Source organism: Mesocricetus auratus, unplaced genomic scaffold (genome assembly GCF_017639785.1).
Source record: "Mesocricetus auratus isolate SY011 unplaced genomic scaffold, BCM_Maur_2.0 Super-Scaffold_100009, whole genome shotgun sequence".
NCBI lineage: Eukaryota > Metazoa > Chordata > Mammalia > Rodentia > Cricetidae > Mesocricetus > Mesocricetus auratus.
In genome coordinates this window covers 36,843,203-36,915,291 of record NW_024429193.1, presented here as the reverse complement: position 1 = coordinate 36,915,291, position 72,089 = coordinate 36,843,203, and the positions used below count along the sequence as shown (strand labels likewise).

General features: G+C 42.3%; 2 long non-coding RNA genes across 2 annotated transcripts; both read right to left on the bottom strand.

The window, feature by feature from the left end:
* Nucleotides 1-48,702: 48,702 nt before the first annotated feature.
* On the bottom strand, nucleotides 48,703-49,507 carry LOC121142201. The gene is made up of 2 exons (XR_005879181.1): nucleotides 49,309-49,507; nucleotides 48,703-49,189 (listed from the first exon to the last, which is right to left on the bottom strand). It is a non-coding gene; the product is annotated as an uncharacterized LOC121142201 (long non-coding RNA).
* Nucleotides 49,508-55,908: 6,401 nt separating this feature from the next.
* On the bottom strand, nucleotides 55,909-60,401 carry LOC121142200. The gene is made up of 3 exons (XR_005879180.1): nucleotides 60,111-60,401; nucleotides 58,549-58,608; nucleotides 55,909-56,251 (listed from the first exon to the last, which is right to left on the bottom strand). It is a non-coding gene; the product is annotated as an uncharacterized LOC121142200 (long non-coding RNA).
* Between the last annotated feature and the right edge of the window lie 11,688 nt (nucleotides 60,402-72,089).

Below are 72,089 nucleotides of genomic sequence, written 5' to 3'. Positions count from 1 at the left end.
AAAAAAACAAAAAAAAAAAAACATACTTGAGCACACAGTATTGCATAAACAGGAATAGCTTTAAAAGACGCCCCCATACAGCTCCCCCCTAAGGAATGTGTGCTGGTAGTAGACATTGTGCAGGGAACTTTGGGGGCATCATGTCTTCTTGGTATTCTTCACAATAAATAGGATTACCCTCATTTTGTAATGGGAAACTGAGGCTCAGATACGCAAAGTAAGGTCTGCAGTCAGTAAGTAGCAGAGTTCAAAAGGTTGAATCAATAGCAGTCTGGTGACCTCTCTCCACTACTCGATCCCAACCTCCCACAGTTGGTTAAATATATCCTCATTTCCCTTTCTGCCACGTGGCCTGAACATGTGACCCACACAGAGAACAAGTTCCAAGTGTTTTGTTGTTGTTGTTGGTGGTGGTGTGGTCACTGAGAACACCTTGTACAAGAGTAAACCCTTCAGACCTCGCAGGTGAGGTGTGTGACTCAGCCACAATGCCATTGACTACTCTCAGAAATGCATCACACCATCCCCCAAAGACCACGCTTTCTATCACCTACTCCTAGGCAACTGATGACCACAGCAGGCACCGTGGCCAGAGCTTTTCCTCCATCCTCCTGAAAACAAGAGGGAAGCAATAACATCTTCAAAAGACTTTCAGGTGCCTGGCAAAGTCAACCGTTTTCTTATTGTTGTTTGGGAAAACAGCATGGATGTTGAAATATTAAAATAAAACTCAGAGCACTCAATAGAAAGAGTAACTAAGTTGTCATTCAAATGAATGTGGTCAGAATGTACTGTCCAAGTCAACTATATTACATGTGCCCAGATCTTGGTTCTGCTCAAAAAGAAAAAAAAACACACTCATATGTGGATATTTAAATACACAAAAAACATAAAATTAATCATGTAAAAAAACTAATGTATTGTTGCCTTCAAATTTTTAAACACAAAAGTCTGGAAATTTGTAGTTGCAGAAACCAAGATATTTGGCTCCATTCGAGCTAATAATGTCTAGCTAACAGTGCCCAAGTCTTTAGTCTGTAGATCTGCTCCCACTTCTATCTTCAGTTTATATGTGACACTAACAAAGGAACTCACCTCACCTGTACTTCTAGTTCCCACCTATGAAAGAGAAACAATATGTTCCAGTAACCTCAGATTTTATACTAGCTTTCTAGTAAGGTCACAAACAATCACGTATGCCTGAAAACTCATCCCAGCCCTCAGAATGAAAATCTGAGCGGCCACCAAAGATGTTCGAAAATTATAGTAATGCCATGGCCTCTGGGGTAACTCACCCACCTGAGTTGGGGTCCTGGAGAGCACTGGGTAAATAGAACAGCACATGTCAGTCAGGAAAGAAGGAACTGAGCCAAGAAAGGGCTAAGGCTCATGACCATATCCCCAGGCATGCTAGGAGCTACCATCCTTACTCAAAAACAAAAGGCTACATCTTTCTTCCCCCAATGGCCAGTCTTAGTCTACAGGATAGAGCTGCTTCAAAATAAGTATTACCTCTAGGAAAGAAAGTTCCTCCAGGAAGCACATGGTGCAGTTCTGAATAGTAATAGTAATGTGTAATTCCCCCCCCGGGGTCTTCCCTGACCATATCTATCTATTTCTAATCCTTGCCATTAGATGCCTTCTTCTTTACTCCTGCAATGCTTTCTTCTATACCCCTGTAGTGTTTTTCGCACTGTGTTATACCTGTCCTTCTCCCTAGTAGAAAATGAGTTCCTCCAGACTAGAGGGCCATGAAAGTTTTAATAAGGGCCCAGTGAAGTTCCTTGCGCACACAAAGTGCTCAATAAATTTCTAATGAATAAGCAAATGAATGTGATTTCAAAAGGAATGGATAGAAACCAAACCCTTAAAATTCACTAATAACCCAATGGGGGATAAAGCTAGAAAGCAAAGACTTAAGACAAAGCAAGATACAGAGAGATGTAGAAAAACTCTTTGGGAATTTAAATGAGGAGACCATTTTAGGAGTTAGGGGGAAAGAAAATATTTTAAATGAAGTCTTATATAAGAAAGTATACTAAGATCTGTTTGTATCTCTCTCTCTCAAATAGAATTATCTCTCTACACAGCCCTGACTGTGGATGATATAAACCAGACTGGCCTTGAACTGACAGACATCTGTAGCATGAAAAATAAAAGACCCAGAGACTGATATTGGGGTTCTAACTTCAAACTGAAGATCAGAAAAGCAAAGTAGTCAAGCCAGTAGATCTTACCTCTACCCATCTGAAATGGCAACCATGTCTCCCTAAATCCTCAGAGCCAAAAGGCTCTGAATTCCTGTCTTCTCCTCCTTATATTTCTTTCTCTGCCCAGCCATATCCTCCTGTCTCTACCTCCCTAGTGCTGGGATTAAAGGCATGTGACCCTAAGTGCTAAAATCACTTTTGTGTGAACTGTTTCTTTTAAGACTACATCAGTTTCGTGCGGCCTTGAACTAACACAGATCTGTCTATCTCTTAATCCTGAGTCCTGGGATTAAAGATGCGTACTCTATAGCTTAAGGCTGGCTTTGCTTTCTGAATCCTCAGGCAAGCCTTAATAAATCATAAACAATATATCACCAGTGATCAGCCTGCCTCTGCCTTCCTGGTGCTTGGATTAAAGGTGTGTGCCACCACTCCAGGCTACTAGCTGTAATCTCAACTCACCACTGAAGTCTGCGTCGGGCATTTACACACGATGAACTCCCTCCTATCTATCTCACATCTTTGTCTAAATGTTCCCATGTGAAACTTCCTGCCACCAGTGGTGCCTGCTGCTCCTATCCCATTCATGGTCTGTGAGAGATGGGGTGGTGAAAGAGAGAGGGAGAGAAAGAGACTGTTGTGCAGGGAAAGCAAACCCAGGGTCTCACTCATACTAGACAAGGGCTCTACCACTGAGCTACACTCTCAGCCCTGTTTGTTAAAAACAACATGTATCTATCATAATCAATTTTCAGACTAATAAATTGTAAAGTCCAGCCCAAGTTTTATTTCAAATTTACCACAAGGGAAAACTCTCCTGAGAAAGCTGATTCCAAGATCTTTTTCTTGTTCGACATGTTTCTGGAAGCAAGGGTTTGATAACATTGTTAGAGCAGGGACAATAAAAGAGTGTCTGGTTGAAAGTTATTAGGCATGTCACAAGACAAGACGATTAGCTGGGCAGATAAATCTAACCTCTGACATGGGAATCTTAATCCCATTCAAGTCCAAAGATATAACTGGTGTATTTGACACATGGAGCAGGCCATATTTCTCTCTCCTTCTTATAACAGAATTAGTTTTTGGAAGTCATAGAATTAATATGGTCAGAAAAGTCTCAGAAACAGTGAAATTTTTAATTGACTTGATGTTCATTGAATGCCAGTAATAAAATTTCTCAATGAACAAAGAAATAAAAAAGCATTGTGGTACAGAAATATAATGACAGTAATGAACTAGTTTTCCTTTAATGAATTTTAATTTTAATTTTCAATTAATGAATTAATTTTCAAGTATTGTTTTAATAAAAGAGGAGAAATATACTTATATACTCTTTGCCTCAGAAAGAATAGCATTTCAATTTAATGTTCATTCAATAACTAGTTATTAAAGTATTAAATAGCAACAAAATAAATAAAATTTCCATTCTAAAAACATCATTCTAAATTGAATGAATATTTCACATGTGTGCCAAGGTGTTCACTTGACAAATAAAAATGTGATTCCTTATAGTCCTAACTCTGTTGTATTACCGTAAACTGAAAACACAAGTAAACAAATACAAGGATGTCCATCATAAAGATGCCATGTAGAATGACAGAATTTGTATAGCTTGTTTCAATTTCTATCTCTGCCATCACTCTGTTATTTGTCACTCAAATCCATTAGCGTGTACTTGACCCTGAGATACGAGACAGGCTTTGGTCCAAAAGCAACACAAATGACTGAGTTTTTTCCACTGGGGAAGGGAGCATAACTAAGGATTACTGGACTTAATTTTCCTGTGGAACTCAATGTTTGTTTGAGAATATATATTAAAATATGCTAATACGAAGCTTCCGTATACGTAAAGAGTTAGTAGTAATGGTAAAACTTAATTCAAAACAGCTCAACAAAAGATCCTCTTAGAAAAAGTTTTATTTTATTTTTAGTATAATCCTTTCAAAATGTTAGCAGTGGGTGGAAATCACAGAACATTGCTTGTCACCAATGCTGTACTCTTCCAAATTCTCTCCAGACCATGCAGCACTCCTTGCTTGTACCGGGACAGATTCCTGCTGTCCTGCCCTCTAATGTATGTGCCTTGCCTGTGATTTCACAGCATGCTCCTGAAGCATCTTTTCAAGAATCTAAAATTCTTAATTTGAGATCATTATCTTTCTCATATGCTCTATCATTAACTTAATTATTTCATCCACTGTGCTTACCCTTCATCCCCCACAACTGGATCTTAAACATCTAGATTAGTGTCTTGTCCAAGTGCTTGCTGTTGTGTTCAATGACAAGCTCTCTACCAATTCCAAGCTATTGTTATGCTATGGTGAGAAGCGCATCTACGTCTAACTAACTATAGCTCTTTTCCAGAGTGGTCCTGGGTATATTACACACAGCTCCCTCAGACAGAATATCAGAATTATGAACTCCTCCCTCAAACACACTCCATCATTTAGTGTCTCTTCCCAAAGTTCTGGGATTATATTAGCAGATATTCCAAGTGTATGATGTAGGCACCCATTCTGGAGACTAGTAAGAGTGATCTTTTAATAAGAAGAAAGGAGGAAGACACTTTGGTTTTGTTTGTTTGCTTTTGGATACAGGATTTCTCTGTGTAACAGCTATCCTGGAACTCATTCTGTAGACCAGGCTAGCCTTGATTCACTTGTCTCTGCCTCCTGAATACGGAGATTAAAGGTGTGCACCACCACCACCCAGCTAGAAGACGCTTTGTGATTACATTATTTTTAAAATATTTTTCATTAACATTTCCCTTTCATTAAGGGAAGACTGCTTTTGAATTTGTTTTCACTGTGACAATTTTCATAGTCTATCTTATATTATCACAGTGATTTCCAATATTGTATATTATATGTGGAATTTCCAAATTTACTTATCTAAAATTATAAGAATTTCTGGTAAATTATGTACAGTAAATAGAATGGTCTTCTGACCTCATAACACTGCAATCCTTTAATTTGAACAAGGCTGTCATAGGCATGCCTACTTTGTGACTCCCAGGTTGTATTTAGTGGTACCTGCTACATGGTCAACCCTCTGTAAATGAGGACTGCTGGTCACATAATTTTGTATATGAGTGCCTTAATTTATAAGTCTAGTATCTTTCTCATTCTAGTTTAAAAATAAAAAAGGACAAAGAAAAACTTCTGAAATAACCTAAATCTAATGTCTCAACTGCAACTGACCTGAAAGCCTCTTCCCTGAGGGCTAGCTTTCATGGTACAAAAAAGCAACATGCAAGCTTACAAAGGAGGAAATCAACCTATGATTTCCACAGCAGTGACTACCACAGCACCATAACCCGAGGGTGGAATAGTGGCACAAATACCTTGGCAGTAACCAACACCTACCTCTCAAGTTGGGCTCAAGTCTCACTCAGCAAGAGGGAAATCATGACTGGAAACCTAACCAATTACCCAAGGCTAGTGAAGTCATGGATCTTGAAGGAGACCTGCAAGGACTACTTCAGTAAACTAGAAAAATTGTTAACTACATTCTAAATATTTGTCCTTATACCCACAGGTAAGTGTAGTCCTCACACCTCAAAAAGGAAACTCCTCTTTGCAGATAGAGACCATTGCGGAAAATCATAACGAGTCAAAATGCAGACTTGTGGATTCAGCCCCAATGGATGCATCTTCAAAACAACTCCAGCAGCAGAGGAAAGAGAGAGTGGAAAGACTGGATGAACCAGAGGATCAAGGAGTTCTCTGTAAGATTGCAATGAGTAATGGCAAAAATACACCCATAAAGTCTCACCACAATGACTGCCTAAACATGAACTGAACAAGGACAACAATAGACATTCTAAAGTGGAGGAGTTATGGGATACAACACATCACAAGATCTCAGTCCTGCATATTGAACTGCAGGCAACAAAGGAATGCTGCAAGTCGGGAGAAATAGTCCTCCCCAGGAAGAGAAGCCCTAGAAACATATATACAAGTAGCATGATACAGACAGAGTGAGTTATATTTAGGAATATATATGTATACACATATACATATATTCATGTAATAACAATCAATGAGAAAAGAGGCAATGAATTTGAAAGAGCACAAGGAGGGGCATACAGGGTATAGAGTGAGGAGAGGCAAATTTTTTAACTAAATAATCAGTGTATAGCATAAGCAATATATTTATATTCCTAATGGAAATGTCTGAGAGTGGAATGTAAAAATCTAAGGAAATCTAAAGAATAATATGAACTTTCCTTACTATTACAACAAAGCCATGGGACCATGTGCTCTCTGCCCCCCTCCTCTGACAGGAGGGGCCATGGGTAGAGGCCTCAGAGGCACCATCAGAATTGAGTGCTATGTGTGAAGGAAAGAGCTGTGCCAGCCAATATCATTCACGATTCAACCATATTTTAATATCTTATTCTTTTCACACTCTGAGGATGTGATTGTTTTGTAAAAGAGTATAGCTCTTCAGGTTATATAAAGATTTTATAGCCATTGCAGTTTTAATAAGCAAAAGGCTTGCTAGGATGAACTGAGTTCAACCTGAACCACTGTACAATTTAATTCTACATAATATTCCTCTGTTTAAAGTGCATGTAATTGCCAATTTATATAGTCCCCAACACCAAAGGTTAGTCAAATGGAGCTCTGCAAACAAACAGTATGGAAAGCCTTCTGCCTAAGTACCATGAACCAAGAATGAATGAAACTAATCATTAATCAATCATGAATCTAATTCATTTCAAGGACTTCTTTCAGCTACACAATTATTCGATGAGTAAAATTGAATCCACCTGAGTGTGTATTTCTCTAGCTCTTAGCACCATAAAGGCTTTTTTAAAAGTCTTTGAATCCTTAAGAGAATATGTTAAATTAAATTGACATTATCTTGAAGTGAGATTACATTGATATTTCTTCCTATTGTGTAAAGATTTTCTTGATAGAGAGCTGTTCTTTTTTTAATTTGGGTTTTATTAGTTTTTTTTAATTTTCTAATTTAAATTAGAAAGAAACCTGCTTCTTATGTCAATCCCAGCTTCCTCTCCCTCCCCACCTCCCCTGCTCCTCACCAGTCCCCCATCCCATCTTCCCTCTGCTCCCCAGGGAGAGTTAGGCACTCCATGGGGGACCCCCAAAGTCTATTATATCATTGAGGTCAGGGCCCAGGTCTTCTCCCATGTGTTCATGCTGAGAGCACATGGACACGTGGAATGGGCTCCCAAAGTCCATTTGTATGTCAGGGATAAATACTGATCCACTACCAGAGGCCCCATAGATTGTCGAGGCCTCTTCACTGACATCCACATTCAGGGGTTCTGGATCAGTCCCATGCCTTAAGTCTGGGGTTCATGAGCTCCCCCTTGTTCAGGTCAGCTGCTTCTGTGGGCTTCACCAGCCCGGTTTTGTGCCCATCATGCCTCCCTCTCTGCAACTGGGTTCCAGGAGTTCGGTTCAGTGCTTAGCTGTGGGTGTCTCCTTCTGCTTCCACCAGCTACTAGATGGAGGCTCTAGGATGGCATATAAATTGGTTATCAATCTCATTATCAGGAAAGGGCATTTAAGGTAGCCTCTTCACTATTGCTTAGATTGTTAGTTGGGGTCATCCTTATAGATCTCTGGAAATCTCCCTAGTGCCAGATCTCTCCTCAAATGTATAATGGATCCTTCTATTATGGTATCTCTCATCCTGCTCTCCTCTAATCTCCCCTCCACTCAAACTTCCTGTTTCCCCTCCTCTTCTCCCCATCTCCTTCTCCAAGCTCCCTCTCCCCTCCCGCCATGCTCCCAATTAGCTCAGGAGATCCTGTCCCCTTCCCCTTCTCCAAGGTACCTTGTATGTCTCTCTTAGTATTTTCACTGTTTCCCAGACTCTCTGGCAGTGTGGATTGTAGGCTGGCACTCCCCTGACCCATGTCTAAAATCCATATATGAGTGAATACATGTCATGTTTATCTTTTTGTGATTGGGTTACCTTACTCAGGATGGTTTCTTCCAGTTCCATCCAGTTGCCTGCAAATTTCACGATTCCATTGTTTTTTCTGAGTAGTACTCCATTGTGTAAATGTACCACATTTTCTCTATCCACTCTTCAGTTGAGGGGCATCTAGGTTGTTTCCAGCTTCTGACTATTACAAATGATGCTGCAATGAACATAGTTGCACAGATGTCCTTGTATGAATGTGCATTTTTTGGTATATGCCTAAGAATAGAATTGCTGGATATTGTGGTAGACAGGTAGACCAATGGAATCAAACTGAAAACTCTGATGTTAACCCACACACCTACAAACACCTGAATTTAGACAAAGAAGCTAAAACTAAACAAAGAAAAAAAAGAAAATATCTTCAACAAATGGCAACGGCAGAACTAGATGCTGGCATGTAGAAGACTGCAGATAGACCCATGTCTATCACCATACAGAAAACTTAAGTCCAAATGGATCAAAGACCTCAACATAAATCCAACCACACCGAACCTCTTAGAAGAGAAAGTGGGAAGTACCCTGGAATGAATTGGTACAGGAGACCGCTTCCTGAACATAACACTAGTAGCACAGACACTGAGATTGACAATTAGTACATGGGACCTCCTGAAACTGAGAAGCTTCTGTAAGGCAAAGGACACAGTCAACAACAACAGCAACCCACAGAATGGGAAAAGATATTCACCAACCTCACATCCGACAGAGAGATGATCTCCAAAATTTACAAAGAACTCAAGAAGCAAGTCTCCAAAACACCAAATAATCTGATTAAAAAGTGGGGTATAGAACTAAATAGAGAATTCTCAATAGAGAAGTCTAAAATGGCTGAGAGACACTTGAGAAAGTGCTCAACATCCTTAACCATCAGGGAAGTCCAAATCAAAACAACTCTGAGATATCATCTCACTCCTGTCAGAATGCCTAAAATCAAAAACACCAACGACAGTTTATGCTGGAGAGGATGTGGAGAAAGGGGAACACTCCTCCACTGCTGGTGGGAGTGCTAACTTGTACAGCCACTATGGAAATCAGTATGGAGATTCCTCAGGAAAATGGGAATCAGTCTACTACAAGATCTAGAGAGCTGTTCTTAAAGTGCAATGATATTTCTGATGCTTCCATCCTGCTTAGAAACATCTTACTTAAGGGGCAACCATGAGGCAGCACCATGTGGGCATGTGTCAGCTAAAGCGTCCCGTTGTAAAACTCATTAGGTAACTTTCCTCTTCCTCTCAAGTGTAATTCTTGAAATGCATTTTACCAAAGTCCCATCAAACTGTTTCCATTGCCCAAGAGGAAATATTTAACACTTGTGACAGAGGGCAGGAAATCAGACCTGGAAAGACAAAGATCCATGAGCTTTATAATACCCTATTTGTTTCACTGAATATTAGAATTATTATGGCATGATGACAGCAATAGTGAATCACAGATGACTCAGTGATATGATTTTTGATGATTTTGAGATTTCTAGAAATTAGTCTTTTGAAATTAGATTACATTTTAATTTAAATAAAGAAAACTTCCTCTTTTGTGTCAAGAACGAATGATATGAAGGGTCCAGAAAGCTCCTGACTTCTTGCTGCTGCCATCTTCTCTGCATCTTGCTGTCCTCTAGGGACCCCAGCCAGGCATGCTCTCCTCCATGGCAGCCTCCTGACTGTGGTATGTGAACACGGGCCTGCATTACCATCTTACGATGCCTCAGATACGAAGTGTCTGTAAGAAGTCTCACATGCTGAGGTCTCTGTCCCCTATGAGGAAGGTTCTGAAAATTTGGAGGTGGGTCCTAACTGGCAGAAGGGGGTCACTGAGATCAGATCCTATGGTAGCCTTGGCCTCCCCTCTCTGTCCACAACTTAATGAGGTAGAGAAGCTTCCACACATTTCCACTGCCACAATATGCTGTCCAAGTACACAGACTATGTGAACATAGACCAAAATGCTTAGAAACCCAAGAATGAATTGTGCCTCCTCTAAGTTGTTTCACCATGTAGGGAGTGACTGAAGTCTGGAGCAGATAAAGTCCTTCATGGATGTGTTCTGTGGAATGAACATGGCCATGTCAAGGACCAAAGAATCAGATCCATGGGAAACTGGCAAGGCCTTCCTTTGATCCAAGTATGGATATTTACCAATGATTGATCAGCATGTACAAAAACTAGCCATCTTTCTCCCCCTCTGCCCAGCAACGCCTGAGGCAGGTGGGAGAATTGGCCCTGAGGTCAGAAGGGTGGGAGAGCTGCCCCTGCCCACCACCAGCTGCAACACTCAGGAGAGCAGGCCCTGCACCTCGCATGGGCAGCACAGTAGAGCCAACCCCATTGGTGGATGTGTGCATGAGTCAGCCCCGATATTGTGAGCATGGAAGAGCTGTCCCCATTACTCACCAGTCCTGTGGTAACGTGGGTGGGGGAAAGATGTCCCTCCCTCCCCACCCATCAGGGCCTGCAGCAGGTGGGAGAGATGGCCCTGAGGACACAGGAGTGGGAGAGCTAGCCCTACCCCACCCCTATCTGCTGCAGCACTTGGGAGGGTGGCCCCTACTACACACCTGGGCAACACAGCAGAACTGGCCCTGAAGGTTAGGTATGGGAGAGCCCACCCTGAGGACATGGAAGCAGGCAAAGTGGCCACACCCCTTGTTCATTGCTACAAAGAGTGAATCCGTCAAGGCAATGCAGGCGAGCTCGTCCTGGTGGTGAGGGCAAGGGAGAGCTGGCAGGCTGACCAACCCCGCAGCTACCCAGACCCACCCCATCTGTGATCTGCTGGGGCATGTGAAGGGACCCGTCCTACAGACCCAAAGCTGCAGAATCTCCACAACACAGGACAACAGCAGGATAACCAAGAGGAGTTCTAGTGAGGGCCCAACATGGATAGCATAGCAGAAACCGGAGACCTCCAACCAGACCAATGATTCTCTGCAAAGAACACATGCATGTAAAGATACATGGACAAAAGGGTTACTGTGTGACTCCCTGTGTCACACCACAGCTTCCAGGACAAGATTTTTTCGCCTTTTCTTTTTTCTGTTAAAATTTTTTGGGGGTAAAGACTGCAAGGGCAGAGGGTGGATACACAGGGACAGGAAATGAACAGAACTGAGATGCATGATGTGAAAGGCACAAAGGATAAATTAAAAGAGAGTTAAAAGAAGAACTAGCCATTTCGTATGCAGCTTCCTCCCCAAAACTTTTTACATCCAAGACTGCTCCCCTACAGACACCTACTGAGATTAGCTAACCCCTCCCCCCGAAAACTTCAGAAATGGGTCCTAGCTGGGGGAGGTGGGACCGAGCGGGAGGAAGTGGGTTGCTGAGATCAGATATATAAAATGTGCTGAGGTTCCAGGTCATTTGGTATGGTGTGGCTCCATCAGGAGGCCCACTGTCAACCTGACTGACCCCAGCTTTTCAGTATCCATATGCCTGCCCTTCCTTTGCTGTCCTTCCCTCATTCCCTCACCATTCAGGGTTCCAGGACTGAGCCATGAGAGACATGAACTGCTGTATTTGGTCACAGTGTTGAGGAAAGTGACTAATATGAACCTTTCAGAGGGATCTTTGGATTCTTTCATCCAAATCACCTCCTCCATCCCCTCTTAAAAAGAGGAGAAATTTCTGATACTCCAACCTGTGGATATGCATTTTCTGGGATCACCGGGGTTTTTGTTGAATGGGCTCTTGATAAATAACTGACCTTCAATAAGACCTCTCCCTTATGATCACCAGGTGCTAAAAGGAAGTGATGTATAAAGAAATCTTAGCTGCAGAGTGGGAGTGGCCACCCAGGAATATCCCGCCACAGTGTAAGACAGCCTACCAGCTCAGCAGTCATCTGAGCCTGATCCAGCACAGGGGTTGGTCAACCCCAAGACCTATGCCATCATCTACCAACTGCTGGACCACAAAGAGAAGCTGGTACAGCAGAACCAGAACCATAAGCATGTCATCACCACTGAAGACTCAAACCTAAAGCATGGCTGTGATCAAAAGGTTTCATCAATGGTCCAGTTTTTATGGTGCTTCAGTGACCAGAGGCCTTCAACCAGACCAAGGACCCATGGTAATGAGTTTTTGCAAGGAGACCTGTGTGGGCAAAGAATACACAGAGTGACATACTGTAGTTTCCAAAGCCACTGCCACTAATGAATTTGCAATGGAGGGGTGGGAAGGATGGCAGAATGGAGCGGTGCATATGTGGTGGACAGAGGCTGGACCGTGGCGGGGTCCAAGCCCTGAGCTACCACCGGAAGCCATGTTGGTGTGCATGGTCTGTACTTCTGCCTGAGGCCATGTTGACATCTGTGGTCTGTGCTGCCATCAGGGACCATGTCTGAGGCTGTGGTCCTGCTGCAATGTTTGTGGCTCGTGTTACCACCAAAAGCCATTCAGATACCCATAGACTGTGCTGTGGCCAGGGTCCTGCTGATGTCTGTGGGCCAGACTGCCACTAGGGACTATGTTGATATCCATAGCCTGTACTAGCAACCATGCTGAGGTCTATGGCACATGCTAACACCAGAGGCCCATGCTGCCACCAAATACCATATGCAAGTCTATGGCCCGTGCTCCTGCTTGCTGTAAAGAGCAAAGAAGCTTCTGCCTCTGCCTCTGCCTCTGCCTCTGCCTCTGCCTCTGCCTCTGCCTCTGCCTCTGCCTCTGCCTCTGCCTCTGCCTCTGCCTCTGCCTCTGCCTCTGCCTCTGCCTCTGCCTCTGCCTCTGCCTCTGCATCAGTGACTGCAGACTCACAGCTGAGGAAGAGACATAGAAGGTAACAAATAACCTAGAGAAGAAGCCATTGAAGAGAACTCTTAAAAATTGTGATAAGGATGCTGAAATGTAGCTCTCCACTGGTGGGGGTGAGGGCAGGAAAGGATTCACTTTTCCTTAAGGGGCTGGCCACCAGGAGTTTGACCAGGCTCCAATAACTATATGGACAATATAAATTGGACTTGTTTTTCTTTTCTTTTTTTGTCTTTGTTGTTGTGTTGGTGGTGGTGGTTGTTAGGGAGGCCACAAGGATGGAGGGTCAGGCCTAGGAGGACTGGGAAGTAAGGATGATTGGGATTCATTATGTGAAATTCCCAAATAACCAATAAAAATAATACGTTAAAGAAAAAAAGAAGTCTAAGTGTTCCATTCCACAGTAGGGTGACTACAGGTAATAAAGAAGTAACCCTAGATTTCAAAGATCTGTTAAAAAAATGAAGGGGGGTAATTTTGGCTATTTCGCCACAGAGAAGTATCACATGGTTGCCCATAAATTTGTACAGTTATTATATTTTCAGTTAAGAAATAAATTTCAAAAGTTTTTTGAGACAGGGTCTCATCATATAGTCCTGGCTAGTGTAGAACTTGCTATGTACATCAGACTGTCTTTGAGCTCGTGGTAATCCTGCTGCCTCTGCTTCTGGAGTACTGAGATTAAAGTGTGTACCATCATTCCAAGTATAAATTTGTTCCACTTAAAAATGAATAAATACCAGAACCTAGAAGAAACCTAGATGTCCCTCAACTGAAGAACGGATGGAGAATGTGGTACAAGTACACAATGGAGAAAAAAAACAATGAAATCTTGAAATTCACAGGCAAATGGATGGAACTGGAAGAAACCATCCTGAGTGAGGTAACCCAGTCATAGAAAGGCAAGCATGGTATGTGCTCACTCATATATGGATTTTAGACATAGAGCAAAGGACTACCAGCACACAATCTATACCACCAGAGAAACTAGGAAACAAGGAGAACCCTAAGAAAAATATATGGTCCCCCAAAGAAGGAGAAAGGGACAAGAGCTCCTGAGCAAATTGGGAGCACAGGGGGAGAAGGGAGGGAGGGAGGGAGGAAAAAGAGAAGGAGAGAGGAGGGGGGAGGGGGATGAGAATAAGAGGGATCAGGAAGACTGGGTCAGGTGAGGAATAGAGGAGAACAAGGAAAGAGATACCTTAACAGAGGGAGCCAGTATAGGCTTAATGAGAAATCTGGCACTAGGGAAATGTCCAGAGATCCACAAAGAAGACCCCAACTAAGAATCTAGGCAGTAGTGGAGAGGCTGTCTTTGATGCCCTTCCCCTATAATGAGATTGATGACTACCTTATATGCCATCCTAGAGGCTTCATTCAGTAGCTGATGGAAGCAGAAGCAGACACCCACAGCTAAACACTGAGCCATACTCCCAGAATCCAGTTGTAGATAAGGAGGAGGGATGAGCAAAGGAGCCAAGACCGTGCTGGAGAAAACTACAGAACTAGCTGACCTGACCTAGTGAGAGCACAGGGAACCAGCATTGGACTGAACCAAGCCCTCTGAAAGTGGGCACCAGTTTGGAGGCCTGGGCAGTCTACGTGACCTCTAACAGTGGAGCCAGTATTTATCCCTAGTGCACAAATGGACTTCGGGAGACCATTCCCTATGGAGGGATACTATTTCATCCCAGATACATGGAGGAGGGCCTGGGCCCTCCACCAAATTATGTGACAGACTTTGGTGATTCCCCCATGGAAGGCCTCACCTTCCTAGGGGAGCAGGTGGGGTGGGTTGGGGGTATTAGTAGGGGGCATGGGAGGATGAGAAGGAGAGGGAATGGGGGGATTGATATGTAAAATGATTGTTTCTAAATAAAAAGAAGAGAAAAATGAATGAATAGGTTGGAATGTAAAATGAAATCAAAACATTTAAAACTGGAAAAAAAGAATAAAAATAAATAAAAGTTTAAACAAGAATTCTCCCTTAAGAGACGAAACCCCATAATACAACAGGAAAGTCTTTGTTTACAAAATAGCAAGCCTGAGCCTGGGTTCATTTCACAGGATGGATTTTTGAAGAGCCTGCCGGAGCTGGTGAACAGCATCCTGGAAGTGATAGCTAACACAAGAGGAAGATCTGTCCTAGGTCTTTATATGCTCACAGGGAGTAAACAAAGAACAAATTAAACGTGTTATTAGCTGGTGTTTTCTAAGGTGATGAGGACTGTCAGCGCGGCAGCAGGCGGAGGGGAGCTCAAGAGTTGCTTTGCTGCAGAGGCAGAGTCTGGGCGTGTGGGGGGAGGACACAGTGTGAGTGGGTGATGGAGGTATCTCGGGATAAACGCATTGTAAGCAAAAGGAAGGACGGGCAGGCGCAAAAGCCCCGTGGTGCGAGTCCATAGAGAATCCCAAGAGAACAGGGTGGAGGCCAGTGTGGCTGGAGAGCCGGACACAAGGCAAATGGCAGGACGAAAGGTGGCACTGTGCCATGGAGGGTGGCCCCTACGGGAAGCACGGTTGCACGGGGGAGTCTAGTGATCGTTCCCGGCCTTTGCGTCACTCCAAGTGTAGTCACCACATCCCAGCACCCTCAGGGTCACGTGACTGGAAATACACATCCAGAGACCTAATCACAGATCCCTGATTCAGAACGAGGGGGAGGAGGGATGGGAGGTGTATATCTCCATGTGGTTTGTGCTCTATACAGCGACAGGGAGTAAACAGAAACACTCTGAATAATAAAGGTAAGTGTGTTACTGGTTTTAGCTGTAAAACTCTTGAACTGAAAACTCAATCCTGCCTCTTACTACATAGTCCAACTGAGTTCATCGCTCCATCTGTCCAAGATTCAGTCTTCCCGTATGCAAGGTGGGTAAACCCAGCTCTGCTCCTTTCCACTAAGACAGCTGCTTGTACACACTGAAAAATAAAATCTGGAGCTGTGTGTGGTGACTCATGTTCTACTCCAGCACTTGGAAGGCTGTGGCAGGAGGATTGCTGTAAGTGTGAGGCCGGGCCCGCCTATAAAGCGAGCTCCAAGATAGCTTAGGTTACAGAATTAAATAAAGTAAGACCTGATGGTAAATACCAGAAAAATGTGACTGCCAACATCTTGACAGATAAGAGCTTTTACTTCCAGGAGCATGAGTCCCTGAGCCCATCACCCTTGGAAATATGTACGTCTCTCCCCTGATGTGATTGGGCTCATTAAGACAAGCACATGAAAAGCTCACCATGAGTTTGGGCTGGTTTTGTTACATTTGGCACAGAGCCTCGGCATCTGAGACTGCAGCTGGTATGGTGTGCCGGTACCTGTCCTCGCTTTGGCAGACAAGCCCCTCTCCGCCAAGCATTTCAGATGAGGATAATGGGCCAACAGGGAGGCTTGTGATACTTAGCCCAGAATACTTCTATCACTCTTTCTGTCCTACAGTATTTGTTATGTTTAATACAAAGCAACACTTCTTTGCTGTGACTTGGGGTAAGCAGTTGGGTTTGGAATCAAAACATCAGCATTAAGGTCCCCAAGCTTATTTCTTATAGATAATGACCCAGAGAGTTCACATCACTACCCCAAGTCTGCCTCTGTGTAGTGCCCAGGTTGGTGGGAAGTTAACTGAGATGATATATGTGAATCTTCTTCACTAATAAAGCACAAGAAGAGAACAAGACATTGTTGCAATAACCCAGTTCCTCTGTCAGTCAATAAACAGTCGACAGATATTTACTAGGCCCAGGATGCACCTGGCTCTAGGCCAGGCTGGTACACAAGTATAAACCAGACACAGAATCGCATTCTAAGCAACATATATTCCAGTAGGAAAAATAGAAAACAGCAGAATGAATAATGCATACAGTCTTCCCAGTGGTGGTAAGGGCTTTAGAAAAGAAGAAAGGAGAAAACAGAAGAATTGTTGAGAAGAAGTGATCCGATGGACAGCCAGATAGGAGCTCTCTGAGAAAGTGTGTCTGCCCAACTACCTGAGAGAGGCATCCCTTGATGCTCCATGTCTGTGGTATGCTCAAACTCGTTCTAGATACTTGGCCCAGAATGTTCGCAGGCCTCCTTTTTTCTGTGGTCTTGTGTCACTTTGGGGCCCATTGGTTAACCATCATGCTTCGGTTAACTCATGCCAGAGCACAAACTCAAATCAGTTTACTTAGTATCAGGGACCATGGCTGGTTGTTGAATGAACTCTTCTGCCAACCCTAGAACCTAGCAACTTTTCCAGAAGGTCTATAGACTGGGGACAACCTCCATGTCCTCCCTGTTCTTGTTGTCAGTATGATTCAGCATTAATTAAATAACATCATTGCATTGGTTTTATCATTAGCTTCCATTGGTGTGCACCTGCTATTGTATTAATGAGGGTAGTTTTGTTCTTGTGTTTTCCATTGCTGGGATTTGAAACTGGGACCTTGGACATGTAACCCATCTAAGACTATATTTGAACTCATTATGAATCTATGCTGGCTTCAAACTTATGTGACGCTCTTACTTAACTCCTTGGTGCTAAGATTACAGGCATATACACACCAGGCAGGTCAGCTTTGAAGATATAATAAGAATGAATATTGTTTTACAAAATAAATCACTACAGCATTCCACACTCTAGCAGAAGGCCAGGATCCACGTCAATATATACGGATACTGGAGTGGACTTGGAGAGCCTGATGAGAAGTTACATTAGCTGCATGACCAAGTAAGAGAAGTTTTCACTTTCCAGTGACATATATATATATATATATATATATATATATAGAGAGAGAGAGAGAGAGAGAGAGAGAGAGAGAGAGAGAGAGAGATTAGGGGTTAAGTAACCTGGAGACAGGAGGTTCTGAGAGACAGCAGAAGGAACGATAGGAGAGAGATCCAAAAGAGGAAAATCTGCCTAAGTTCAAGGAAGATGATGTAAATAAGAATCCCTGAAGGCAGAATGGAGGATGGGACTGAATACAGCTGAAACTCAGATTTCATTTCAAATGCACTTTATAGTCTATGTCTGCATTGTTCAAGCTTTCAGCGAAGTCTGTTGCACACAGCAACCTTGTGGCTGTGTTGTGGAATGATGGAAAATGAAACCTGATCTTTAATAGAAGACAAGGTGGCAAACAAGTTTCTAGAAGAAGCCAGAGTTGAAAACAAGAGACAACTAAGCATATGTGAGTCCACATGAGCCTCGACCTCAGGCCAGAGAGGCCTTGGAGATCCAAGTTATTTTGTTTGCTTTAAGGTGAAGATTGGTCTTAGACAATCAGAGGATGTGGAAGTAATAATACCTCACCACACAACTCCAGTGGGAACATTTGGATGCAAGATGGTAGGCAGCCCAAGGCCAGGAAGATGGCCGAGTAGGCTGAGGAGGTAAGTCAGTCAGTGAAGTGCCTGGAGTGCAGGCATGAAGACCTGAGATCTAGTCCTCACCTTAAAAGCCAGTGTGGTGATGTATGCCTATAACTGGAGAAGTGGAGACAGGAGGATCCTTGAAACTAATTAGCCAGCTAGTGTGGCCTAGTCAGTAAGCTCAAGGTACATTGAGACAGACTGCCTCAGATAGATGATAGATAGATAGATAGATAGATAGATAGATAGATAGATAGATAGATAGACAGACAGACAAAGAACCATTGAGGAAGACATCTTACATCTTACACTGGTCTCTAGACTCCACAGTTATTTGCATATGCATATATAATACATCACACACACACACACACACGTAACCCTGTATGAGACATTCAGATTACAGGCACATCATCTAGCTCCTCACAACCCCTAAGAAGAAAGACACTGTTTTTCTTATCTTACAGATAAGGCATATATCCAAATAATTAAATTTCTAATAATCAGTATTGAGATTCAATTCATTCTAATCCCCGAATCACTCAAATTCCATTCATCCTCTGCCTCCGTGAGGTTGTCAGCAGGTGTTACAAAGACAGTCGTGTGCCTTCATTTCAGAACTACATTCCTCTAGCTAAATTACAAGAATAAAAACTCAGAGACTTTGAAAGACCTCAAATCTGGTCATTTCCAAGCATGGCACTCTAATTTACATACAGGCTTAACTATTAATACAAAACACTGACAAAGTTAACAGGGTTAGTGTGAATCAGGTTAATAAGCTAAGGGCAAATGCGGCCCATGAAACACTCCACTCATGCCTTATTCCCAAATCTAAGCCTTGTCCCATTTCCAGTATACACTGCAGTTTCTTAAGAAAACTCCCAAAGACCAGGGCATGTGCCTGCTTCCCTTTCCCTTATGAGAGCTAAAATTCAACCCATTTAAAATATCACCAAGGTTTTCCATTGATCATAGCCAATCAACTTCTCAGCACAAGAGGAGTTCTGAAAGCAAATGAAGTCTTATTTTCCTGGAGCTTTCCTACCTTCTCCATTATCTTCTTCTCTCACCAATAACATCTTTGATAGCTTTCATTCCGCTCACAGCCAGCTCTGTGCACCGCCATCCTCGCCCTTCCACGCATTTCCATTTTCACATTTATGTCTTCATTTCCATTCAGTCCTGAGACCCCTCTCTCAGTGTGACTCAACCCTCAATCAAGATAGACATTGCTCTGCTGCCTGATGCTGTAAATTCAGTGGAAGTGGAGGGGCTGTGGACAAGTGTGCTGAGGCTTGTGATGCTAGTTAGCAGAGAGAGGCTTTAGGTGGGCAACAAGCTGATTTGATAAATCAAATCCCACCATGATCCAGAGCGCTCACTCTGCTAGGTTCCATAGCAGCAGGTCCAGAGAAGCGTGTCTGGGCTTCAGCTGTGATCTAGAAGAAACTTCATTGAGGAAAAATATAGGATTCTGCTTATCAGTCACACCTGGGAAGGAAACATCTACGCCCTTCCCACCTGGCTCACAGAAGTCTTAGTCACCTGGATGGGCATGAACCCAGATGTCCCTTCTCTGGGGGAAAAACAGTCCTACACAGGTCAAATCTCCCTGGCTAAAATCTATCACACAAAAGGGGAAGTAAAGAATAAAAGTATGGTTTTTTTTTCAGATGTTTCAGACATATCACTTATGTCTCTACTGTAATAATACATAAACTTGTTTGAGGCCAGGCTGGACAGCCTCCAAAACAATACAGAGAAACCCTGTTTCGTAAAACCAAAATAATAATAATAATAATAATAATAATAATAATAATAATAATCTTTTAAAAGCCATAAATTCCTCCTGTTGCATGGTGATATTTCCGCGGGAACCCTCATTTTGGTCAGCTACACAGACCTTTTTTATTTTAGTTCAAGTTGAAAGCAGAGTCGGGACACCCTTCTCCCACTGCATTCTCCACTGGCCTCTTTAAGAAGTTGCATAGTGAGCTGGAAGCTTCGGTGGGCAACATGCTTGCCTTGTAACCATGAGGACCTCTGAGTTCAATCCCCAAAACTCACATACAAAACCGAGCCTGCTGCATGTTTATCATCCAAGCTCTGAGGAAGTAGAGACAGTGTATTCCTGGGACCTCCCAGCCAGCCTAGACTACTAGGAAAGTTCCAGGCCAGTGGGAAACCTTGTCTCCAGAAGGAGAAGCCTACGTTGTCTTCTGGCCTTGAACCATGCGTACACCCAAGAAGCTGAATAGTGAAAGACACTGTAGCACTTCGGAGGCTGAGAGAAGCCTGTCCCTGAAACTGACTGGATGTCCCTTCTGTGAACTGCAGGGAGCCTAGTGCTTATCAGAATTTGCAGAAAATGAAAAAATTAAGAAAGAAACTTCTGGCTTGGCATAGTGACACATGCCTTTAACCCCAGCACTCAGGAATCAGAGGCAGGGAGATCTCTAAATCTCTAGAGTTCAAGACCAGCCTTGTTTACAGAGTGAGTTCTAGGACAGCCAGGGCTACATAGAAAAACCCTGTCTCAGGGTAACAAAAACTAAACTGCTTACTGAGTTTATGACAGTGAAAACCCTGGCATGGTTCTAGACTGGCGAGGCTGCATTCAGGTGTTCCAACAATGCCACTAGAAATCTGCCTCATGCTAATCCCATCTCTCTACTGAGTAGCAAGAAGACTACCAGTAGTTCCTCATCCACTCTCTTGCCACCTCAGAAAGGCAATAGGAAGAGACTATCTTCCCTGAAGTTGCAAAGACAGTCTTAGAGTTGAACTTCATTGTCATGATTAAAGGGGATGAGCTGGCTAGAACACATGTCCATCTAGGAGCTAGAGTTTGGTCATACACTGAACTGCATCAACCAAACCACAAACTCCCTAGAGTTGGTTGCTGTTGCCAGAAAATAAGTTAGCAGGCACAAGCACAGGTAGAGAATAGGCCAAGCAGAAAACCTTTGTGTACTGCCATCTTACCTCAGAGTTTGACAAATGTCCATGCGCAGTGTCTTTGAAGACCTGCAGGATCAGATGGGTAAAGGGAAAATAAGAAAACCATATTGCAACCATGCTAGAGAAGAGTAGACAGACCGTGTGAAGGAAGGGTGTGTTTACATGCCCAGTCCCTCCAGACATTGTCATGCCTCTGTCCTTCCCCACCTCCTGCCCCCACCGTGCCCCCAGATCATCCTCCCTCATGCTAAAGGTGCAGAGTAAGGCTTTTGCTGCTGTGCCCTATACTCTCCCAAGTTATCCTTGATAAACTTCTAAATACCTTTCCTTTATAGTGGTGACTACTGACAAGTTCATCTGTCCTAATAAGGACAATAAACATCTAAGACAGCCATAGAACAAAGGAAAATAGACTGTACATCAGCACAAAATGAAGGATCAGGAGCCATTGTGATAAGCCAGGCATCTAACTGTAAAACCATGGAGAAGTCAATAGAGAAACCCTGAGGTTTGCCTCAGATGTCACAGTTCTTTAAAAAGAACTGGTACAGTCCTTTCGGAATGGCCCCAACTGTTACCACTGAGATAACCCTAAAGATGTGGTGACTCTTTTTAAGAAAGCCAATCCTGTGCTTGTTGAATGGTTACTAAGAGGTCAAAAGAGCCTGCATGAGGGAAAATTGACTTGGCCATTATGAGGAAGACTCTAGATGCCAGAGGCAGATAAAGGAAGGAAGGAAGGATATTAGAGGATTCTCGGAGTGGTTCAAGAAAATGGTTCAAAGAAAGCATTGATGAATGTCATTGTTGTTGACTACATATGATAAAATTCTTTGGTTACAAACTATAGAGCTTCAGATTGCCTACTATGACCCCTAAAAGGGATATTTATAAAAAAAAATACTATGGCTCCAAGAACTGAACTAATAGTTAACAAATGAATGCAGAAGGGGTAGGAATAAAGGTGTCTCCAGGGATAGAGGTAGCAGAGCATATTAATATCCTAACAGGGTAAAGTGTAAATAAATCTTCTCTAACTGCAATTGTACCCATCAGTCACTCTGCTCAAAATGTTGAGACCCAGGAAAGAAATGAACTGACCCAGGTCGAGCTATGTGCTGCTGTTTGATGTCAGGGGTAGTGCTATGGGGAAGGAACATCTTGATTGAGTATCCAGCCAAGGGTGCCTCCAAAATAAGGAAGGTAATGACCCAAATGAATTGTGTTATCGTGTCACTGTTGTTTGAAGAGGGCATGGCCATCGATGGGACTACATACAGAAAGGGGAGAGAAGGAAGGGAGAGAAGGAGAAGAGAGAAAGTGAGGGAAGGAGGAAACAAGGAAAGAAGTGTTTGGGGGAACTCACTGGAGATGACCACTCAAACACAGAGTGTAACCAACTGAAAGGTCCTATTCCAGCCACCTGGGACCACCCAAGTGTTTCGGGGGAGGGGACAGACTGGGTATGGCAGTGAGTGTCCAGACACAGGTTTGGTTTTTGTTTTTCGGGGTTTTTTTACTTCTTTATTGAACTTGTGGGTGTTTCACATCATGTGCCCAAATTCTGTTCACCCCCCTGTCTCCTCATATCCCCATCACCCCTTTTGTATCCCCCATGAAAGAACACAAAACAAAAGCAAGCAAGAGAAAAAAAGAAGAAAAGAAAAAAAACATTAAACCAAAACAACAATAACAAAAACCACATCTGAACATTGGAGGCTTTGGTGTGTCATATAGTGTGCCCCTTTGTCACATCAGCTTGACTGGCAACTGTTCATTGCAAGGAGTCATTGGTCTGGTTCAAGGCCTCTCGGTTTTGGTACACCATCCTCACTGGGGTGGGTGTCTGTGTCCTGGAGATCTTGCCAGTATCTTTCCACAGGACCAGTCCCTTCTTGAGCTTCAGCAGGACCTAGATGGGGTAGATGCTAGGGTCGGTCAACCCAAGGCCCAGTTGTGGGCCTGGGTGTTATCCAGTCAGGTCAGAACAAGTCACTGGGGCCACCCACCTCAGTCGTGGTGGCGGAGTCAGTTCCCCTACATGCATGTCCTCAGGGTAGGTTCATCCTGCGGGTGGGGGCCCTCTCTCCCAAGTTCAGGGGCCAGCTCTCTTGCTGTAATGGGAAGAGAGAGGTAAGGCCAGCTTTTCCAGGCAGTGAAGGGCAGGACTGGCAGAGTATAGCCCTCTGATGTCACCTTGCATGATTCCTAATGTCTCCTGAGGTGCCACTGGCCACGGACATCAGCACAGACCCCAGCTGCAGCTGAACCATGGTCCCACACATGGCCCTTAGCCACAGTTTAGGCCTGGACAACATCCTGGCTCTGGAGGGAGTGGCCATTCAGGTAAGAATGGTTCCAGCAGCCATGTGGTCGCTGGACACCACAAAGGCCTCAGGTGGAGGCTCCATCCCTGGACTTCTATGTGATCATTAGTGGCAGTGCAGGACCCAGACTTCAGCAGGGTTAAGGAAACCTCCACAGAGTAGAGGTGTGATTAAAGCTGAACCTGCCCTCAATTGGCTCTATTGCTGGACCCCAACAGCACACAGCCCAGGACCCATTACAGGTGTGGAGAGAGGAGTAGCATGTCAGGTGTGAATGGAGAAGAGCCTCCAGTGAGGCAACCTGACCTTCTAGGAACAATGCCCAATGCTGGAGCCAGGCCGCTCTGCACAGGAACCCATGCCCATCCACAAAAGCACTGAGCCTGTGACAGGCGCCGTGTAGCAAGCGTGTGTATTATTCTTTTAAAAAGTCGAGATCTGGGTCATAGTGAAGAGGGAAGCGGGGAGGCATCCCCATTAGCCTGCTGTGCTCCCATCGCTAGCATCAGCTGCTCCATTCCATCCCAAAGAGACCCGTGCTCTGCCCCATCATCATGTCATCTTTATTATGCCAACAGATGATAAGGCAGAAACCCATCAGCACAAAGCAGACTGTGAAAAACCAACTACCAATACGGAGCTGGAAATGAAGAAGAAAGTCTTGCATTTCTTTTCACCTACAGGATAAAAACTGATGAAGCCCAAGGCAAACACCATCACCATTCAGTAGTCCATCTTCCTTTAAAATATACAGCACACAGACCGAACAGGGAGAATTCTGCTCCGCACAGCAATTGTTCCATTTTCTGTATTTCATAACCTGCAATTTTGAAGCCATGCTTGGTACACATGCTTGTAAAATAGTCATATCAGATAAAAGCAGAGGGATGCTAAACTATTGGAAAATAAATCAAATTCTCAGCAAGCAGTTATATCCATCATGTTGCAGCGAGCGCACGTATAGTTTAAGCTCTGAGCGCACAGTCTATCCATTGTAATGATTTGGGGTCAGGATCCTGCCACATGCATTTAGCATTCACTAAGAAGTAAACCCAGGAGTGTAGCAGGGAAGAGTGCCGAGCTGTAGCTTCTGGTCCAGGAAGCTGCCCTCCATGCATCTGTTTGAGGCCAGCCACTGTGTCCAGAACAGCACAGAGGGTAATGAACACGTACATGAATCTTGACCATTCGGAGATGCTTGCACCAGCATTATCTTGCTTGATCTACAAAGGAACCTCAGAAGACAAATAAGGGAAAGCATTCACGTGTCACTGCCGCAGAGACACCTTCAGAAATGCCTGTGGAAGGTAGTGGGAGAAAATACCTGTAATCGCAGTCTACACCCAAATCCTTTCAAAACCGTTAGAACAACACATTCAGTGATGCCTGGGCTTAGTCTCAACATATTCACATTGGACAGGAGCAGACATTCCAAACCTTTGAATTTTTCCCTTTCATGTAGATGCAGAAGTAGTTCGTCCAACAATTGCATAAGACTATATGAAGCTTTATATAAACACTAAATATGAAGATTAGAGACAGGAACTAGAACTATAGCACTATAAATACAGTGACTGCCATACAATACAGTGTCTTATGGAAGCATTAAAATATTTCACAAAGAAAAAAGTTAAAGGCATGGGTTTTGCTTTAAAGTGGTGGGAGGGGGGCATTCAAAGCCAAAGCCTTGGATATCTAGTAAAGCCAGCTGTGTTCGTAAGGCTATACAGTCAGTTTTAACCTGATCAATATGGCACTGTCCCAGTAATGAATGCCCAACAATAATCTGGCAGCTTCCCCACCACCCTTCCCTTCCTAGATAAATTTTTCTGGACTCTCTAGACAGCTTTGCTATTGGACAAAAATTCAGCCCTGGAGTCATGCACAATTCCCATACCCACATTTTTTAAACCTTTGAAAACACAGGAGCTGATAACTCAGCCCAGGCATTTGTCTGATTGTTCCACTCCAACACAAAACTGGGTTGCTTCAACAACAGGAGTGTACCTCACTGTTCTGGGAGCTGCAAGCCCAGGGCCAGCATGGTCATGGTCCTGATGAGGCCCCGGTCCCCAGCTTGCAGATAACTGTCTTCTCGGTGTGTCCTTGCATGCAGAGAAAAGGATCTCTGCTCTCTCCTTTTCTGCTAAGAACACAGATCCCATCCTGGGTGCTGACCTCATGACCTCAGTGACACCTAATTGTCTCCCAAAAGCTCTCCAAATCCTGTCACACTAGAGGCAAGACTTCCACACTTGAATTTTGGAAGGATTCTCAGTCCCTAGTATCTCCTTTCCTAATTCCTGATGTACAGCCTCCAAAGCACTTTCGGTGCTGAGCAATTAATTTCTTCAGTCCAGTTATCCCTGTCTCTTAAAGACAGAATTGTCCTAGTAGTATCTAAGCTTATGCAAAGATAGCACTAAGACTACATCTACAGTAAAGAATCGAAAAGCAACAACCAATATTATAAAGGATCCACACAACAAAACATCTTAATGGCACCAAAAACCTTTTTGAGGTATTCTTATAAGGAGGTATTCTTATAAAGTTCTGAAAGTTCTTTCTTAATGAAAATTGTTTTCATGAGTATCTACCTTTTTGAGATTAGAGTTACTTTTTGTTATTTATTGTACATGTGGCAAGAAGAACGTATGTAGAGGTCAAAAGACAACTTGTGGGAGTCAATTCTCTTCTTCACTGTGTGGGTCACAGGGATCGAACTCGGGTCATCAGGCTTGGTAGCACATACCTCTACATTAATCTATCTCATTGGCCCCCTGATTTTTATTGTAAAAATATGTGCTTCATCTCCAGCCCTCACATTTTCGTCATGCTTGCTATTTTACCAACTGCTTTCCTTTCTACTTCCCAGTATAAATGTGCCACATATCCAGAGCACTGAGATGAGAAATCAGGCTGGAATCTAACCTTATTTATACCATTTCTTTGTGAAAGGAGCTTTCTGGGCCCCGAATAAGCGATTTTAAAGCTATATACTTAGAGGAAATAAATGATCTGTAAGTTTTGTGAGTACGTTTACAAAGCATCACATTTATCAACAGTCATTTGAGAGTCAAAGCAATATAATTAAATTTAGAAAGCATTTTCAAACCTAATAAAGCAGAAAAAGACATATGCAAGGGTCAGAAGACAGTCAGCCACTCTATATAATTACTGATTCTCTGTGAAAATGGAAATTTTTGTTTGTTAACACCAAGATTTCCAAACGTTAATTCAAGAATGAAACTGTCCATGCCAATAGAAAAGTTAGCATGAGCTCAAGATGGTTTTTACTAAGTACATTCTAGAGTCAACATCATTACTTCTTTTTCCTGCTCTCATGTGTGTATGTGTATTTGTATGTATGTGGGTCACAAGAGTGTGTAAAGATGTACATGCATCTTTGTGCACATGTGTGAGGAGACTGAGGCTGACTTAGAGATTCTTCCTGCATCATTCTCTACTTTGCTCACAGAGGCAGAGTCTTTCTGAGCCCTGAGTGTATCAACATGACTAGTCTAGGTAGTTTAGTTGCTCCAGGGTTTCCCCTCTCTCCATCCCCTAAGTGCTGGGATTGCAGGTGGGTCTCCATGTCCACCTGGTGTTTCTGTAGGCTCTTATACTTGCTAGGAAGTATAAGAGTTTTATACTTAAAACTCTAGAGTTTTAGCCACTGCCCCATCTTTCCAGTCCAATCAACAATATCTATAGCACCCAGAACCAAGAATGGCTAACAACCTAAAGGAGATGTGTAAAAAACAAACCTCACAGATCTAGAGATAATCCTCCCTTAAAACAGAAACACAACCATCCCTAGTTCTCAATCTGGAACTGAAACCTAAATCTCTGGTAGACCTGCTCCTGCCCAGAAACAGCCAAGATAAGAAAGTCATTGAACCAGCATCTCATTAAAATATAATGAGGTACACAATCAGGTCCTGCAGAAGAGGCTATTCAAATAAATTCATCACTGTTCCCACACTCTGCCCTTTCCTGAGTGGTGGGAGGCGGGTCAGGCAGGAAAATAAACCAAAAACAGGTAAAAATGGAAACTCAGTTCAGATTGACTTTGTCAACCTGGATCAAGACTTCAGGGAGTCTGATCTCAAGTGGTTTATTCCCAACAAACTTAAACACAGTATGATGGGGGGGTCCTGGTATAATACAATCTCCGGTGCACAAGGAAGCATAATTACATCGAAACTTAACTTCAGGTACATGTCATTTATTCCAAGAAGATGGGTTCTAGAGAGTGGCTACCTGTACTAACTTACAGGCCTAAGAAAATGCCTGACCTGGTCTTGGTCATACAGATAGCATAGAGGTTAGTTGGGTTATTAGTCACCTCTGGTCCTGCTTGTGGGAGTTTGGGGGAGCCTCTGGCTATACAGCTAATGGACGGGTCATTTAGACTTTTAGGTGTCTCTGGTCCTACTTGTGGAAGCTTGGGAGAGCCCCTGGCTGTAAGGGCCATTTAGATTAGTAGCCACCTCTGTCCTGGATGTAAGACTTTGATAGCCCACCAGATAACACAATTCACTAAGCTGTTAATCACTTCCAATTCTCAGCTCTCTGGACGGAAGAACAGGGTTTTCATCTTTCCCATTGGAAAGACAGTCCTGTGTGCTTAACATTCCTGGTTTCTCTAGAGATCTGTGAGCTCAAGGACCTTTGTGCTGTGCTCCCAACGCTTTCCAGCTGCACCATCCAATTCTATAAAGCCACCTGCAGATCTGAAGTCATCTTGGGAGGGTGTCCCAGTATTGATCAACAGTAACATAAGGCATGTTCATCACATCTTCTGTTACTACAGACCTCAACTGGGTCTTTTGGCATTTGGATAAATTTTTAACCCCCATTTTGAAATAATCTTATCCCGAAGCATCATATAAGGTTCAAACAAGCCGACTGAACTGGAAGACAAATTGAAAGAGACTAAGACCCTAGAGAAGGACAATGCACACCACTTGTCATTGTCTTTTCTAAAAAATAAAAACTATTGATGACATTCAATTATTTTACATAGAAAACTTAATAAAATCTAGAAACATGTCACCAGTTTTTATGTTTCAGAATTTGGAAATTACTAAATTTATCTTTAGTGATTTCTGAATTCAGATATGAGTTTTGGGCCAAAATACTTAAAACTGTACCATATAACAAAAAACGTGGTATATATAATACATTGGAATTTTTCTCCATCTATTTTTTAAAGAGAAATTATGTAATTTCCATGAAAATGGATGCAACTGGATATAATAAGATTGAGTGAATTAAGCCAGTATCCTAAAAAATAAATATTATGTTTTTTCTCATTTATGATCCCTAGATGTTTTATGTACAACATAAAACAAAGTATGTTTATGTGACATGTGTAGAAGCAAATCTTTCTAGGTCAACCAAGGAACTAAGACATGAAGGACAGAAAGAAGAAAGAGAGTAAGACAGAGGAGTACAGGAGAGAGCATGCTAGATATACATAGTATGCTTGTGTGAAAGCACCTCATGTAACAGAATATCCATACAATAAATACATATAATGAAAATCAAATATATGTGTCATTATGTTAAAGATTCATAGCAAATATCTGTACTAGAAGTTGTTCTAATTTTCTCTGATAAATTATCCTGACAAAAAGCAACTGTTTGTGTATTTCAGTTGCAATTCTAGGTTACATTCTATCACTGTGGGAAGGGCAAGGCAGGATCGTCAAACAGCTAGTCCCATCACTTCCACAGTCCAGAACAAACAGAAATGACTGCTTGCATGTTGCTTGCTGGCTTGCTTGTGCCAACTAGAAGCTCCATCTTTATACAGTTCAAGATCCCTGTTTAGGGAATGGTATCACCCACACTAAGTAGAGTCATCCCAAATCAACTTAATTAAGACAATTCCCTCGAGACATGCCCACGGGCCAATTTGTGTAGACAATCCCTCTTCATGACTTCCTCTTTGGTTATTATACATTATACATTATATCAAAATGACAATTAAAGCTGAAACTTACAAAAAGGAAAAAGAAAGTGTATTCGCAAGTATTTTCTCATATAAGGCTCTGAATCTTCATATGAATCCAACATACAAATATATGTGTACATGTGTTCTGTGTGTGTGTGTGTGCATGTGTGTGTCAAATGAGTGAAATAATATTTACTGGGCTTTGATTTAGACTCAATTTATTGTCACACTCATGAAATCACAGTCTGGTGTCATCTGTATTTAAGGGATGAGAAAAGAATGATATGCCCATGGGTGACAAATGTTGACAATGGAACTCAAGGAAACACTGTGCCCTGGGAAGTCATTGTGTCATTGAAGGACTGATTACAGAAACTTCTGTTATGGCTCCAATCATTCCACCAGCATTTTGTGCAATTCTTTGTATTTCTGGCCTCCATGTTCCTTATGTAGTTTTCCTTTCTGGTCCTAAAATTCTCTAACCCTGTAAATCCATGCCATCCTGCTCATGCATTTCTGTTCAGACAAGTGACTAGATGAAACCCTCCCAGATGTGACAGTAACCACGCAGTTCTTCTATTGAGCAACACACTAGTATTAGTCATGCCCTGAATTTGCTACCTCGATTTTCTAATCCATGCAAGTGCTTAATTTGTTGTATGTAATTTGTTCTCTTTCAAGTTAATAACCCTGTATTATAAAAATCAATAAGCACATTGAAAATAATCACAAAGATATAAACCTCTTACTTTGCAAAACTACGTAGTAATGCATGCATCTTTCTACTCAGCAACATTTACTACGGGTTAAAAATTATGCTCTGTGCAGTCTTAAGCAGAAGAAAATGTTTCCTAGGGAAATTTCAAACATCTACACAAGGAAAGAGAATACACATAATCAACATAACGATCTCAAGAATGGAATCACCAGACATAAAATCGCCTCCTTTGGTTCTTCTGGGAAAATAGCTAGCTAAAGATAAAATCAATGCCAGCGAGAGGGGTGGCTTCATTAGCCAGCGTCAACTTAGTGCAGTTCAGTGGGTGTGTTTGTTTATGGTTTTGCTACTACAGCGCTGCAGGATCGATGAAGTCGTTTGGGGCCTGGATTTTTGACTGTGGAACTACTAGAGCTGATCCCGGGTGGCCTTGGTGAGGTAAGAGGTTTGGTAATGTGAGCTTCATGTTTGCATTGTATCTCATAGACACTGACCACTACTTCAAGCCCCTTCACCCAGGGGATCCAGGCATGAGGACTCAGCATTTTACAAAGTAGACTTAATGAGACATTCATTCCATCAATTAAACCAGAGAATATTGTATAGCTGTCCTCTTTCGGGAAATTTAAACAGCATACAACCATATCTGTTTTTCAGCAGTTCTTTGTGAAGGTGTATGCCTGTGTTGAGGTATGTCACATTCTTTGAATCTCTGTCTTTAGAATGCTCCTCACCCCAATGTCTTCTGATACCTCCTAAAGGCATTCTATGGGACATGCCTTCTTTAGCCATGCCTAGGGTACTGATTTCTCAGTTCTGTGTCATGAAGGTTCACAAGAGACAGAAAGGGGACCAACCACTGGGGCCTCATTTGCTTCTCTTGGCTACAGATGCCCAATTTCTCTGAATCCTCAGATACCTTTGATAGACTACTAAATACACATCTAAATTAGAGTGTGGGAAAGGTATTCCTAATCAGGTGGGAAAATGTTTCTTTCTTTCTTTTCCTTTTTGGTTTATTGAGACAGGATTTCTCTGTGTAGTTTCTCTGTATAGTCCTGAATGTCTTGAAACTTGCTCTGTAGACCACGTTGTCCTCAAACTCAGAGGTCTGCCTGCATCCCTCTGCCTCTCTGTCTCTCTCTCTGCCTCCCTCTCTGCCTCTCTGCTTCTCTGCCTCTCTGTCTCTCTCTCTCTCTGCCTCCCTCTCTGCCTCTCTGCCTCTGCCTCTGCCTCTGCCTCTGCCTCTGCCTCTGCCTCTGCCTCTACCTCTGCCTCTGCCTCTGCCTCTGCCTCTGCCTCTGCCTCTGCCTCTGCCTCTGCCTCTGCCTCTGCCTCTGCCTCTGCCTCTGCCTCTGCCTCTGCCTCTGCCTCTGCCTCCTGAGTGCTGGGATTAATGGTGTGCACCACCACTGCCCAGCACACACATGTCTATTATATGTAATTAAAGATTGTTAAATATTAGGATATAGTTTTTGTTTGTTTGTGATTTGATTTTGTTTGTTTGTTTTTCATTAGAAGACATTGTTTCCCATGTTTGGAATCTGGAAGATCTGAAACTGAAGAAAAATGTTGGGACAAGTAGCTGGTTCCATTGTTAACATGCATGTGTAACAGGCATGAAGACTTTACTCCCAGACCCATGTAATAAATAAATAAATAAATAAATAAATAAATAAATAAACAAACAAACAAACAAATAAGCTGGACATAATCCCCAAGTCCCAGCACTCAATGAGGCAGAAACGGGCAGATCTCTAGGGCTCTCTGGTCAGCCAGCATAGCCAAATTGATGATCCCGGGGACAATGAGAAATATCATCTCTAAAGAAAACACAAACAGCTCCTCGGAACAACATCCAACATAACATGCACATGTACACACTCATGCATGTGTGCAGGATACACACACACACACACACACACACGAATACGTACACGCAAAGGAAAATGTGAGAAGCTTTAGCGATCAGGGGACATGTCCTTCACATTCCCTTCTGCTCATATTGAGTTGACTTAATCCAGATGTTTGAGTTGTCTGGCACACTCACACTTTGTACACATAATACGTGGTCAAGGAAATACACCAGAATGCTCTTTTTAAAGAGATAAACACCATCGTGCTCTGGTTCTAATCCGCAGCACATTAGTATAACTTTTGCCTGAAAGACAATTCAACATGTATTTCATAATTGCTTTAAAGTTTAACTTAAGTAAATGAAGGAATTACTTGGGAGCTCAGGTAAGAAGCACCCAAAGGAAGTGGTTTTTAAACAAAGAGTTGAAAGGTTAGAAATTGCTCAGGGAGACAGGGAAGGAGTAAACAGTGTTAGAGGAACCGAGAGTATTATAGACCGGCCCATGGATACACATTTATTGAGCACTTTAGAGATATGGCATCCTAGACTGGATCTCTGCAGGATAAAGCAAGGGGCTGCTGGAAAGATGGCACAGTGGGGTTGATAATTTGAAATGGGTATAGAGATAAGGACTATAACAAGTCACACAGTCAAAAGAAAAAAAAAGGTTAAGAAAACAGCCTAACTTCATAAGAGACTATCTGCCAAATACATCATGTGGTATTCTAGTGGCAGAAGTGGAGAACTTACAGAGTGAGTCTGAACAAAGGAATATGCCTCGTGAACGTATAAGGAATCCAAAAGTCAAGGAAACAAAGGCAGGCCAGGGAGATGGAATGTGTATCTTTCACACACAACTCTTGCAGTCATGGAAACGCTTATCATCACAAGTGAAATGAAGGCCTGGATCCTTTAGTTTTATGGTCCCTTACTGTTGCTAGAAATATACCTGGCAATTTATGTTCTTGTCTCCTTCAGTGTAATTTGACTGCAAAATATGTAAATAAGTAAGAATCAGTTTCCCATGCATGATGCTAGCTGTGATAACAACTTGACACAACCTACAGTCATCTGGCAGGAGAGTCCCAGTGAAGAATTGTTTACATTGAGTTGACCTTCGGGCATGTCTGCAAGGATTGACTTAATTAATTGATGTGAGAAGACATCCACAGATAAAGACTGAACTGAACTCCTGGGATCCAGTTGCAGAGTGGGAGGAGTGATGAGCAAAGGGGTCAAGACCAGGCTGGAGAAACCCACAGAAACAGCTGACCTGAACAAGGGGGAGCTCATGGACCCCAGAATGATAGCTGGGAAACCAGCATAGGACTGATCCAGACCCCCTGATCGTGGGTGTCAGTGAGAAGGCCTCAACAATCTATGGGGCCTCTGGTAGTGGATCAGTATTTATCCCTAGCAAAAGAATGGACTTTGGGAGCCCATTCCACATAGAGGGATACTCTCTCAGCCTAGACACGGGAGAGGGTCTAGGCCCTGACCCAGATGATATGACAGACTTTGAAGATTCCCCATGGAAGGCCTCACCCTCCCTGGGGAGCAGAAAGAGGATGGGATAGAGGGTTAGTGGGGGGCAGGGGAGGAGAGGAGGGAGAGGGAGCTAGGATTGACAAGTTTGTTTCTAATTTAAATAAAAAAATAAAATTCTCCAAAAAAAAATTAAGTGATGTAAGAAGACCCAGCACACTGTGGTTGGCACCATTCCCTAGGCTGAAGATCTTGAACTATAGGAGCATGGAGAGAATCAGTTAAGCAAGCAAGCGCGTGCATAGGCACTTATCTTCTCACTATTCTGGACAGTGGATGAAACGTTACCAGCTACTTCAACTTCAGACCTTGACCTCTCTGCTATGTTAAACTATAAAATAGAATTAAACCCTTTTCTCCCCTAAGTTGCCTTTCATCAGAGTATTGTTACCACAACAACAGAAAGGAACCCATTATGGAACAAGTGGGAGACTCAATGAATGATTATACATAACATTAAGTATCTCATAGCAGTAGTGAGTAAGGGAACCAAACTACATAGGAATGCTACCTTCAAATCAAAGGCATGGAAACTGTAGTGTCATGTTTCACATACAGTAACAGCAATACTGTTTCCTTTCTGATGTATGTGTCTATTGGGTCCTCCTGTTTTCTTCTAGTATTTTAATGACATCTTTATTCTCCAACTCAAATTTTCAATCCATTTGGAACATATTCCATCAAGATGGTGAAAGAATGCCTTACTATTTTGATTGATTGATTTGGTCAGACAAATACTTGAGTAAGCCAGCACTCTTTTAATTATATTTGCATATTTTATTTTATGTGAGAGTGTTTCACCAACATATACGTGTATACCACATACATGCTTGATGCCCATGAGATCAGAAGTTGCATCAGATCCCCTGGAGTTAGTGATGGTTGTGAACCATCATGTAAATGCTGTGTCTTGAACCCGAATCCTCTGCAAGAGTAGCAAGTGCTCCTAACTGCTGAGCTGTCTCTTCAAACCCAACACTGTTAAACAGCTTACTTGTCCCATGTATTAAATCACCATATTTATGCAGGAACATTCCTGTGCAAATTTTTTGTTTGCTTTTCGAGACAGGGTTTCTCTGTGTAGCTTTGTAGAACAGGCTGGCCTCAAACTCACAGAGATCCACCTGCCTCTGCCTCTGCCTCCTGAGTGCTGGGATTAAAGGCATTGCCACCACCGCCTGGCCCTGTGCAGTTTTCTATATCTAAACCTTTTCTTGTCTTTTATTGATCTCCCTCTGGTCCCTTACCTTCCACACTGTTTCATCTACTTACGCTTTAAAATATGTTTCGATGTGCAACGGTGCGTGTCTAATTTCTCTACCACAACCACCATCAATCTGTGCCATTTGTTTTTATTCAGCCACCTATTCTTACCTTTCAGTGTGAACTTTGGAAATACTTAATTTCATAAGTTTTTATTTTCATTAGCCTCAATTCTGAAAAACTTGACATGTCCATGCAGTTAATTCATGTTACAAGTTTTAAAATATTTCATGTTCTCTGAATGTACTTTAAAGTTTGTTGTGCTGTTTCTAACTGGTTTTTCACAGTTCCTCTAGCATGTTCTTAGTTTTTTTAGTATTCTGAGTTGCTACTGTGCCTAATATGTATTGTCATCTTCCTCCTCCTCTGCTTCCATTTCTTTTGGAGCATTTGTGTTACATTTACATTTTGGTCATGGGGGTGTGCCATGGCACACATGACAGCCAGAGGACAACTTAAGGGAATTCATTCACTACTTCTACTATGAGGCTTCCATGGACGGAGCTCACATCTTTGGACTCAATGGCAACTGCCTCAACTCACTGAGTCACCTCGTCAAGTCATTTTCTTCTTTCATGCCTTTAAGAAAGGTGTGTAAAAACTAATTCCTTTATATTTTCTCAATAATTCCAAAATCCTGTAATTATAGTGTTTTTGTTCAACTTCTTCTCTCCAGGTAAAACAGTGCAGCAGGAACAATAACACTAGGGCCATCTTTTATCAGGTAACTGCCTTTACTGCCTTCCAAATAATGTTGGATTCTCTCAGTGATTCTCGGTGCCCCTAAATCCTTCATGTATTGAAAAGAACACCTCCATTCTTTCTATCAAATTCCATCCTCAATTTTCTGACACTGGTATTTATTTTTGTCTGGATGAAATGCTCATTCATTCTCACTTTTGAATACGTAGATAGTTATAACAGCATTTTAAGCTATAATTTATCCTTTGACACTGTGACTGATGAGACATGACCACCAATGCCTTGTCACACCTCCGCTAGAGTTATGGAGTCTCTCTCTGCCGCCTCCACCACGTCTTGGTAGATCTGCCGCCTCTCTACCTACATAGCATTGTACCACAAGTGACCCAGGGTTAGGTTATCCCTTCCAAAGTTGGATGTTAAAACTGAACCTCCAAGGCAATATATTGGGACAGGGGGCTCTGAAGAGCCAATGAAATGGTGAAAGTGATGCCCTTGGGAATGAGATTGGTGCTTTAACAAAACAGGAGCAAAAGAGCCAGGAGGCCATTTCTGCCACCTGAGGACACAGCAAGGAGACAGCATCTGTGGGTCATAAAGTAAGCCCTCACTACACAGCCATGAGTTCTGTCACCTCAGCTAGAAAGTCCCAGACATTAGAAACATAAGAAGGAATTTCTGTTGTTTCTAAACCACATAGTTCATGCTGGTGGTGGGTTTTGTTTTTATTTGTTTTGCTTTGAGCAGTTGAAGAGAAAATTGATCCCAAGGAGTAAGGGCACTGGAGTGACAAATACCAATACGGGCAGGCAACTTTGGTATTCACACAGAACCTGGGAATTTCATGCAGTGGTTGTTATTGTAACTTCACTAAATTTAAATCAATAGAGAAGCAGAACAAATACTATAGTATGTCTCTATTTGTCTCCTTGAATGCCTCGCAGCCTGAATTAGACTTCTAACAATATCTTGATTAGCAACCCTTAAGTGTCTTTGGTTTCACCTCTTTTGCTCATTCTATTCACTTCAACTTTTCTGAATCATTTTGTTTCCATCTATGGAACAGAGTTAAGTTTTGTATTTAGGGTCCAGTTCAAAAGCCTCTCTCATTTAATAGTTGTTGAGTTCATTTATAACTTTTAATATGACAAGTATGGTTTGTCTTGGCTTACTTGTATTGTTTTATGCTAGTTTATATTATCTTTTTAGGTTGAGTTTCTCAACTTTGTGGAAAAGAAGAGAGAAGAACTGTGTGCTCAAATGTGTAGAGTCACTCTCCTCTCCTTAAAGTCTGCATTTATATTTCAGTGGTTATCTTACAAAACACTCTCCATCTTCTGGTTTTAAACAGCATTTAAGGGGCTGGAGTAATGGCCTAGTGGTTAAGATTTACTGCTCTTCAGAGGTCCTGGGTTCAGTTCCCAGCACCCACATCCAGGGGATCTGATACCCTCATATGACTGCATGGGCACCAGGCACACATATGGCAGACAGACACACATGCCGGCAAAATACTCATTCACATAAAAATAAATATAAATCACCACTTCACTTCATGACTGCATCTGCAGATTTGCCTTTTCAGAATTATTTATTTTATGTGTATGAATGTCTTTATTTGTAAATCATAAACTACCAAAACCATCAAGAAACAATCTTTCCTTGAGGAAAGAAATCAAAGCCCTTCCTCTTGAAATAGCATGGCCAAGAGTAAGCCCAAGTTTGAATTCTCCACTTCCCCCTGTGTCTTCCATCTCCTGTAGTTTATGGCTCTGGCTTGTCTGTATTCTATCTATTGTATGAATCTGAATCCGTAGCAGCCTGAATGTTGTCTGTCTGCTCTGTCCCTAACAAAGGGCTTGGTTTCTACTTACTGAACAGAAAAGAAAGTATCAGGTGGGGAAGGACACTTTAAGAAATCTTTAACAGTTTTACAAGGAATTGAACTTTACTGACTTCAACTGATCAACAAGCACTCAGAAAAATCAAACAAGACAAGACAAACAGACTTAGGGACCTATATCTGTGTCACTTCCATCATTTAAGGCCATCATTTGCTTTATAAAGTCACTTTGACTTTCTTGCTCTTTTCTGAAATGATTGTCATACCACAACTTAACTCTGTGCCATAGTTAAAAGAGAGATGGAAAATGATTCAGAGAAGTTGAATTGAATACAATGAGGAAAAGAGGCAAAGCCAAAGACACTTAAGGGTTGCTGATACAAGCATGTATGCACTGTCTCTTGAACAGCTAAATACACAGCAGGGTATCACCAGTCTTACATTTTAGTGACCTCAAGGTACATTAGTAACCTGACTTTGAGATCCAGCAAAAGTTGGAGAAGATATTTTCATAAGAATGTACTGTCACCCTGGCATACAAATGGACTTTGGGTACCCATCCCACAATGAGGCATGCTCTCTCAGCCTGGACTCTTGGGGGAGGGCCTAGGCCCTGCCCTGAACGAAATGACAGACTCTAGAGATCCCCCATGGGCGGGGTGTTGGGGGGACTGGAGGGGGAGGAGGGGAGGGAAAGGGAGCTGGGATTGACATGTGAAGCAAGCTTGATTCTAATTTAAAATTTTAAAAAAAGGAAAGAAAAAGAATGCACTGTCGCATATTTTATCACAGAAACAGAAGAAACTAATACTTGACCAAGGAAACCTTCCTTCACTTTTCCGAGTTAAAAAATTTCACTAGGATATTCCTTTTGGGTGGTGGTCTGTAGGAGGAGGCTAACAGGCAGCTCAAGGCCAGCCAAGCATGTACATTGGCAACTTCCTCCAAGCATGCGCATTCACAACTTCCTCTTGCGCTAACCTGAAGTCGCCGCATGAGGCCTGGACACCGCCGATGTCATGATGACTTGGGCCAGTGAGAGAGAAGCACCACAGCGTTCCAGCTTGGCACCACCTCTGGGTCCCGGGAGCGGGTAGAAAAGCCCTTCCCATACCCTCAATAAACGAGTGAGCTTTTTGCTTTTCTCCTGGCCTTCTGAGTCTGTGCCTTGATTCCGAGCCTTCTCATCCTCTCCCCCAAGAAGCTGCCCGCTTGGACTCTTCCCCTGCAACAGTGGTCTGGACTGGTTTCCCTGTGTACACTTGCTCTTTCAGAGTGCAGAGTTACGTGTTTTATTATCAGAAAGATTTCCTGAGCTGTACTTCTAAGTGTTTGGAGTTGGTTTGATCTTCATATTTTTCTTCTATAACTTCAATATTTCTTTTTTTTCTCTTGTGTTTTTTTTGTTACTTATTTCTAGCACTAGGTTTTTATGTTTGCTTGTTGTAGATTCTTGAGTTATCATATGAAACAATGGCTTTCATGAAAATGTTTCCAGTATGTGTATGTGGGTGTGCATGATGTATGTGTGTGTGCAAGTACATGTTCATATGTGTGCATGTGTGTGTACAACTGTATGTGTGGAGATCAGAGGACAGCTTGCAGGAATCCATTTTTCTCCTTTTACCTTGTAGGCCCCCCAGAATACAACTCAACCCATCAGGGGCAGCAAGTGCCTTTACCCACTAAGCCATCTTGCAGTCTCTACCACTGGGTTTTCATGGCATCTCTCAACCTCATGTTTCTTCCATTTGTATCTCTATCCCGTGATCACTCCTCGTTCTCCGTGTTTCATATTTTCCATTAACTCCATTTCCACCTTCAGTTCCCACACTTCCGCTTAGGAACCTCAGTTGATCAAGGCTCCTGCTTCATTAAGAATGCGTCCATTTCCGTCCAAGACCAATTGAAAGGGCATAGCTTTCGTCTGCTGGGGAATTCTCCCCACCCGCTGGTTAGCACTGCTGCTCTTCGCTGTGTTTTCTATGCGTGATCTTCCTATTGATAGCTTTGTTTCAAGCATGCCATTGCTATATGAGCTACATTTTCCCAGACCAGCTGTTCTCAAGAAATAAATAGCTCAATGGGTAATGTACTTGCCACTCAGACACAAGAACCTGAACTCAGAACTCATACAAAGTCAGACACAGTAGCGCACATGCGTAATCTCCTAATAGATGGGAAGCACACACCAGAGAATCCCCAAAAACTCAACGCACAAGCTGTCCTCAGACCTTAAAAATCATGTACCCCTGCGTTCAGAGACACCTGCACACACATGCATAAAAACATCATGCACACACATACATTCACAGGCACCTGCACACAGACACACAGAGAGAGAGACAGACAGACAGACAGACAGGGGGGGACAGAGACAGAGACAGAGACAGAGACAGAGAGATCTGTTATTGGGGAAGAGCAGGTGATGCCCTAGGCTCCAGTCCCCACTCTCTGGCCCCAGAAATAGATTGCTGCCCCTGAGCACAGTTCACATTTCCATTCTATGATCATTCCTCGCCTGTGTGTCTCAGAGCTAAATCGGGAGAGGACCCCTTCAGCAGCCTCCCTAATGGGATAAAAGGCATTGCCACACAATACTACGGCAACTTTGTAACTGGGGTTCACAGTGCAGTTTTCACATCTTGTTGGTTTTCCTTCTGAGGGAGAAGGTCCTGAGCAAGCTTGTGAACTTTAACCTTCCAAGTGAGTCCTTTGCCCTTAATGATTATCCTTCGGTCCCTTTGCTACCCCTGGCCTCTTTGTGAAATGCAGCTTTTTGCCTGCTCTGAGCAGCTACTGCGTGATGGCAGTATCCCTTGGCATCCGCTACAGGGGTTGCAGCATCTTTGCTTTGTATTTGACTCCTGTTTGCTTTGGTTATTTTTTTAGTGTAGAAATTCTTCAGGTTTAGTTTCCTCCACCATCATTTCTTTTACTCGATTCCTAGGACAAGAAGGTAAAGACGCTGTGGTGTGTAGCCAGGCCGCATCAGAGATCTGACAATCTTGTTGGTATATAATCTGGAGAAGCTGTGAGTCTCCCATTTTATCATGGCGATTTGAGTTTCATTACCCTGATCTTAATGAACTTACCCACCATAGAAGTAGGTCACTTTCTTCTCATGCAGTGTGTGTATAAAACTTGTTTAGCCCATCAGAGGCTTTTGGAGCGGGAGCAACCCATCTCATCTGAGAAAGTATAAAGATAATGTAAAGCGAATGCTAAGCCCGGATGCGATAGACTTCACCACTCAGCCAGTCCTGAAGCGGAAGCAGGATTATTGCAAACCAACTTAGCCGCCTCGCCAGCTGCTGAATTGGATCCCACTTTAACTCTGCGAGGTGACAGGATGAACTTATTTTCTTTCATGTAATGAAACCAGGATCTTTCATGGTCAGTAAGTGTGCTGAAGCATCTGGACTCACTGACTGCAACAGACCTTAATAGTGTGCAATTCGCTGGGGGAAAATTGTGGGTATCATATTGTCACTTTGCATCTGTTCCTCTGATTAAGATCATTGTAATACATTCAAATTCATTAATTGTGGCTATGTTGGATCCCTAAATAATTAATGGAATCATAGGTGTCTCCCTCAGCAGCAACCTGATGGCACTGCATATTAGGCAGCCCTGTGAGTTCTGACTAAACAGCTCTGACATAGCTGCATCTGCTTGCCAGGCACCACCTCTTCTACCAGCTTCCCTTAGCCAGGAAAAAACGGCAGAAGTATGAGCAGAGGCCAAAGGAAGGTGTGAACAGCCCTGGTCTCCAGTCTCCAGGAAGCTCAGGTTCCAAAAGCAGATGCCAGGCCCCCACTCACTTGTTTTCCTGAGTAGAGTAAGCCCGGGAATTAGCATTCTGATAACAATGCTTGTGCATCATATAGAGTAAGAAGCAGGGTAGAAACCAGTCTCCCAGAGAAAGAACGCCAGCAAGTTGGGGCTGATGGGTGGTGCTCAGATGGGAGAAGGCTTCTCTAGCGCAGAAAGCCCTGGATTCAGCCCTAGCACCGTAAAACCAGGCATGGCATCGCAACATTCGGAAAATCAGAGTCATCCTTTGCTGCATGGAGAGTCTGAGGCCAACATGTCTCAGCAAATAAAACGAAGGAGGAAGATGACGAGGTGGGAGGAGAAGGTAGGGGGGAAGTGGGAGGAGGGGCAGAATTCAAGATATGGAAAACCCTACATTGCCAATTCTGCTCCATAAAGGTGCTGTAACACTTTGTGCACATATTCCTTACCCCACATACCTAATGTGGGTCGAAGACTTGAATTTATTCTACTTCTTGACATATTTTTAAAATCTCATCCTTTTCACATAATCTTGCTTCTCCCACTCCCTTGGAAACAGGTACTGCAAGTGAGTGGCTGCCCACATAGGAATCAGAAGACTGGCTATCTGGAGGCTTGTGCCAAGGGAAAATGTGAAGGAATAATTGGTTAGAGTATGCTTTGGGGTACATTCACAATTAACTGTGGGTCTACCTGCTTCCTGATATCTCCAAGACATTGGCTTAGGGCAGATATTTTTTCCATTTCTCTTCATTTCATCAATGTAGATGATAATACAAATAAGTGACAGTGCCACATCCTAGGGCACTGGAGAGGCCATGGAAAGATCAATAATGCACAAAAACTTCGAGAACTAACCAAGGTTAGTGCCCTAGTCAGGATCTGCAGAGTTAGTATGAATGTGTCCAGAGTAGACGGAGAGAAGGAAGAGATGAAAGAAACAGGAACTAAAGGAACATGGGAGAACACCAAGAAGACAGGAAGGAATTACTCTCCTGGTGGCGATGAGTCTGCCAAGGTTGGGTTTCTTCCTGGTGATACCCTAAAGTGTCCTCTAGAAAGTAGCCACAGATGGGTTGGAGAGATAGCCCAGTGGTTACGGGCACTTGTTGCTCTTTCAGAGGACCCTAGCTCAGTTACCAGCACCAGCATCAGTCGGGTCTATACCTCCTGCTCCAGGGAATCCGATACTTCTGACCCCGAAAGCACAAGCACATACACATATAAACAAACACAAATAATCTAAAATAATACAAATAAATCTTTAAAAAGGAAATAGCCACAGAGGAGCTCAGCTGCAGCTGCCTTCATCTGGAAACAGAGCAACCAGTGGCATCGTAGAACCAGAGGGGTCACAGAAGGTTCTCTCCTCAGCTGCAAAATTCTGTGATGAACACTAAGCAGGAAGGCCAGAGGCCTAGCTTGCCAATGGTAACTCACTGAGAAGAGAGGATTTTAGCAATGCTGCTAATAGCCGCCATTTGTCAGGCCCTGCAAGGTGTAAAGTCTTCACAGATGCTCCCTGGCTTAGCCATCTTTAGAGTTACAATTGTTTTCAGCTTTGCAAAGGTGCAAAAGCAATAGCATTTAGCTGAAACCTTAATTCGAATTGTGAATTTTGAACCACACACACCCCTCTTCCCCTCCTGGTAACAGGAGCTAGATACACCCTTAAGATGCTGGGCTGGAGCCAGCTGCAGCTTGCAGTCGGTCATGCACCATAGCGTGCTGTATCATCAAGCAACAGCGCTACGCTGGTGAAGGTGTTTCAAAGGCATTTTTAATCACAAATAGAAGTATCTGCATTTAAATTTAACCCTCATTGAAAACATTCTATATTGCATTCATTCTATTGGTAAGAAATAGTGCAGTATTTAACAAGGACACTATTGGATAGCAAAGCCAGTGTATGAGCCTAACTCCAAATTCAATGCTTTTAACCACAGCCCAACCATGGGAGACTCTGCACACTTTCTGTGACGTGCTTGCTCTTTTGGTAAGACACATATGCAGACGCGTCCGCATCTGTGAGTCCCTTGCTAAATGGCAGGAAGAGATGCAGTCTAACAAGGGCTAAGGACATAGCTCAGTCGGAAGAGTGCTTGCCTGGTATGTACAAGGACCTGGGTTCAATACTGAGCACTGAGTAAACGAAATGTGGACACATGCCTTCAATCATTCAGAGGGTGGAGTGAGGAGGATCAAAGTCATCCCCTCCTTTGATACATATTGAGTTCAAGTCCAGCCTTCGATACTTGAGACCAGATGTCAAAATTTTGAGCTCCATTAGACTGTCAGTTACAATCACACAATTAATATTCACTAAATGCGTGACTTAACAGTTTTCTTTGTCAACCTGCATTCCCATTGTCACACATAATTGAATCGAGGGCACAGTGAAACCACCAAACTAGGCCACTCCATGGGTGGGAAGAAGGTTTGTTTGGGAAAGTTAAAAGTTGCCATGGCTAACTCTCAGGAAGAAGAAGGGGTGTGCTTCCTGGTTTTAAAGAGAGCAGGTAGCAGCAGGGTTTAGGAAGGTATCCTGGGAGCCTACTATGGGGGCTTTGGTATGTGTTATGGGTTCTGCTAATAGAGACCAAAGGGGCCACATTCACTGGAGGTAGGGAGATGAGGGAAGTAATGGCTCTTCCTGGCAGACAGAAACCCATTTCACAGATTTCCAAGGAATGCTGAGTCTAAGCTTTTGCCTGTCCCCAGCAGTCCTTCTGTTTTACCCTGTCAGAGTCCAGCCTGAGCTGAGCCCAGGCTGTCATTCAGGACACTGTCAGTGGCACTGCCATTTTGATGATCTGGGGTTTGGTACTTAATGTTAATGTTGTCTGGCACATAACTGCCACCCCCCAAATGCTTTATGATGAGTCAATAAATATATGAGCGAATGAATGAATGAGTTCACAAAGGAAAGACATTGCTGCGTTTATCCATGGTAAGTCATTTCATGCAGATCAACACACCAACCTTAATGATACAGATTTATTTGTCATATGCGATGATCCAAACTGACCCAAAGTAAAGGGATGTGGCATGGTCATAGTTACTTACATGAAAAAAGATGCTGTGAGTCTGATTAGTAAGGTTCAAGTCACTGGAAGGTTGTTTTCTCTCATTTTTCTTGTATTTTTGTCTCCAGTCATTATTTTTCAGCTTTCCCTTGTATTGCCCATCATTCACTCCTTGACTTGAAGCATACGGATTGACAGGACACTGTGTCCATTTTCAGAACTATGGAATCTTTGTCTTAGATTTCCTTTAGCTTGAAGATCAATTTGAACTAATCAGAACCAATTAGAGATCAACAAACTTTCCCATCTCTGTTTGGGACCTATCCAGGTGTTTTACAAATTAACAAATCTGCATGATATTCCAACTAAGTCCAAGTTCATTTCATGAACAAACATAGGAAGTACCCACAATTAGGAAAGAGGGCACTGTTTTCCAACTGACTTGATAAAAGCACTGGAAGTGGGCCCCCTTAGCTTTCAAACATGCCACCTCCATTCAGTGTGGACCCTAAACATATGCCATACTAATTTGCTTGCCTGGTTGACAAATGAAGTGTTGATCTTTGGTAGTTCTGTGAATACGCACACATCATTTTACTATAGTCCATCTTTCTAGACAAGTTTGCCTGCTTAATAAACAAAGTTGTGGATTACTTAAAGAAAAATTTCTTCTTTTCATTGATTTCAGAGCACTTACTGTTAAAGACAAAAAAGGAAAAAAGAAAGGAAGGAAGAAGGGGGAGGGAGGGATGGAGGAAGGAGAGGAAGGAAGGAAAGAAGGAAGGAAGGAAGGAGGGAGGGAGGAAGGGAGGAAGGAAGGGAGGGAAAAACCAACTGATCAACTGTCAATGGGACTGAAGTGGATTCAGGGCCCCTGTGTTTTTCCACAGGGTTGGAGAAAATTTCCCCAAGTTTATCAAGAATCAGAACAAGATGTTTGCTGCAATTATCCCCATTTGTTTTCTTTTTTGCTTTGTTTCTCAGGTATATTTGAGTTCTTAAATAATATATATGCACATGTATAAATCACTCTTCACTCTTGGATAAAAATTCAAATGCTTTTGGACATGACTTCCCAGGATGAAACAGAAGGATTGCTGGGGACAGACAAAAGCTTAGACTCAGCATTCCTTGGAAATCTGTGAAATGGGTTTCTGTCTGCCAGGAAGAGCCATTACTTCCCTTATCTCCCTACCTCCAGCAAATGTGGCCCCTTTGGTCTCCATTAGCAGAACCCATAACACATATCAAAGCCCCCACAGTAGCCCCCAGGGTTTTCTGGCTTCCACAACTTCCCAAACCCTGTGTCTACCTGCTTTCTTTAAAACCAGTAAGGAACCAAAAGATACCCAACCTACAATCCACAACCCCAGAGAAGCTAGAACCCTCTTCCAGAAACAGATGGAAACAGATGCAGAAATCCACAACTAACCAATGGGCCAAGCTCCTGGAGTACAATCGAAATGAGAGAGAAGCAAAAATATAAACAAAGGAGTCAAGACCATGATGGGGAAACACACAGAATCAGCTGACCCGAGCTAGTGAGAGATCACTGACTCAGGTCTGACAAATGAGGAACCTGCATAAGACTGAACTAGACTTCCTTAATATAGGTGACAATGGTGCAGCTTGGACAATATATGAGCCACTGGCAGTGGGTCCAAGATCTAACTCAAATGCACAGACTGACTTAGTGGAGCCCATTCTTTATGGAGAGATACCTTGCTCAGCCTAGACACAGTAGTACGGGGGTAAGGAGGTCCCTTGCCTCAAAGAGATGATGGGACAGACTTAGTAGAGTTCCTGGGGAACCTTACCCTCTCCAAGGAGCAGATGGGAGGTGGGTTGTGGGATAAGTGGGGGGAGCAGGAGGAAAGGAAGGAAGGGAAACTGGGATTGGAATGTAAAAAATAAACTAATAAAAATGTTTTAAAAAAGAATTGCAACACGTGAAATTGCTGGATCTTGTGGTAGACTGATTCCCATTTTTCTGAGGAATCTCCATACTGATTTCCCAAAAGATGCACATTCATACAACAAGGATATCTGTTCTACTATGTTCATAGCATCATTATTTATAATAGCCTGAACCTGGAAGCAACCTAGATGCCCCTCAACTGAAGAGCTGATAGAGAAAATGTGGTACATTTACACAATGGAGTACTACTCAGAAAAAACAAAACAAAACAATGAAATCTTGAAATTTGCTGGCAAATGGATGGCACAAGAAGAAACCATCCTGAGTGAGGTAACCCAGTCACAAAAAGACAAGCATGGTATGTATTCACTCATATATGGATTTTAGACATGAAACAGGGGTATGTCCACCTACAGTCCCACAGCCAGACAGTCTGGGAAACAGGGAGGACCCTAAGAGACCCTATGCATGGTAACCCAGAGAAGGGGAACAGGACAGAATCTTTTGAGGGGATTGGGAGCACAGGGGTTGGGAGGGGAGGAAGCTGGGAGAAAGAGAGGGATTGAAGAGGAGGGGAGAGGAGGACATGGAGGAGCAGGAAAGTTGAGTAGGGGGAAGAATAGGGGGAGCAGGATGAGAGACACCATAATAGAAGGAGCCATTATAGGTTTGAAGAGAGATCTGGCACTAGTGAGATGTCCAGAGGCCTACAAGGATGACACCAACTGGCAATTTAACCAAAAGTGGAGAGGCTGCCTTAAATGCCCTTGCCTGATAACATGATTGGCGACTTCTTTGTATGCTATCCTAGAGCCTTCATCCAGTGGCTGAAGGAAGCAGAAGCAGACACCCACAACTAAACACTGAACTGAACTCCGGAAACGCAGCTGCAGAGAGGGAAGTGTGATGAGCAAAGGGGTTAAATCTTGGCTGGTGGAACCCATAGAAACAGCTGACCTGAACAAGGAGGAGCTCACAGACCCCAGACTGATAGCTGAGAGGCCAGCATGTGACTGATCCAGATCCCCTGAGCGTGGGTGTCAGTGAGGAGGCATCAGCATACTTAGAGGCCTCAGGGAATAGATCAGCATTTATCCCTGTCATCCAGATGGACTTTGGGAGCCCATTCCCCATAGAGGGATGCTGTCTCCACCTGGACACGTGGGGGAGGGCCTAGGCCCTGCCCTGGATCATATGATAGGCTTTCAAGATCCCCTATGAAGGGCCTCACCCTCCTTGGAGAGTGAAATGAGATTGGGGGAGGGGTTGGGGGAGGGTTGAATGGGGACAGGAGAGGAGGGGAGGGAGAGGGAGCTGGAATTGACATGTGAAGCAAACTTGTTTCTAATTTAAATTAATTTATTTTAAAAGGAAAAAAAGAATTGCAAAATAAATAACCAGTAAGGACCACCCCTATGCCCCACCCACACCTTTGACAACTGAGCTTACAGACATTATTATCCTTAGGTACCAAACCCAAACCGAAACCACCAAAATGCCAGTGCCACAGACAAAGTCCTAAATCACAGCCCGGGCTCAGCTCAGGCTGGACTCTGGCAGGGTAAAACAGAAGGATATGGATCATTTGTTAACTGCTGTGTGTTTGAAACAACTTTATAAGCAGAAATCAGGTACTTTCCATTTCCCATGAAAATTTCCTGTAGCTAATACAGTGTAAACTCACTTCATCAGTAGCAGCTTCTACTTTACCAAACATCCGAGGGTTCTAGGTGTAATGTTTTATTATTTTTAAGAATTTTAGACAAAATATTTAAATTACATCCCTGCACATACTCCTCCCCCTAACTTCCCAGATCCATTCCCTCTGGCTCCCCAGTCCCCACTTTGCACCCTCTTTTATTTTCAGTGACTCACTGTGTTCAGTTTGTACTACCCATACCACAGTCATGGATGTGGGTCCCTCCACTGGACACATCCAAGGTCTCTTAGACTTTGTACTTCCCCGATTGGCCTGCTTTGTCATTCTTTGTGCTCTATTCATAAATCATCTCCAGTAAATGACAGCAAAGGTGTCTTTCTTCTCGACCGTCACTGTGTGATCTATACTTAACTGCAGGCTTCCAGCCACAGAAGCCATCACTAATCAAGCCAACTCCAGCCTTCTCAATCTGCAGCTACAGCCTGGGAAGGCTCTTACATTAGGGTGTTACATGCTAGATTTAATGTGAATGTTGTAGTCTGAAGTGAAAATTATTTGTACAGCTGGAATCTAACATTTGCATAAGTTACAATTAAAAGGGAAAATATAATTACAAATTTTCAACTTAATTTGAATGGCTTTTAAAATGCTCATTTGGCATAGGCAACAGCTTGTGAGCAAACAGCGCAGTCTCTCTTGAGTTGCATCCTTTTGTCTGGGTAGCAGTCAGGAGCTCATTTTGAAGGGTTTGCTTTAACCCCTGAATCCCAACAGCAACCAGCACCAAGAGCCTATCGTACAAGGCGATGTTTGTTTTCCAAATAGGATTACAACATACGCAGTGATTCATAAATATTTGCATCTTTTAATTGTTTCTAAACACGGAGTGGCAAGCGGCACCACACAGGAATGTTATTCTTCCTGTGGAACAGATACACAGTGGAATTTTAAACAGTCTCATTTCCTTCCACTCTCTAACCTAAGAGATCTTTGGTCACATCTTCCACACAATGTTTTCCCCATATCACAGTCTCTTTAAAGACCCTGGTTAAAGCCTTTCTCCTTTCCCTTAATTACATGTCTTTTTCTTGTAGCATCTTCATGCCGAAGGCATGTCAGTCTTCCCAGAGACAATCTCTGTCCAGTGTCTGTGGCCCAAGTCCATATTTATTCACTGGTATTCAGGGCAAAAGAATCCTTCTATTGCCCTCAAACATGAAGATCAATTTTTTCATAAAGTCCTCTTCATAGCATATTTACTTGAAGCCCTGATTCCCCCACGGTCATGATAACTATGAGTATTATGAACATAATATGTTTGACACATCACCAAGTTCTGAAAGAAACAAGAAAAGGGGGAAATTACTCTATTCAATCTTTCCTTGGGGGGAAAGCATGCAAAACGATAAGAAAGGGAAAAGAAAGCTATCACTGTGAATTACACAATTAACTCACCCTTCTATTTTCTTAATCCTTTTTCTTGCTACTTTCTCCTAATAATGAGATGCCAGAAGATTCTCTGGGAAAAACATGAATTGTAGAAGTGATCCTTTGTTCTGTTTACCCTGAAATCTGAAAAAGAAATTCTATGGCAAACACAAAGCCACAGAGTAATAGCATAATCTTATTTATCTTTTTCCTGAGAGACCACAAAGATGCTCAGTTGATTGAGAATATTATTAAGTAATGTGATTCATTTCTTAATCACAGAAACCCTGTTATTTTTTTTCTTCAATAAATAACTAATATGGAAGTGAGAGGACTCGTTTAAAAAGCACCGCTTAGAAGAACCTTCTGGAACTGACTATCTAGTATCTTTGCAGAGGGTAATCTTTTGGTCAACTAACTCCATCATTCAGATCCAGGATGTAAATATTGATGAGAGTTGTGTGTGTGCACGTGTGCACAAGCATGTATAAATGTAACTCATTTGGAAAATATCCCATATTTTCAATAAACTTCATCCTGCGACCTATAGGGCCTTTCAACCTCCTAGGAGGCCACCTGATCTGTATCTTTTCTCTTTGATGCACCCTGGATATCACTCATCTGACACAAAACAGAAGCCAGAAGCCAGACATTTCCTAGTGCATTAGTGACTCTTTTCACTGCTGACGCCAAACACGTGGCCCGGAGCTACTTAGCTTACAGTTTTAAAAGGCCACGGTGTGTTATGGCTACGGAAAGGCACAGCAGCAGGAGCAGGAGGCAGCAGGTCTCACTGCACCCACAGTCAGGAAGCAGAGAGAAGTCAATGCTGATACTCAGCTCACTTTCTGCTTTTTACTCACTCTGGGACTCCATTGCAGGGGAATGGTGCCCCCACATTCCAGACAGGTCTTCCCTGCTCCCTCAAAGCTTCCCAGAAACACCTTCACATCGAGAGGTGTGTCTCCATGGTGACTCTAAAACCCAGACAGTTGAGGAGGTTCATCGTCCTGCTGGATCGGTGAAACACAGGTGCCATATGCTCCAATATTTTAATTGTTGTCTGTTTATTCTTTTTAAATAACACACTTGTGATATTGCCAATCTATGACTTAGAATAAGACTAAATTTTTATACTATTTGAATCCAAGTAAAGGAAAATATTCAGGGAAAATAGCACAGATGGTATACAAAGAGCATGAAAGAGATGAATAGATAACTAAAAAGCTGAGGAAACAGTGACCTAAAAAGTCATCCTTCATCAGAGGCTGAGACTGAAAGTTAGAAAAATCTTAAAGTACTTCTCAAAACAAAAACTGGGAGAAAAGTAAAACTCCAAGGAAGATCTAATTATCTCTGCTTTTCTTTTCTTTTCTTTTCTTTCTTGGAATAACAGAACGTATTTCTCAAGACTGACTGAAGGCAATACCACACTGGAACTTTCCTTAGATACACAGAAGGGCCTGAAGCAGGCAGGCAACCTCTGGAAGCTACAAGGGTCCAGCAAAGAGCCTGCATGCAAACCAGGCTCGTTCTGAAAATGGTGTGGGCTGCTTCTCACAGCTGAGCTGGGTGGGGCTGCTCTCAAGTGAGGGTCACTCACACAGGAGAAGCACTGTAGGTAGAAACAAACAACGGGGCACGAACTTCCGGAAGCTCCATGATCCTCTCTGCCTCCCCCTCCCTCCCCTCCCTTTGTTTCCACTTCTCCTGTGTCTGCCTTGCTGAACTGGCTACGACTGTGTAAGAGTCTATTTTTCACTATTCACCTTCTTCTTCATACAAAGTTTTAGCTTTCCCAGTTTTAGATGTGACTGAGTCAAGCTTTGTAGTTCTGATTCCCTAAAAAGGTTAAGTTACAAGTGGTTATAAACTGGGTTTCCTTCTCATGCAATCCTGAGATAGGTATCTCATCGCTGCCAATTAAAATCTGAGGAAAGATTAAAGATCACAAGACGTGTGGGAGTAGAAAGAGATGATCCTGGGGTTGGAGATTCTGAGAAACTCTATATTTGATATTCTTTGTCCTTCCTGAAGTCAGGCTGTTTCCAGGGGCAACTAAGGGAAATCTAGAGTAATCCACTAAAAGACAAAGTTAATCATCCCTTGGATGTTTCTTTACACCTCTTTTTATATATGCCACATCTCTTAGAGCAAATGTCGGAACAGAACGGATGGAATTTCACAGCACATCCCTGGGTCTACAGGTCACTGTAGAGCAGGAAGTGAAGGGAGAGAAAAGGGCCACTGAGATGGTCTCCAGGATCCCCAACCTCTTCGGCCACAAAATCATTAAGTAACTCAGTTTAGAAAAAACTACCCTGTTTCAAAACTTGTTAAGTCATAAGAATAAGACTTGTGTGTTTGCCAAAAACAAGGAACAGCACTAAGGATTGTAAATGGCTTCTTCAGATAAGTTACTCCATTAAAACCCTTCAAAAGGCTCAACAAGCAACATGCAGCCCTCCTGCAGGACTCATAACCCTCTGGGGATTCGATCCCCACTCTCCTTATCTCCCACCTTGGGCAGGCAAGGGAAACAGGTATGGAGTGGAGGAACACACAGAGCAGATTGGTTGGGCTGCTGTCCCTCCTGAGCCTTGCATAAACTGTCAAAGAATAAGACTTCTGTTCTGACAAGAGTGAAATAACTCTACATATTTATTTCAGGCCCGACTGACAACACTCCAAGGTAGTTTGGGTAGAAGCGACTCATTCATTTCCAATGGACATTTGATTCTCAAAGGGACCACGCACTTCAGCTGGTACCTTGTGATGTCACAGCAGCAGGACTCCCTTAAGGTGCCGCTCAGGAGAGCATAATGGGGTTAAGTGAGCTGAAATGAAAACAGCTGACAAATTTGGCTTTCCACAAAGCTAGAGAGTCTCACCATTGGTGATGAGCTTGTTTGGCAAGCATCTCCCCAGACTTAATTTGTGCCTTCATTTCTTTACTATTGAAAGAATGGGGCATTTGAAGAAGGGCTGTGAACAGTGGTTAACCTGGGTAACACTATTCAAGATGATCAGATGTAGCATCATCTGCATGGGCTCCTCTAGGACAGTAGTTTTAGAACTTCCTGGAATCATACCAGTGGACCAATACTCAAGAATCATTCTCATGCCTGCTAGAGAATGGGGTGGACCCAGATATAGAAGGGGACCCTTTATCACAGGAATGAAGAAAATGCAACTGGTTTTGAGAAGAAAAACTGAGTTTCAGCTTGTAAATAATCAATCCACATTAGAACCATGAAGGCAGGTCATGTCCCAGTTAGTATTCTGAAAGATGAATCCACGTAGTTCCCACAGTTGAAGTAGACACTGTGTAGGCTTTAAGCCCTACACTGTAACTTTCACTATAGGGGAGCAGTGGAGAATTCTGTCTCTAGCACTCACAAATCACTGATGCTAGTTTCTGCACCTAGTCTCCCTCTCTTGGTTACATATTAAACTCTTGAGTGTGAGCCATTGCTCTTCAAGGCCCTACACATTCTCCTTGCCAGCCTCATGTATCACTAGGAACCATGCAAAACAAAGGGATATGGGCTGCATCTCCCTTGTGCAGGTTCCTGTTTTGTGTGCGTCGCAGTCTGAAGTGGCTCCCTGGTCTGTTTATGTCCTTTTCCAAGGGTTCCTACTCTCAAAATCATATTCATCTCACTTCCTTCCCTCAAGAGTTCCTTCGTGTTAGAAACACAGTTCTCCAAGCAGCTGTCTTAGCATCCCGCCCCGTGAGGAGGGAGCAGTCTTCACATCAGCCCGAGGGCAGGCATAACAGCTCAGATCCATTAGCACACCACTTATTGTACACAGAGGAACCACTGCGCATGAGGCTCTGAAGGAGGAAAAGAACTGAATAACAAGCCCCAGGATGACAGTAGAAAGATTGGGAGTACAGTACAAAATCAGCCATATTCCATAGGTACATATCTAATTCCTTCATTATAGATGAGTGGTTAAGAGCAAGGGTTCTACAGCAGATAACTTGAATTCAGATCTCAACTCTGCCACTTACTGGTAGACAGCTAACCTCTCTGGCCTCTTTGGAGATGAGGACAGTAGTATTTCTGCCTCTTCAGTCTATTGTGAGGGTTACACAGGTTAACGTTCACAAAGCTTTCCCAGCAGTGCCAGACACACAGCAAGCATGTAAGTAGCAGCTGCTATATTTGGAAAGAGTGATCATGGCAAATAAGGACTGAAAATTCTTCAATTAGTGGGACACAAGCTACACTATTTCAAGTCAAGAAAAGCACAAAAAGAGGGTGTTGTTCCCCACTCTCCTATTGCCTGGAGAAGGGTTGGGGCTTTGAAGAGGTGGCATCTAGGAGAAATAGACATGGCACAAGACTTGGTGCTTCATAGAGGTAGCAGTGCCCACCAGGAGCAACGAGCATCACAGGGTGGTCTCTGAGGTAGTACCATAAAACATCCAAGGTATTCAAAGAGTACAGAGGTGACAGCAGAAGGAACAGAGGAGTCTATGGGAAATGATGACACCCAGTGGACGTGGCAGCAGTGTCAACAAAGGCAGTGACAAACAGATGCAGGGGTCAACGCACAGTGGGCAGCACAAGTGAAAACATCAGCCTAACACAAGCCCATGGGAGAAATTTCCTGAGCTATCAGCAATACATAGAAGATGGGCTTTGCCAACAGGCAGAGGTAACTCTGAGGGAAGTATGACAAAACCCTCAAACCATCACTGGCCTGACAAGCCACAAAAGGGGAATGCTGAGAAATCATTAGAAGCATATGGTTTAGATTCAGGGCCATGTGTTATATTCATGTGATCCACACTACTGATTCTGCTCTGGCTGTAGAAATGCCCGAAATAGCAACACCAAAGAGATTCTTGCCCCACACAGCATGTACTGCATCAACTGGATGGTGCACAGACCATGACCAAGTGAGTGACTGGGTAAATGACCTTGTTGATGTCAGAGAGTTGAGAAGACATGGCTACTAACAGCTAGCAATGGAACAGAGGGGGACACTCAGACATGACAACCAAAAACAAAGCATCATTCACAGTGAGTGCTCAACATCAGGGCAATGCTGGGATGAACTGGAGAAAGTACAGGACTCTGAGGTAGGAAAGGCTCAGCAGATGGGAGGAAGCAAAGGAAAACTAGCAAATCTAAAACAGGAGCCACGAATCACGGCCTGTAGACAAAGCCAGCCTGCTACCTTTGTAAATGAGGTTCTATTGGAGCCCATCCTCACTCATTTCTTCCATTTGTTTCTTTAGTATCTATGGCTGTTTTTGTGCTTTACTAGCAGAGTTAAATAACCTGTGCTGGAGACATAGACACGGCTCAACCAGTAGAGTGCTTGCTGTGAAAGCATCAGGACCTGAGTTCAACACCCAGAACCCAAATAAAAACAGTCAGACACACTTGTAATCCCAGTGCCTGGGGCTGATCCAGTAAGGAAAGTGGAAGACAGGCAGAATCTCCAAGGACTGCTGGTCAACCAGCCTAGCCTACTTGGTGAGTGAGTTTCAAGCCAAATGAGAAATCTCTGGGGAGGGAGAGAAAAGGGACAGAACCTGAGGAACACCTAAGGTTGTTCTCTGATTTTCACATGCATGCACAAACACACACATGCATGTGCATGCATACACTAATGACAATATGGCTATAAAGCCAAGAATAATTTGCTATCTGACCTTTGTTAGAAAAAGTATGCTGGCCTCCTGTCCAAGGCATAGTGAAGAAAGTATGGATGACAGCAATGGTGCTGGAGTTTAAGGGAAAAAGAGGGTGGTAAACTCTGCAGGGCCTTAAAAGCTAGGGAAGAGAGCACAGTCAGTTATCCATCTGTATATCCCAAGAACTCTGTCTGACACCTGGTAAATGTTTAATAAATGTTTATTGATTAAACTATTAAGCTTCTTTTTTTTAAGAAAAGAAGAGTATAATTCATTCCGTCATTTTTTTACCATAAGTATTTGTTTTTGTGATAGATGAAACACAGTTTTATGACATTGTGAAGATTCAGTGGTAACTATTTTAAAGAAAGCCAGTACCCAGTTCTTCCCTATGTAAAGGAAAAGGCAGGAGGAAGCACTCTCCAGAAAACATCTACCTCATAAAATATGGCAATGATGGCAATGATATCTTGACTCTGGACTGCGAAGTTGTGATGCACAGTAAAGTCCATCACCCATAATGTGTCTTCCCTTAAAAGACTTCGCTATACTGTGGCCTCAACAAGCATCAACACCATATTTCCATTGTGAGCTGTTCTCAGGCTTTTATTTCAAACCAGTTGGACATTCTGATCCCATATCCAGCCATGCGGAATAGTTGTCTACATTCCATTGTTAACCTCCTTCCACTTACTGATTCATTATTCTAGCTATAAAACAAACAGAATTTGTATTGAAACTACAATGGAGAATGCAAAGCATGCATGGTAGAGCATACCTATTCTCCCAGAATTTGGGGGCAAAATATTTAAAGCTATCTTAGGCTACATAAAGAGTTCCAAGGTCAGCCTAGCCTATTTGAGATCCTGTCTCAAATAAAAAATAAATAAATAAACAATAAATAAAAATCCAACCAAGATTTCAGAACTGTCTGTCAGCTCCCCCCCGCACTTCCAGTGGTACCATCCTCTCACAAGCTCAAGAGCTTAAACCCTTGGTCCCCCAGCTGGTGGTCATGCTTTGGGGATTTAAGAAATGTGGTCTTCCTAGTAGGCTTCTAGGGGCAAGCTTGAAGGTGGTTTCCTCTTCTAGTTCAAATCATAGTTTTCCCAGCTTCCTAGTCTGATGAGCTCTGAAGTGCAGACTATCACAGACCACCACACCCCGGCTACCGCGACTTCACCGCCGTGGTAGGACTTATTCCCCACCACACCCCAGCTGCCATGCCTCCACCATTGTGGTAGGACTTATTCACCATCATAGACCAGAACTCCCCAGCGGCCATGCCTTCACCATCTTGGTAGGATGTAGTCCCTAAAAGTGAGAAGAGAAAAACAAATGAAATTAAACTTCCACTCCCAAGTTGCTCCTCTCGGGTATTTTGTTACAATCATAAGGAAAGTAATTAGTATTATTCTCCCAGAAAGACTAGAAATCTGTTGTTATTAAATTTCTCTTATGAGATAATTTTCCCTGTACTTTTAAAATGAGCGTGTTCCCCAGCAGGCCAAGAGAAAGGAACAATGAGAAGGTGGGACATCCCTGAGAGTCGTGGCTGAGTGACACTCTACAGAGTCTGCGTGAGGCCCGCTGAAATGAGGGGAGAATTATTTTAATGAATTGGGTACCGTGTACAATAGCCACGAGAAATAAGATGTGAGCAAAATGATGTCAGAGTCATGAGCCAATTTCTTTCTTTCCTTCCTTTTTTTTTTAGAACAAGATTTGACTCTACCCCATGTGGATTTTGAAGCAACAGGATGGTTCTCCTGCCTCAGCTTCCCAAGAACTTGGGTTACAGCCATGAACTATGACACCTAGCTTTTACTATTCCTACATAGTTAAATTTTGTCATCATAAATTATTCAAACCCACCAGTAGGTTATCTAACCCTATGTGGTAAGCCCAAAACACATGCACATATGAACATCACTAAATAGACTCAGCAGGTTGTATTTATGTATACATATGTGCATATGTATATTGTGTGTGACAAAAATAATTAAACAAGAGATTATGAATTGGAGAGGACCTCCTAAGAGGGAGGAGGTGCAGAGTGGAAATTATGTAAATACGGTACTCAAGTATGAAATTCTCAAAAAGTTAAAAAATTTAAATGTACAATAAAAATAAAATATTTAAGGTTACCTTAATTATGATTGGTTTCAAGTGAGACTGAACATGCCTTACAAATCTTTAAGTGAAAAATTATATTTATAGAGTAAATTTATGCTTCTAGATGATATTTTTTCAAGTGGTAAAATATCATAATGGTCATATAACTCAAAATTGTGAAACATTCAACAGGCCAAATAAGCAAAATGTCAGCAGGTACATTTATGTGTCATACTCACTGTAATTAAATGGATTCTTTATATATTTCTATACCTTAAAAATTAACTGGAATTTCTTCAAGATTAACAAAACACAAGGGGAAAAATGTCTTGGCAGATCATAGCCGTGCTATGCAGACTTATCAATTGATCTGACAAAGTATTAAAAATGAAAATGAGGGGAAATGAGAGTGTGAACAGAGAAAACCCCATATAACAGTAAAGAGGAGGTGGGAATCCTTGAAACATCGGGGAGCAGCCACAAGAAGAGAGATTTTTTTTAACACGAAGCCTGGCATCTCACAAATAACGTATGTTCCATATTATGTGGCAGTTGCTATGGTAACAACCTTTATTTTCTGAAACAGTACACAGATGTGTACAACATTCTAACTTGCCGGTTATAAATTACAGCTTTTCCCATAGTTCAATAACTTAAGAATTCTGTATTTTCAAAATCTCAGAAGTTCCGTTGTTATTAAATTTCTCTTATGAGATAATTTTCCCTGTACTTTTAAAATGAGCGTGTTCCCCAGCAGGCCAAGAGAAAGGAACAATGAGAAGGTGGGACATCCCTGAGAGTCGTGGCTGAGTGACACTCTACAGAGTCTGCGTGAGGCCCGCTGAAATGAGGGGAGAATTATTTTAATGAATTGGGTACCGTGTACAATAGCCACGAGAAATAAGATGTGAGCAAAATGATGTCAGAGTCATGAGCCGATTTCTTATTATAAGGTCCTATATTTGCAGTTTCTAAATAAATGAGCATTATTTCTTAGAAATGTCATAGCATTAATATAATTCCCTAAGCTACAATGGCAAGAGAGAGTAAATTAGCCTACTTATTTGACTTCAAATGAAAATTTTTTGAATCTTAGAAGATTCTGAGCTTTGGAAAAGATTGTATCACTATATTTAATAAGGCATCACATCCTTTAGTTAAGTCTAAAAACAGAGACATATTTTTACCGATTAGGATTTTTTAAAAACCCTCATCAACAGGCACTCACCACATAGCTTCTGCATACAGGGGCCTGACTCTCCATACCTAGACATATATCTATATATGTGGAAACATGCAGTATGGAAAATTTGGATTCTATAAATGTATATTATGCTTTCCAGGTGCCAGGTCGGAGTGTTTCCTTAAATTGTTCAGTCTGGGGGTGTGGCGTAGCAAAGGACCTCTTGCCTAGCCTGTATGAGAGGACCTAGGCTCACATCCCAGTACTTAAAAAAAAAAATCAGATGGTCAGGTGGTAGCTTTTTATTCCTTACCGCACAGAGTCATCTACCAGCATTCATCATCAGGTTAAGGTCTGAGGCCTGGGAGACATACTTAGAAAATAAGATGGAGTAGTTAGCATTTATAGTTCAAAGCATGCTTATAAACTAACAAGAAATTTCTCATTTTAAGGAAGGTGTAAATGTTTTCAATGAACAGCAGCAAAGCAGCCCTGATCCTAAATGTCCAGAAATGCACCGCAGAGGGACCTCTGCTAATACACAGGGAACATCTGGAAATGCTAACCCAAGTCACAACACAGTTAAACCTAAATCCAAAGCTGTCTTCACAGCAGCCACAAGAAGAGCAACAGTTGAATAATATGCACATAATGAAACCCATTTTGAGAAGCTTACGCCATTACGTGGTTGTTAAGATTTTTGCTAATGCTCTCCCCACACGCTCCTTTCTGTATCTTTCTGAGAAGTATTAAAAACAGAGCATGACTAATCCATTCAAATCCTATGTTATCAAAGACACCTATCACCTCACCGGGACTCGCGGGCTAGAACTCAGGACCCAGCAGCAAGAGTACTTCGTCGCTGGCTGCATTTTTAAAAGTATTGCTTAAATTACACTTAAGTCATAAGATAATTTCGAACTTTCTTCTCTTTTATATTTGTACGGCATATTTATTGAGTCACGCCATGTGCTTTTACAATAAAGTGCTTTCTGCGATGTCGCCTTTGTTCACCCAAAATAAAAGTGACAGTTATCCTTTTATAAGCTATTCCGAGAACATTCTCTCTTCTTTGAAGCTGATTGATGCACTACTTTAAATGTTCCTGCAAATATCTTTTCAATTCAAGTTTTTTGCATAATGTAATAAGAAGATAAAAGAATTCTATACTTCAGCAAGAGACATTACAAAGCAAGTAGAGACATTATCAAGGGCATTAACATGCTCCTAATAGCAATAAACCCTTTTAACTGTCTGATGTAGAACATGTTCCCACCAAACCACCACATATTATGGTAATTGGCTCCAATTTCTGAATCTTACATTGTAAAGTTACAAAGACTTAGGTAGAACCGAAAAAAACAAATGTAGAATACTCATCTTGTTACCCATCCCATGATGAGATGTTTGCTCGTTACCTCCAGTGAGGCCAGGTCTGAGCGCTGAACTGTTCATTCCTCTCCTCACTACAATATTTTTGTATCCTGCTTCCTTTTTTAAAATTTCTACTCACTGGTATAAATACATTTTTCCCAAATAACCCTTTTCTGCATCCAAAATATCACCTAGCTTTCACTCAGTAACACGAGTTATCTGTGCATTGCGGAGTCACACCACAGCTACTTTGTGCTCTCCCATCCAGGGAAAGATACAACAGAGAAGAAAGATGCTGTGTAGTTGCTTTGGATTTTCTTTACAACCGACTACTAAATTACAGTAGCCTTTCCATCCCAGCCGAGAGGAAATATAATTTCCAACTAAAGTTGAGCCCGGATTCTGTTAAATTAAATAGCAAACAGAGCTTTCTTGCTCTTTGGTAGGATGCAGGGCAGGGGAGAACTGACACCACCAGCCCGGGCTGGATGATTAACCTACAGTTTAGGTTGTGTTTCTAGGTGGCTCGTCCATCGTGCAGGGAATGCTTCCGTGAAGCTGGCGCCAGCAACTTGCCTGCTTGAAGGTCTATCAGGATCCACGGTCGGCTCTGAGAAAGCTGTCATTTCATGTGTCTAAAATAGCTTCTGATGTGATGTACAAGACGTCAAGAAGGAAAGGACAATGAAATAAAAGCCAAAGGAGGAGAACTATTTCAATTAAGAAGCATTTCTAGACCGATCCTTGGAAATCACATAAAATAAAAGCTGCCAGGATCAATCTGTGCTTACAAGGTTGATTTTTATCACTTACATACAACCATTGAGGCCAGGGGTAGCAGGTGGGAGCAAACAAATTATGCACGGGGCAGCTGAACTTTAAAATTCCTTTCTCACTAGATAGAGGTTTGGTTATTAAATTTGCCTAATGGGTCTAGGGGAAATGTTCATGTGACAGGTTGGAAAGAGAAAGAATAAAATTCTCACACAGAGGGGGAAAAATGATACATTTTAATCTCCAGACCTATAAGAGTGAGTTTCCTGAATTTCTAAGGATTTAAACCTTAATTGCAGGTAATTAAAAGCTCTGTATAAATTCTGGGGATTTCCTTTATTGCTGCAATTTTTCTGATGATTTTTGAATGTCATTTTCAGAGAAAGATATTTCTTCAAGGACTGCCCTATCACCCCAGTAATCAAATATGTTAAAGGTGAATTGAGGGGGGAAATCCTTATGAAATTTGAGGCAACCTTTGAGCCAAGAGTATAATAATATTAAATACAGACATAAGCATTACCAAAAATAAATAAATAAAACTCTAAATGTAGCTTCTATGAAAGATGCCACTTTCCCTTCCATTTCACTTTTTTTCCTCTCAAATGTATTTATTTTAACTTACAGGTAAAATTGTATCATACACAACATATTTTAGAGAATATAGATTTACCCATACAGTATGAAATGTTTAAATCTAGGTAATTAGCACAAGTCCATTTGTTTTTTGAGAAACAGCTAGTGCACCTTCAATCTGTTATGATTTCTAGCTCAGTCTTTGTACAAATAGTATACCTTTAATTTGTTATTTTTTATGTCGTGCTTTGTACTGAAAGGGATATTGGGCAAAGAAAAGGGTTATTTTACTCACTTGTCAACTAACTGACTTACCTGCTCCTGGGTTGTGACCCTGTGCAGGACCTTTGTTCTTTGGAAGGAAGGAAGGAAGGAAGGAAGGAAGGAAGGAAGGAAGGAAGGAAGGAAGGAAGGAAGGAAGGAAGGAAGGAAGGAAGGGACTGAGGGAGGGACGGAGGGAGGGAGGGAGAGAGGGAGGGAGGGAGGGAGGGAGGGAGGAACGAAGGAACGAAGGAAGGAAGGAAGGATCATGTTTTTCTGAAGGGGATACTTTTTAAAAATTCATCTGTTCATCATCAAACCAAGAACTTTTTCCTGCTATACATCTTTCACAAACAATAAGAGAAACAGCCTGTGAGCTCCCTCCAATCAAAAGGAGAAAAATAAAATCATCGGGTCCATGATTTCCTTAATATACTTAAAAGAGATAAAACCCCATTGATGCTTCTAAAAATAAAAATGAGGAAAGGGCAACTTTATTGATTCCCTGCAAACCAACGAACGTGTACCTTATCGATAACACTAAACACCATCTAAGCCTTTGGTGATTTTCATCCGAAAATCTGCTCCTGAATGAAGGCTTAAACCATCGTATTAATATATTAGAGAGAAAATTACCATGGGAGACACTTGGAAATTAATTAAAAACCCTGCACTCAGTTTGTTTGTGAGAGAAGATAAATATCACACATGGGGAAAGATGCCTGACAACCACCATAGTTTTCAGGTCCCAAATTAGCCCCTGACAGCTATGTCTTTGTATGAATCTCCTTGGGGTATGATAAGTAGAGCTGTGGAATATGAAGATTCCTGATAGAAGTATTTATTACTGACACTTCCAAAACATTCCATGTGTGGCATCAGCAAAGCATGCCTCACCTCAGACAGAAATGTCAGCTTTGCATCCAAGATATTTTTCCACCACTCCCCCACCAGCCCCTTGCCTCCCTCCCCATTCACCAATACCCACCTTCTTCTCCTCCGAATTACGATTTTTTTTTCAGAAGTTCAACAGCAGCCCCTGGTGGAACTTGGTGGCTGCTTCAGCCTCTGCAAAGTTCGAGCAGCTCCAGCTAGTCAGTAGAGGGAAAGGGTATGTGTACCTCAGTGCAGCTTTCCACGGTCAGGGATGGGAACACTGCCCCATTGTGCAAATTCAGTGCTTTATAATGCTAATTTCAGCCAGTGTCAGGGGCTAAAGTCCTGAAGAAAATATATACACATACTAAACAGTAGACATTTAGCTAAGGTCTCCTTCATAGTTTATGTGTGGAGACCAATAAATAGCTTCTCCTTAATAATAATTACTGAAGAATGGTTGAAAGGAAGAGACTTCCCACCAATGGAATGGGGAAATCACCATTTTGTTTGGCTCATGCTGTGACAGATTCAACTCTGTCACTTATTAAAGAAAGCCAAAGTAACAAAGGAGGAATGTCTCTGGACCAGAGCTCAGAAAGTGCTCCCGTATGTCTCTGTCCAGCCTCATCTGGACAGTGAGCAACATATAACAAAATGGCCCAAATGTTTGTCAGAGATGCGGTGACTGTCCATTCTCTACCCAGTAAGCAACCCCGGCCCACCCACAGGCTGGAGAGAACCCTGAGGGCTCTTTGTATGCCCCACCCAGAGTTAAGTGTGTATACTCCACAAAGGGGCTGGCCAAAGGACTCAAATCCAGATCTGCTCTCTCTGGAGTCACCTATTTCTTGAACAAAGGCAAGGCTACTGCTAGGCTCTGTGCCTTTGAAGAAAGATCACCCTGAGGAGTGCCATACAGATTACAGGTAGCCTTGCTGGTAGATAAGAAGAGGGTGGCATCATGGGAAAGACTGTTTTACTGGGGGATTCCTAAGTGTGCCAGCATCAGGGGACATTGAGGCATTCACCATCCCAGAGGCCCATGTTAGGAAACATGAACAACATCAGAAGACCAGAGACATCCTTGAATGAATGTCCAAAATTGTTCACTGGTACACTTTTACTTCTCTCTTCGTAGATGAGGCAGAATTTTAAGAAGAAAAAAGTGCATCCAAAGCTTACTATAGCTTCGTGCTAATACTAGAATACAATAAACACACTTAATTTGAAAATTTTTTTCTCTTAAATGTTTTAAACTATTGTACTTGACAACAACCTTCTGCTTGCTCCTGAGACCTTGTCCATCCTGGACACGACACAATTTTATCTGACAATTAAATATATTTGAGAGTAAAAAAAAATTAAGTGGAAATGGGAGAGATATCTCCCAATGAGTTATAGTGTAGTATAAGAGATAGTTCCAGGTAGATAATTTTAAATAATGTTGTAGTAGCACAAAATCCTAACAAAGTGGGCCCCTTAGCATAGCCAAGTGTCACCATGGGCTTTCTACAGAGATTAAAGAAATAGTAAAATTAGAGCTACAAGTGACGACTTACGCCTGTGATCTCAGCACTTTGGAGAGAAAAGTCACCATAACCCAAGGAATGAGGATATAAACTATATGATAGAGGTTGACCATCCTGAATATAAAAATTCAAAATCCAAAATGCCCTAAAATCTTTAAGGGTTTAAGCACTAACATGACTCAAATCTCCTGGTTTTAGAGCATTTTGAATTCAGGCTTTTCAGATTAGTAATACCTAACTAGTAAAGTCTAAATAAATATTCTAAGATCCAAAGTCAAACTCCAAAATCTAGAAGGCTTCTGGTCCCAAGCACATAGGATGACAGACACTCGGCCAAAGAACCAGAGGCGACCTGATGTCTCCAGAGCATGAGACAGAGGCAGGGGCCGAAAGGTGGTGAGAGCACTCCCTGCTCTCCAGGAGAACTGTCTTAGGAACTGGGGGAGACACTGTGCAGAGGTGTGACCCATCCAGAGGAAATGACAGTCCACGGTCTGCTGGGACTGCCCCAAGGCACAAGAGAAGGGTCCAAGCTCTGCAACTGAATAAGGCTGGTAAGTTTAACAAATATTGGGGGCTGAGAGAAATTGTTGACTTATTGGATGTGAACCATGAACAAGGATGTTTGGACAGTTCCCAAGTTTTAGGTGCAGGAGACAATATAGCTCGTGGCATGGCTGAGCTGAAGACTGCAAGGACCAAAGTAGGTTTGAGGGGTAAGATGACACTCTGAAAAAGTGTTTCTCAGAAGATGTCCTCAAGTGTCCTCCACAGGCCTCCAGACAGCTCCATGTAACACTGATTATTAACACTGTCCTCAGATGTCACAGCTGGAGAGGGACCTAACAGATCATTAAGGCCATTCACTTGCAATCTGTGTTGTGGAGAACCACAGGGTGGCAAAAGGAAACGAGCTTGAAGCTGCTTCCTTGGACCCTACCCACAATGGTCTACTTTCCCATGCTGTGTATATTACACTTCTTTATAAGAATGAGTGTGAGCTGGGTGCTGGTGGCAGACACCTTTAATCCCAGCACTCAGGAGGCAGAGGCAGGCAGATCTCTGTGAATTCGAGGCCAGCCTGGTCTACAGAACAAGTTCCAGGACAACCTCCAAAGCAATACAAAGAAACCCTGTCTCAAAAAACCAAAATAATAATAATAATAATAATGAGTGTGAAAAACAACGACTAACCATCCTTCCCTTTACAGAGCGACAGCTGACATCACCCCACCCTCCATTAACTGGTCCACAAACCAAAGCTTGCAGCAGAGGCTGAGCTAGGTTGTAAGACCAGAGCTTCTTGCACACCAACTCAAGTGTCCTCCACCCTGTGGATTCCTCAACAGCTGAGTTTGGCTTTTGTCATCCTTCATAGAGCTAGCATCGAATGCCTTCTCATTAAAAGCACTCAGCTACTTCTTCAGTTTATTACTGAGTAAATATTGACTGAGGATCTTCTATGTGCCAAGGTCTTTCAAAGCAAGATCACTTGAACATTTGTTTGAACTCCCAGTTATCAAGACCTCCTTGATAGATGCCACATGGTGCACCCCAGTTGCATGGCTCTGTGCTGTAACTGGATTAGTATCATCTGAGACAGAGGTTCTCAACCTTCCTAATGCTGCAACCCTTTAATACAATTCCTCATGTTGTGGTGACCCAACCATAAAATTATTTTCATTGCTACTACATAACTGTAACGTTCTGTTGTTATGACTCGTAATGTAGATACCTAATATGCAGAATATCTGGTGTGCCACCCCTGTGAAAAGGCTGTTCAACGCCCCAAAGGGGGTCATGACCCACAGGTTGAAAACCAGTGATCTAAGATGTAGTTTTCATTTCAGGTAGGAAGATGATTATCAAAGGTAAGAGCTATTCATTTGGCGAAGAATAACAGCCAATTTGCTTTTTTTTTCCAGATTCTACATTTGAGGGCTAAAGAGGGCTCTTTTTTCCTCTCTTTTTTATTTAAATTAGAAACAATCTTGTTTTACATGTCAATTCCAATTCCCTCTCCCTCCCCTGCCTCCTACTGGCCCCCTATCCTATCCCCTTTCTGCTCCCCAAGGAGGGTGAGGCCTTCCATTGGGGATCTTCAAAGTCTGTCACATCATCTGGAGCAGGACCTAGGCCCTCACCATGTGTCTGGGCTGAGAAAGTATCCCTCTATGCTAATTTGTACTTTTAAGATGATTTTGATGATACATTTTTAATCTAGAAAGTTATTTCAGTAGTAGTCTCTATAATTTACCACTTAGCTATTCATATATACTCCAGTGCTCACTGGAAATAATGGTCCCAAGCTCAGTAAGCTTAAATTTATGAAATATAAAACTGATATTTGAAGTTGAACATATAAGACAAATCATTTTCTTTTTTTTAAATTTTTTTGACAAATCTTCAAAACAGTGAGAATTCAAACAAATGAACTTAACCATCCTTCCCCACAATGCTAATCAATAGCTGTTTGTATCCACAAGGGGATTCCTAAAACAAAGAAAAGCAAATCCTTGCTTATCCTAAAGAAATAGAGATGGGAGGGGGGCTTTAATCCCAGCACTTGTGAGTGAGTTCAAGGCCTGCCTGGTCTACAGAGTGAGTTCCAGGACAGCCAAGGCTATGCAGTGAAACCCTGCCTCTAAAAAACAAGAGAGAGAGGGGAGAGAGAGAGAGAGAGAGAGAGAGAGAGAGAGAGAGAGAGAGAGAGAGAGAGAGAGAGAGAGAGATGTCAGCTGAAGGCTTTCAGTGACCTGTGACCTCTCTTCAAAGGATGCAGACTAGGCAGGGCTGGGCTGCCACTTCCAAGGCTCTATTGTCCAGGTGGGAAGCAAGAGCCACCTGAGGAGTCCTCCTGCCAGTGGCTTTCCTGAGAGGAGACATACATGGGCTTTCAGGACCCTTCCATCCTATCTCAGGAGGCCCACTGGGAAATCCAGCCTTTCCCCTATTAAACAACAAAGGCTTCAGGAAATCAAGCTTCCTTCATCCGCCACCCTTTCTTTGTGTTCTCCCACTTACAAACAACTTTTAAGATCAGAATTGCTGGATCTACCACTACTCACATAAAATCCAGCAAGTGGGGATGGGCAGAAAGTATGTGGGGAAAGAAATGGAAAACAACTTTCCCTGATTGTAAGTCAAGCATATTTGACTCACCTGTTAAAAACTTCATTTATTTGAAGGAGAGAAACCAAAGTAACTGGTCTAATATAATCTCACCACATTACTCACACACAGGAGTGTAATGAAGGAAAAGAAGGTAAGCAGACCATTTAAAAATCATGTAAAAACACAGTTGGCTGCAATATCCCATTCACACTCTTTTGTGTACTAAAAAGGAAGATTAAGAGAAAATACAAGGGTGATTGGAGGAAATAAGCATCCGGTCACTGTCTATCCCCACTGCCAAGTAAATGCAATTAAAATTTCTTAGAGATCAAAAGAGTGATCCGGGTTTCGCTATGTGGGTCTGGTATCCTTGACGGTCAGTCTGTTGATTGACACATGCCCATGGGAAGCTTGTTCTGAACCAGTCTCACAGACATGCACAGGAAAGGCATTGCCTTTGTTCTCTTGTTCACCTGGTCATGTCTGTGGCTGCATGGACCCCAAGAGTAAAGGAGCCGCATCTCTTCCCATAATTCAGTAAGGTTTTTCTTTTTGATATGAAGGAATGTGAATGTCAAATTCTCTTTAAGCCCGTCCTCAGTGTCCTGAATAACAATGTTGGTGTGTGGCTTCTCTGTCCCTCTTGGGGTGTCCTAATTTCATTCTTCCTGAACCTTCCTCTGGCCATCCTTGGGACAGGTCTAGTTAAACTGCAATGACACTAGGTTTCAGACTAATGGAATTCCATACTGCACATGAAAACCTTCTGGGAACATTAAACAAAACGAGGTCCCTTGGTGAGTTCTTCAAACTTCTGAAAGCACAATGACCAAACAGGTCCAAGAACTGAGCACATGGGGGAACTGGAGATAAACAGGATGCAAATTTGTCTAACAAGATCTTGGAAGAATCTAATGAAATGCTATTAAATGAACCAAAGACTTTGATGTGGCTATAAAATTACCATAGTTCAAATACCAAGGGTTAAAAGCTCAAACTTATGCTAGGCATAAATATAGATATCACCTGTAAAGAAGAAAAGTAAACTGCTGAATTTTTAAAAATGGAAGATATAACCCAGCCCTGGAAGACAATATTCCAAGAATATTGGCCACCTGATACCTACAGCTATTAAATTCATGGAGGCAGAAAGTAAAATGGAGTCTTTGGCAACTGGAAAGACAGGAGAATGAGAAATTATGTAATGATGGGTATTTAATCTCAGCTGGGGACAACAAAAAATGTTCTGGAGATGGTTAGTGGTGGTCACACAATGAGAATATGCTGAATGCCACTGGACTGTTCACTTAAAGTTCAATGGAATGGCTAACTTTATGTTGTGTATTCTTTATCACTGTAGAAATAAAATGATCACTGGCAAAGAAAAACTGAGTTACCCATATTGATAAAGTCTGCCCTGTTGTCCACATCATAATTTACCCGTATGAAAATGACCTTCTTTATTTGTAAAATCTTAACTATAATGGCAAGTTCAATGTTTCTTGAAAATATCAAGTAATTTTTTTGTATGGAGTGCATTTTTTTTAAAAAAAGGAACAGTTAGCTTATGTAAGTGTTTTGAAGATGTTAGCTACTGTTACTGGCTCTTTTCTGAGCAATCCAGTCTTTGTTTATTACTATATATAAAAATACTATCCAATGTCTCCAAGAAATCTAAAAAAACAAATGTTTACTTTCCCTGTTAGGTATCATTTTCTTTTTTCAAAATAATATAAATCATGTAAAAGTGTATTAATGATTGTTGTTGTTTTAACTGTTATTCTTGACTACCTTTCTTTCTATCATTTTTAAAATTTTAGTTAGGACAGGGTAAAAAAACAAATCAGAGCAAATGTTCTGTTAGCTCCCAGAAGTCTACTGACATCAGGAAGGTCTTCGTGGTGTGAAAACTGGATTGCAAGAAGAGTCCCTGAAACACACCTCGTAACAACTCCCTTTTCCCCTGTTTACCAGAGTTCTTAATTCTCTAACATATCTGAGAAGAATGTTCATAAAAAATAGAGATTATTACATTTAATTACAAATGTATTACCTGTCTGTTTTGTATAGAAATACTATGCACAACACTCTAATTGGGGTTTGAAACACATATGTCCTGTGTTTCACTAAGAGAAGTAGGTTTTCTACAAGAGCATGATTCCATTACAAGGCCCATATGAATGAAGACAAGACAACCTCAATATATTTTTTCCTGAGCTCTAAGAAACCTTTGGTTGAATCACAGTCTCTTATACCATAGCTTAAAGGATATATTTTCCTTTATGCATTTTGATATTTAAGAATAATGAATTCAAAAATTACTGGGAAAAGAGGGTCGGTAATTGATTGCCTAGGGAAACTATGCAAAATCCCTTCAAAATTCCCACCAGGAGTAGTAGAGAGGTGGATGCAGACTGTGTCTGCATCCTTCCCATGCTTGCTCCACTGGAATTCTAATTAGTGAGACCCCTTTAGGCAACTCTCCGCTCTTCATTTAAATCCGGGAAGTGTTTCCTTAGGCTCCATAATACCTTGACAGAGCTGATCCTATTTCCTGAGATTAAATAGAAGAGAACTGTTCCCCTGGGACATTGAACCACACACAATAAGATCATTCATTAGAATGTTCATATAAATTCAAAATATACCAAGCAAAGAGCAAATGTCTTCTTCCTAAAGTCACACCTGGGAAATGCTAACTGGAGCCTTGGCTGGTTCCACTCTTGAGACTGCATCTGGGGAACATGAGTTCTCCAGGAAGAATAACTGAGACAAGTGAAAGATGGCAGAACAAACAGACAAACAGTTTTCATGAATTAAAAAAGCAAACATGTCAGGAGTATTGCTTTGATTTGCTTGTTTTGCAGTGCTGAGGAGCCAACCCAAGGCCCAGCTCAGAGCAGGCAAGCAATCTCCCACTGAGCTTCACCCCAACCCTTTGTTTCCATTGATGGATATGAAGCTCTACCTTCCTTGACCTAATTCTCCTCCCCTATATACCACTTAAGGGCTTAGCAGTAGAAAAATCTGGGAAGCATTTGAAAGTCTGCATTTAGGCCTGTCAGGGAAGGGGCATACTTAAGACCCAAACACACCACTCAAATGCTGGCCGAGGGGAAGGGGAAGCGGAGGGCTCTTGAGACATATTTATTGCCCAAAGAAAACAAAGGAGTACATCGTTCAGTCTTTTGTCATACTTCTGCAAATTTATAACTCCCCTCCCTAAATTTGATAGCTAATAGTGTTCTGACAGTGTTGCTGAGACTTGTGTGCCAGGGTTAGAAACGCTGCTGTTGAGGCTCGCTTTGATGGTGAGATTCTTAGCAGCCTATTTCCCTGCTAAACAAATGTATTATAGAGTGATGGATAGCAGAGATTCTGAGGATTACAGGGGGAGATCAGGGTGTTCACCTGCAATATCTATCGCATTGACAGCCGACCTTATTGAAGTTTCACAATATTAACTGCCTCTCTGTGGACTAGCTTAGCCAGAGAGGTGATTATCAATTTATCACCAGTCAAAACACAGATTGCTTTATGTACAGTGTCTGTGGCATAATCATGCACCCTGAATCAGATCAAGATGATCCGATGAGAAGGATTTTTGTAAGAGTGAGAAGAAACATCAGTTGGGAACTCTAACGGAATTGTGTCTGACTACTTGGTTTGACATGTTCCCTGGACCAGAGAATCAAGAAGCTACTTCTCCAAAAGGAAACCATGCAAATCCTGGGAAGCAGAGGTTAGAGACTGCTCATCCCTTCTCCTTGAATCTCACTTCCTCTAACTGCACCTTACTCCCACCCCAGTAATAACAGGTAAGAAACTGACCAGTGTTCAAAATTCCCACAGTGAAGGGTTTGATGCCAAAATCCCACATAGCAGCAATGGGATTTACTGGATTGCATGGGAGAAATTATCTAAGCTCACCAAGAGTCAGAACCAATATGCCTGATTGACGGTTTGACTCAATCCTCAAAACTACCAAGAGCTTTTAAGTTTTATAGTTCTATCTGCTTCCTGGTTCTATCCTCCAGATGGAGCCTCCTCAGCACATACTTTAATCAGCATTTGTAGAACAAAAAAAAATGAAGGGAGAGAAGGTGGCTTTGTGGTTTTGTTGTCCGCTACACTACAGAGTGGGGAGAAACCATGACAAGAAAGAGCTTGCCTTGCAAATACAAGGACACAACTTTGAGTTTCAAAACCCATACACAAAAAGCCAAGTGTGGCCAGGTAGTGGTGGTGCACGCCTTTAGTCCCAGCACTCAGGAGACAGAGAGGCAGATCTCTATGAATTCTAGGCCAGCCTAGTCTACAGAACCAGTTCCAAGACAGGCTACAAAGCTAGAGAAACCCTGCCTTGAAAACCAAAGGGGAAAAAAAGAACTCAAGTGTGATATAGCACTCTTTTATTCCCTGCCTTGGGGGAGTAGAGACAGAGGGTTGTTGGAGCTCTCTGGACAGCCAAGCTCTAGGCCAGTGAGACACACCATCTCAACAAACAAGGTAGGCAACACCTAAGGAAGGACATCCCGGTTGTCCACTGTCCTTCATACACAAATGTACATACTTATTCATCCCTACACAAACACACACACACACACACTCACAAATACCACAAAAAAGCAAAAAAGACATAGAAAAAATGCAAGACACATATGAGATATGCCAGTGTTCCAGAAACCCCAGAAGTGTATTAGAAAGGAAATTCAAGCAAAATGCCACATTTGAAAAGCCAATGACTAAGAATTTTCCATACGACATACAGGCTGTCAAAGCATCAGGATAAACACATTACTGGTGATGTCATGATAGCCAAATGACAAATATAAAACTGGAACCATGGGGACAGCAAATAAAAAAGAAAGAATATTACCTTCACAGGAGTCAGAAAACAAAATTATACTTTAAAATCTGAAAGAAATTGTTGTCAATGTAGTTTCTATATTCAATGAAAATACTGTTCACATCTAGAAGTTCTAAAAAAGATTTGCTTTCAACAGATCAGTAATAAAAAATATTGAAGGGCCTCCTTTTCATTAAATATTTTAGTTAATGTTCATATGTTCAAATAATATATTTGAATTAACTCCAGCTCCCTCTCTTCTGTTCCTCTCCCGTTCACCCTCCTCCACCTTTTCCTCCCAGCCCATGTGTGCTTTCTTTTTTAATACAATTTAATAGCCATTGGTCTACTTAGTGCTGCTACATTTGCAATGGTGTGGGACCATCTTTGGAGCATGAGTCACTTCTTGGGGCCATCATCCCTGAAGAAAACTGACTCTTCCTCCCCCATTCAGCCATCAACTGCCAATAGCTCCTCAGGTAGGGTGGCACCACATGA